Below are 72,089 nucleotides of genomic sequence, written 5' to 3' on the forward strand. Positions count from 1 at the left end.
CAAAAAAAATCAGCCGTTTCCAGCTACAATAGTCATTTACAACATTAACAATTTTTATACTGTATTTCTGATCAATTTTATGTTATTTTAATGGACAAAAAAATGTGCTTTTCTTTCAAAAACAAGGACATTTCTAAGTGACCCCAAACTTTTGAATGGTAGTGTATATATATGAAATATCACAGTTACTTAAGTATTCAGACCTTTTACTCAGTAGTTTATTGAAGAACCTTTGGCAGCGATTGCAGCATCAAGTCTCCCCCTCAGCAGCCTGAAAAGATTTCCCAATTTTTTTTTACAGCTGCAACATTGAGAGCATCTTGACTAGCTGCATCACCAATTGAGGGGCTTTTAGGGCTGGTTGAATGGAGGAGGGTTTGGTGCAGGCCCAATGGAAGGGCTTTCAGAGCTGGCCTAATGAAGGAGCTTTCAGGGCTGGCCCAACGAAGGGGGTTTCACCAGCGTGGCATGGCGGGGGATAGGGAGTTTGAAACTCCAATCATGGGCCTGTCACCTGTGAAAATGCCTCCTAAAGTATTTCTACTGAGTGACATTAAGCGTCCCTTGGTGTTAATGAATGATGTGGCTCCGGGCTGTGTGTCAGAGTTGACAAGACGTAATGGATGGAATTGGAAAATACACTACTGGTCAAAAGTTTTAGAACACCTGCTCATTCAAAGGTTTTTCTTTATTTATACTATTTTCTACATTGTAGAATAATAGTGAAGACATCAAAACTATGAAATAACATATATGGAATCATATAGTAACCAAAAAGTATGAAACAAATAAAAAAAAAAAAATTATTTGAGATTTTTCAATTAGCCACCCTTTGGACACTCTTGGCATTCTCTCAACCAGCTTCACCTGGAATGCTTTTCCAACAGCCTTGAAGGATTTCCCACATATGCTGAGCATTTGTTGGCTGCTTTTCTTTCACTCTGCGTTCCGACTCATCCCAAACCATCTCATTTGGGTTGAGGTCGGGGGATTGTGGAGGCCAGGTCATCTGATGCAGCACTCCATCACTCTCTGTCTTGGTAAAATAGCCCTTACACAGCCTGGAGGTGTATTGGGTCATTGTCCTGTTGAAAAACAAATGATAGTCCCACTAATCACAAACCAGATGCGATGCGTATTGCTGCAGAATGCTGTGGCAGCCATGCTGGAAAGTGTGGCTTGAATTCTAAATAAATCACAGACAATGTCACCAGGAAAGAAGCCCCACACCATAACACCTCCTCCTCCATGCTTTATGGTGGGAACCACACATGCAGAGATAATCCGTTCACCCACACCGCATCTCACAAAGACACGGCAGTTGGAACCAAAAATATCAAATTTGGACTCCATACCAAAGGACTAATTTCCACCGGTCTAATGTCCATTGCTCGTGTTTCTTGGCCCAAGCAAGTCTCTTCTTCTTATTGGTGTCCTTTAGTAGTGGTTTCTTTGCAGCAATTCGACCATGAAGACCTGATTCACACAGTCTCCTCTGAACAGTGGATGTTGAGATGTGTCTGTTACTTGAACTCTGTGAAGCATTTATTTGGGCTGCAATTTCTGAGGCTGGTAACTCTAATGAACTTATCCCCTGCAGCAGAGGTAACTCTGGGTTTTCCATTCCTGTTGCGGTCTTCATGAGAGCCAGTTTCATCATAGCGCTTGATGGTTTTTGCGACTGCACTCGAAGAAACTTTCAAAGTTCTTGAAATGTTCCGTATTGACTGACCTTCATTTCTTAAAGTAATGATGGACTGTCATTTCTCTTTGCTTATTTGAGCTGTTCTTGCCATAATATGGACTTGGTCTTTTACCAAATAGAGCTATCTTCTGTATACCACCCCTACCTTGTCACAACACAACTGATTGGCTCAAATACATTAAGAAGGAAAGAAACTCCACAAATTAACTTTTAACAAGGCACACCTGTTAATTGACTACCTCATGAAGCAGGTTGAGAAAATGCCCAGCTTGTGCAAAGCTGTCATCAAGGCAAATTGACTTGCCTAATTAAATAAAGGTTAAATATAAATACAGTATAATCACACACATAAAGTATACACATACAGGATAACACACTTACAGTATAATACACACACAGTATAATACACATATAGTATAATACACATACAGTATAATCCATATACAGTAGAATACACATACATTATAATACACATATAGTATAATACACATACAGTATAATACACATATAGTATAATACACATACAGTATAATACAAATACAGTATAATACACATACAGTATAATACACATGTAGTATAATACACATACAGTATAATACACATATAGTATAATACACATACAGTATAATACACATACAGTATAATACACATACAGTATAATACATATGCATACAGTATAAACAGAAACACCCAAATTGAAATAATAAAATCTGCTCAGTAAAACAGTCATATAAACCCTCATATACAGCTCATACCTGCAGACATTTGACACCACTTATGCTGTAACCTAGCTAAATGCACGTCCAACTGCAGGCCTATCTCAGAAGACAACTACCGCCTTCTATACCCAAAGGGTAACTGAGCTAAAAGCTTTGAATTGAAATCGATATGTTGACATCTCCTTCAGGCCTACACATTGAGATGTTTCAGAGGGTTGTTGGCAGGCGATGGAGTAGCAACTAGCCTTGGGACAGCATTCTCATCCCTCCCCTGCTTCTGCTGCCTACTGCATTAACACTGGACATGTAGTTCAACACCATCATAAACAATCTGCTGTACGCAACTCACCCCTGGTACAATATCACTGTTACCTAATCTGATACGTAATCCGGTTTGTGATTGTGACCTGAATAAGATGTTGATCAGTCCCTCCAGGATTCCGAGATTCTGCGATCGCAACATGTTTAGTAAAATCAATAATCCCCTTGCATATTTTGCGAGTGCTTGCACATTTGACCAATTACTGCACTATTTCTGCATAAAACAGTCAAATCAACTCAGTATTATCGCATAAAATTGACCAATCACCGCAGTACAAAAAAAAGGTTTGCAATTTCAACCAATCACCACACATTTATAAGATAATATGGTTAAATCAAGCCACATGTCAACAAACTCTTTCCCTCGTCAGTGTATTTTCACGACACATTAGACAAAATCATTGCAAAATGTCAGAATTGCTGCAGCATTTTTTTCCCCCACAAATATTATAAAAAATCCCTGTGAAATCCTGGAGGGATTTGTTGTTGTGGGAGGGACTTGTTGTTATGGGCGCCATTGTTCGATCTAAAATGGGTTTGCACATCTAATCTCTGAAGATTAACTGTCAGATTCTGTGTAGAGTTTATTTACCTGTAGCCCAGAAATAAAACTCCTGACTGCATCATATATCCTGGCTGCATCACATATCCTGGCTGCATCACATATCCTGACTGCATCATATATCCTGGCTGCATCACATATCCTGACTGCATCACATATCCTGACTGCATCATATATCCTGGCTGCATCATATATCCTGGCTGCATCATATATCCTGGCTGCATCACATCTCCTGGCTGCATCACATCTCCTGGCTGCATCATATATCCTGGCTGCATCATATATCCTGGCTGCATCACATCTCCTGGCTGCATCACATCTCCTGGCTGCATCATATATCCTGGCTGCATCATATATCCTGGCTGCATCATATATCCTGGCTGCATCACATCTCCTGGCTGCATCATATATCCTGGCTGCATCATATATCCTGGCTGCATCATATATCCTGGCTGCATCACATCTCCTGGCTGCATCACATCTCCTGGCTGCATCATATATCCTGGCTGCATCATATATCCTGGCTGCATCATATATCCTGGAGGCATCACATCTCCTGGCTGCATCACATCTACTGGCTGCATCCCAAGACCGTTCTTTTACCATATGGATGATGATAGCCCATTGTGGCAACGATGCTTATCTCAGAGGATTGAGGTCGGTGTTCAGACATCCAGAATTCAGGATCTCTAACGGGTGTGGGGTACTTGGGTCTAGCTAGCAGACTGGGACATTAGAGCAAGCCTTCTGTTATGAAGTGGTGGTGCTACTCAGTCTAACTCACTCTCAAACAAAGGAAAGAATGTACACATGCAGAGCTGATAGCTATCAAATGAAGGATTTGTTTCCCCATTAACTCTCCCTATTTCCTCTCTCTAACCTCTCTCTCTCTCTATCTATCCATCTATCAACTCATCTTTCTCTTTTCTCTCTCTCTTTTCTTTCTCTCCCTATCTCTTTTTTCTTTCTCGCCCTATCTCTCTCTCTGTCTTCCCTCTCTCCTCTCATATTCACTCTCCATCTAACCATCTGTCCCTTTCTTTCCCTCCATCCCTCCCTGTCTCCTTCTCTCTATATCTGGCAGACACTTTGATATGAACTCCACATCAATCAAAAGGTGGGTCATTATGTGGGAATAATCCTGATTTCACTTCAGGAGAAGCATTTGAAGATAGTAAAGGCTGTATGGTGCTATCAACTAACACCTCCACACAGACAGTGCCTATTCAGACCGCTTGACTTTTTCAACAATTTGTTACGTTAAAACATTATATAGAATAAGAATTACGTTGTTTTGTTTCCTCTCATCAATCTACACAAAATACCCCATAATGACAAAGCAAATGTAAAGAAAAAATAAACAACTTTAATATCACATTTACAAATGTATTCAGACCCTGAATTTTATTGAAGCACCTTTGGCAGCGATTACAGCCTCAAGTCTTCTTGGGTATGACGCTACAAGCTTGGCACACCTGTATTTGGGGAGTTTCTCCCATTCTTCTCTGCAGATCCTCTAAAGCTCTGTCAGGTTGGATGGGGAGTGTTGCTGCACAGCTATTTTCAGGTCTCTCCAGAGATGTTGGATCGGGTTCAAGTCAGGGCTCTGGCTGGGTCACTCAAGGACATTCAGAGACTTGTCCCAAAGCCACTCCTGCGTTGTCTTGGCTGTGTGCTTAGGGTCATTGTCCTGTTGGAAGGTGAACCTTCAACCGAGTCTGAGGTCCTGAGCGTTCTGGAGCAGGTATCATCAAGGATCTCTCTGTATTTTGCTCCGTTCATCTTTGCCTCGATCCTGACTAGTCTCCAAGTCCCTGCCGCTGAAAAACACCCCCACAGCATGATGCTGCCACCACCATGCTTCACCGTAGGGATGGTGCCAGGTTTCCTCCAGACGTGACACTTGGCATTCAGGCCAAAGAGTTGAATCTTGGTTTCATCAGACCAGACAATCTTGTTTCTCATGGTCTGAGAGTCTTTAGGTGCCTTTTGAAAAACTCAAAGCGGGCTGACACGTGCCTTTTACTGTGGAGTGGCTTCCGTATGGCCACTCAACCATAAAGGCCTGATTGGGGGAGTGCTGGAGAGAAGGTTGACCTTCAAGAAGGTTCTCCCATCTCAACAAAGGAAATCTAGAGCTCTGTCAGAGTGACCATCGGGTTCTTGGTCATCTCCCTGACCAAGGACCTTCTTCCCCGATTGCTCAGTTTGGCCGGGCGACCAGCTCTAGGAAGAGTCTTGGTGGTTCCAAACTTCTTCCACTTAGGAATGATCGAGGCCACTGTGTTCTTGGGGACCTTGGGGATCCTGCATACATTTTTTGTACCGTTCGCCAGATCTGTGTGTCAACACAATCCTGTATCGGAGCTCAACGGACAATTCCTTCGACCTCATGGCATGGTTTTTGTCAACTGTGGGACCTTATATAGACAGGTGTGTGCCTTTCCAAATCATGTCCAATCAATTGAATTTACAACAGTTGGACACCAATCAAGTTGTAGAAACATAGTCTCATAGCAAAGGGTTTTTGGGGGGGGCAAAAATCTCTAAAAACCTGTTTTCGCTTTGTCATTATGGGGTATTGTGAGTAGACTGCTGAGGAATTATACAAATGTAATCCATTTTAGAATAAGGCTGTAACGTAACAAAATGTGAAAAAAATCAAGAGGTCTGAATACTTTCCGAATGCACTGTAAATATGATGACACCTGTTCGTCGAACATTTCATTGCAAAATCATGGGCATTAATATGGAGTTGGTCCCCCCTTTGCTGCTATAACAGCCTCCTCCACTCTTCTGGGAAGGCTTTCCATCAGATGTTGGAACATTGCTGTGTGGACTTGCTTTCATTCAGCCACATAAGCATTAGTATATGACCAGAACGAGCCTATATGTAACAAGCTTCGTTGTAGGTAGACCAAAATGCAGCGGGTATATTTATCATATTCTTTTATTGAAGGAAAAACAAAACACTTAAACAAAACAAACGACGAAAACAGTCCCGTAAGGTGCACAGACTAAACAGGAAACAACCACCCACAAACACAAGAGAAAACTAACCCACTTAATAAATATGGCCTCCAATTAGAGGCAACGACAACCAGCTGACTCTAATTGGAGGTCGTTCCAAAACCCCAACATAGAAATAGAAAAACTAGATAAACACATAGAAATAGAATAACATAGAACAAACCCAAAAACCCAAAACACACAAAACAAACACCCCCTGCCACGCCCTGACCAAACTACAATAACAAATAACCCCTTTTACTGGTCAGGACGTGACATTATATTATCAGGAGACGGATAACACATTTCTTCTCGTTCACAGGTGATCAACCAACAAAAGGACATCACAACCCCACATCATTATCAATAAATAAATGCGCTTCTCATAAACCCGTCTGGTCAATTATCAAAGAGTTTAGATTATGTGATGGAGGACAATGATTTGAGGCGTGTTTAGCCTTTTTGTTGCACTATTTACAAACAATGGAGTAAATCCAGCATGTATTTTGGATTCTGATCAGGAATGACAGTTGAACTAAGTTCATGATGTATGGCAAGTTATATTCTTCAAGAGTCAATAGTTAATATACAATTCTTAGTGGAGTAAGACTCCAGTAGGATTCCACAAAAACTCCACTAAGACTCCAGTAGGACTCCACTAAGACTCCACCAAGACTCTAGTAGGACTCCACTGAGACTCCACTAAGACTCCAGTAGGACTCCACTAAGACTCCAGTAGGACTCCACTAAGGCTCCACTAAGACTCCAGTAGGACTCCACCAAGACTCCACCAAGACTCCAGTAGGACTCCACTAAGACTCCAGTAGGACTCCACTAAGGCTCCACTAAGACTCCAGTAGGACTCCACTAAGAATCCAGTAGGACTCCACTAAGACTCCACTAAGACTCCAATAGTACTCCACTAAGACTCCACTAAGACTACAGTAGGACTCCACTAAGACTCCAGTAGGACTCCACTAAGACTCCAGTAGGACTCCACTAAGACTCCAGTAGGACTCCACTAGGACTCCAGTAGGATTCCACTAAGACTCCACTAGGACTCCACTAAGACTCCACTAAGATTCCAGTAGGACTCCACTAAGACTCCACTAAGACTCCAGTAGGACTCCACTAAGACTCCAGTAGGACTCCACTAAGACTCCAGTAGGACTCCACTAAGAATCCAGTAGGACTCCACTAAGACTCCACTAAGACTCCACTAGTACTCCACTAAGACTCCAGTAGGACTCCACTAAGACTCCAGTAGGACTCCACTAGGACTCCAGTAGGATTCCACTAAGACTCCACTAGGACTCCACTAAGACTCCACTAAGATTCCAGTAGGACTCCACTAAGACTCCACTAAGACTCCAGTAGGACTCCACTAAGACTCCAGTAGGACTCCACTAAGACTCCAGTAGGACTCCACTAAGAATCCAGTAGGACTCCACTAAGACTCCACTAAGACTCCACTAGTACTCCACTAAGACTACAGTAGGACTCCACTAAGACTCCAGTAGGACTCCACTAAGACTCCACTAAGACTACAGTAGGACTCCACTAAGACTCCAGTAGGACTCCACTAAGACTCCACTAAGACTCCAGTAGGACTCCACTAAGACTCCAGTAGGACTCCACTAGGACTCCAGTAGGATTCCACTAAGACTCCACTAGGACTCCACTAAGACTCCACTAAGATTCCAGTAGGACTCCACTAAGACTCCACTAAGACTCCAGTAGGACTCCACTAAGACTCCAGTAGGACTCCACTAAGAATCCAGTAGGACTCCACTAAGACTCCACTAAGACTCCACTAGTACTCCACTAAGACTACAGTAGGACTCCACTAAGACTCCAGTAGGACTCCACTAAGACTCCACTAAAGACATCTTGTTGTTGTTGATAGTAAGCCTAGCTGAGGTGAATTTCAACATAAAATCATAGTACAACATTTCTGTCTGATAATAATGGGGGGCGACCTCTGAGCGCAAGAAGATCAAAAAGACCAACCTAAGTGATAGTGGAAGAGAACAGGCTTCTCTCTGCCTGTGAAGAAGGCCTTTGATGTGGAGGATCAGGGTTGGATATATCGCTAGAGTGGTTCTTGAGTGGATGTACAGAAGAGAGAGAGAGAGAGAGAGAGAAAGCGAGAGACAGAGTGTGTGAGAGAGAGAGAGAGAGAGAGACAGAGTGTGTGAGAGAGAGAGAGAGAGACAGAGTGTGTGTGAGAGAGAGAGAGAGACAGAGTGTGTGTGAGAGAGAGAGAGAGAGAGAGAGAGAGAGAGAGAGAGAGAGAGAGAGAGAGAGAGAGAGAGAGAGAGAGAGAGAGAGAGAGAGAGAGAGAGAGAGAGAGACAGACAGACAGACAGACAGACAGACAGACAGACAGACAGACAGACAGACAGACAGACAGACAGACAGACAGACAGACAGACAGACAGACAGACAGACCAGACAGACCAGACAGACAGACAGACCAGACAGACCAGACAGACAGACAGACAGACAGACAGACAGACAGACAGACAGACAGACAGACAGAGCATTAGGTTCAAAGATTGTAAACAATGTCTCAACCCTGTCCATTAGTTCATATTCCCCCACTTAACCCTTTACTCTCCACAATGAGACTCAACGAGCAGAATCGAAAGTTTCACGGTGTGAAAAATCACACTGTAAACGTCATTAGTGTAGTGTAGGGCAGCTCATGTGTTACATTTCTAGCTAATTACCCACTGTAGCCACTAATAATGTTCATTATGATGGACAGACGCGCACACACACACACACACACACACACACACACACACACACACACACACACACACACACACACACACACACACACACACACACACACACACACACACACACACACACACACACACACACACACACACACACACGTTTGTCATTAGGCTATGCAACTGGAGTTGTTTGTGCGGTTGAAAGGAGGTCACAGTGGTATTTCCATATTACCAAATGTGTTACTGCCTGATGGGATGCACAGTAAATGCAATTTAACATTAAAGAGAAGCACGTTTAATTAGAGTTATTTTTCATGTTACATTACGAGATATAGCGACAATATATTGCTGGGTAGTGTTATGGCTGGGTAGTGTTATGGCTGGGTAGTGTTTTGACTGGGTAGTGTTATGGCTGGGTAGTGTTATGGCTGGGTAGTGTTATGGCTGGGTAGTGTTATGGCTGGGTAGTGTTATGACTGGGTAGTGTTATGACTGGGTAGTGTTATGGCTGGGTAGTGTTATGGCTGGGTAGTGTTATGACTGGGTAGTGTTATGACTGGGTAGTGTTATGACTGGGTAGTGTTATGGCTGGGTAGTGTTATGACTGGGTAGTGTTATGACTGGGTAGTGTTATGGCTGGGTAGTGTTATGACTGGGTAGTGTTATGGCTGGGTAGTGTTATGGCTGGGTAGTGTTATGGCTGGGTAGTGTTTTGACTGGGTAGTGTTTTGACTGGGTAGTGTTAGTGTTATGAATAACACATCCGGACGGTTTCAAATCTATCATGACCCCTCTAATGAAAGATGAGACTCTCACACATATGTAGATGTCAGTTGTGTTGCTTTAGGACACCCACAGGCATCACAAGACTTGACTGAAAGTCCCCCGGTACCAGTTGAAAAAAATTATGGAAGTACATATGGAGACTGTTTTGTAGCAATAATGTGGGCAAAATAACAAATGTTTCCTGATCTTTCTCATACCTCTATGATATTGGACAGTGTGGTGGATGATTCAGAATTAGTTGGGTAACATAGATGATTAAGATGCTTTATTAGTATAATATGCTTATGTGAGATACTTGTCATTAGAAAGTGTCCTTTGGACTCTGGTATGTTTCAGTTGCACGTTTCCCTTAGCTGGGGCTCAGTCACTTGGGGCCCAGAGAGGGGAGAGGTCAGACTTGGTTTTTTATATGTGAATGTGTCTTTACTTATTCTTAAACCATTTTAAGGGATGGCGTGATTAATGGGGAACCAATGACTTGTCTCCACAATGTCTGTGAGCAAGTCACTCCCTCCTTTTCTTTATTGTGGGGAGGTTTATGGCAGTGTCTGGGACCATTGTATGTCCTATCTTAGATCTCACACTTATCCTGTGATAGTATATGGCCTAGAGGCTCACTCCCCCCAGTGAGCTTGTCCAGGAGTGGGAACAAGAGGTTTTTTACTGAGGATGGGCCTCTATGAGATAGCACTGACAGAGGAGATTTATGATGTATTTTGATAAGAACGCCTAAAAAGCATTCCAGAGGACATGAGCTAATGGTTCTGTTCAATACCGTACCAGGGAGGGACGGTTCTAAGGGGACCAGATACTGGACTATACAATGAACCGTGTTGATATAGCAGTTACTGCCTGCTGTGTTTTATGGATATCTGTCATACAAAACTTAACCTTGTGACCCATTCTATGTATCTGTGGTTTGTCATGTACGTAGAGAGGGGTGGACCGTGGGTATAAAAGCTCTTTGTATTGAAGGTGTTGTCACCTTCCTGGTTCATTCGAGATAGAGATAGCATTATTGAAGGTCAAGTGCTTTTGCAAAAGTATCTTAAGTATTAAAGATGTAGTGAACTCGGACTGGTGTGTTTGTAACTCTCCTCATTTGGTAATGCGGAAATTAGCCACCACAACAGACACTTCAGAACAAACTTCCTGTAGATTTGTTTTGGAGCTTCCACTGTAAGGAAGGACATATATCTGCAGACCTTGTGACGTTCCATTTAGTGAATCTGTTATTAATAACAAAGCTTCCACTGTAAGGAAGGACATACAGCTACAGACCTTTTGAACACATACCTAGACGGGGAACAGGCAGTTACATACATATTCAATCTGTTACAAACACTGTCTACAACTGATTTATTTCCAAGGAATCTGCCTCATTCTGTGACAGTGATGTACATGATACATATTTTTCTCCCACAGCTGACCTTGGATCTTTGTGTGTCTGGAGAGAATATGTTGAATAAAAGCAACATTGATTAAAACCACAAGGTCTTTTCACAGTGTAAATAGGAGTTCCATACAGCAACGTGGCTATTAGCTAAGCCATCAGGTCAAAATTAGTCGTAGAAATGTAGAATGTGTACTGTGGAGAAAAAAGAAAATAACAAATGTTGAACAGCTCTCTGTCTCTCTCTCTATCTCTCTCTCTGTCTCTCTCTTTCTCTGCCTCTCTCTCTCTCTCTCTCTCTCTCTGTCTCTCTCTCTGTCTCTGCCTCTGCCTCTCTCTCTCTCTCTCTCTCTCTCTGTCTCTGCCTCTCTCTCTCTGTCTCTCTCTCTGTCTCTCTGTCTCTCTCTGTCTCTCTGTCTCTGTCTGTCTCTCTCTCTCTGTCTCTGTCTCTGTCTCTCTCTCTTTTAAGTATAGAATTGGCTATACTTAAAAAATCATCCTCAGCTCTGGCATCTTCCCCAATATTTGGAACCAAAGAGTGTTCACCCCAATAAGCAAAAGTGGAGACAAACGTGACCCCAATAACTACCGTGGGCAAATCCTCTGCATTATCATTAACAGCAGACTCCTACATTTCCTCAGTGAAAACAACGTACTGAGCAGATAGCAAGTTGGCTTTTTACCAAATTACCATGACAAACCACGTGTTCACCCTGCACACCCTAATTCACAAACAAAACAAAACAAAAGCAATGTCTTCTCATGCTTTCTTGATTTCAAAAAAGCTTTTGAATCAACTTGACATGAGGGTCTGCTATACAAACTGATTGAAAGCAGTTTTGGGAGAAATAAAATATGCCATTATTAAATCAACGCACACAAACAAACAACAAGTGTCCGGTTAAAATTAGCAAAAAACACACACATTTCCAAGGCTGTGAACGATCTGAGAGACAAGGCAAGAAGGACCTTCTATGACATTAAAAGGAACGTCAGCTGTTCGTATGTATACGTTTGTATATGGAGTAATAAATATATAAAGTTGGAAGAAAAAGTATGTGAACCCTTTAAAATTTTGGCAGCAATAACCTCAACCAAACGTTTTCTGTAGTTGCAGATCAGATCTGCACAATTTTGGACCATTCCTCTTTACAAAACTGTTTCAGTTCCACAATATTCTTGGGAAGTCTGGTGTGAACTGCTCTATTGAGGTCATGCCACAGCATCTCAATCGGGTTGAGGTGAGGACTCTGACTGGGCCACTCCAGATGGTGTATTTTCTTCTGTTGAAGATTTACTTCTGTGTTTTGGGTTGATTTCCTGTTGCATCACCCAACTTCTGTTGAGCTTCAATTAATAGCCTTATATTCTCCTGCAAAATGTCTTGATAACCTTGGGAATTAATTTTCTGTCGATGTTAGTAAGCTGTCCAGGCCCTGCGGCAGCAAAGCAGCCCCAAACCATGATGCTCCCTCCACCATACTTTACAGTTGGGATGAGGTTTTGATGTTGCTGTGCCTTTTTTTCTCCACACAGAGTGTTGTGTGTTCCTTCCAAACAACTCAACTGTAGTTTCATCTGTCAACAGAATATTTTGCCAGTAGCGCTGTGGAACATCCAGGTGCACTTTTGCAAACTTCAGACGTGCAGCAATGTTTTTGTTTTGGACAGCAGTGGCTTCTTCTGTGGTGTCCTCCCATGAACACCATTCTTGTTTAGTGTTTTACGTATTGTAGACTCGTCAACAGAGATGTTAGCATCTTCCAGAGATTTATGTAAGTCTTTAGCTGACACTCTAGGATTCTTCTTAACCTCATTGAGCATTCTGCTCTGTGCTTTTGCAGTCATCTTTGCAGGATGGCCACTTCTAGGGAGAGTAGCAACAGTGATGAACTTTCTCCATCAATAGACAATTTGTCTTACCGTGGTATGATCAAGGATTTTAGAGATACTTTTGTTACCCTTGCCAGCTTTATGCAAGTCAACAACTCTTAATCTTAGGTCTTCTGAGATCTCTTTTGTTCAAGGCATGGTTCACATCAGGCAATGCTTCTTGTGAATAGCAAACTCAAATTTTGTGACTGTTTTCTATAGGGCAGGGCAGCTCTAACCAACATCTCCAATCTCATCTCATTGATTGGACTCCAGGTAAGCTGACTTTTGACTCCAATTAGCTTTTGGAGAAGTCATTAGCCTAGTGGTTCACATACTTTTTCCAACCTACACTGTGAATGTTTAAATTATGTATTCAATATAGACAAGAACAATACAATAATGTGTGTGTTATTAGTTTAAGCACACTATGTTTGTCTATTGTTGTGACTTAGATGAAGATCAGATAAAATGTTATGTCAAATTTATGTAGAAATCCAGGTAACTCAAAAGGGTTCACTTACTTTTTCTTGCCACAGTATATATATATATAAAAAATATATAAAACATTTAATAAAAAGGAATATATAATTAGACATCCAATTAGGATCTGGCTAAAAATACTAAAATCAATTATAGAACCCATTGCCCTCTAGGGTTGTGAGGTCTGGGGTCTGCTCACCAACCAAGAATTCACATAATGTAACAATGAGACTCTGCTTGCAGAATTCCAGCGGAAAAATCCTAATTTTACAACGTAAAACACCAAGTAATGCATGCAGAGCAGAATTAGGACCCGTTAATTATCTGCCGTAGGCAGACCTGGCTCTCAAAAGAAGGTGGAACTTGAGGTGCATTTCCTAACCTCCTGCCAAATGTATGACCATATTAGAGACACATATTTCCCTCATATTACACAGACCAATAAAGAATTTGTAAACAAATCCAATTTTGATAAACTCCCATATCTACTGTGTCACGGTTGTCGTCGGGAAAGGAGGACCAAAACGCAGCAGGAATGTGGATGCTCATATTGATATTTATTGAAACCAAGAAAACACCAAAATAATAAACGACGAAGAACTCATGAACAACCAAACAGTCTTGTAACGCTCACACACGCAAACAAACAAGAGACAATCTCCCACAAACACTAAACCAAACACATACCCATATATAGGACTCTCAATCAGAGGCAACGAGAAAGCACCTGCCTCCAATTGAGAGTCCAACCCCCTATTAACCTAAACATAGAAATACACTTACTAGACTAGACATAGAAATACATTAACAAAGAACAGTGCCCAAAAACCCCGGAATACATAAATCAAATACCCTCTACAAAAACACCACCCCGAACCACATAAAACAAATACCCTCTGCCACGTCCTGACCAAACTACAATAACAAATAACCCTTATACTGGTCAGGACGTGACATACTGGGTGAAATACCACAGTGTGCCATCACAGCAGCAAGATTTGTGACCTGTTGCCACAAGAAAAGGGCAACCAGTGAAGAACAAACACCGTTGTAAATACAACCCATATTTATGTTTATTTATTTTCCCTTTTGTACTTTAACTATTTGCACAAAGTTACAGCACTGTACACAGAAATAATAATATGATATTTGAAATGTCTCTATTCCTTTGGAAATTTTGTGAGTGTAATATTTACTGTTTACTTTTTATAAAAAATGACGTAAATGTTTACTTCACTTTTGTTAATTATCTATTTCACTTGCTTTGGCAATGTTAACATACTTTATGTTTCCCATGCCAATAAAGCCCTTTTAATTGAATTTAATACAATTGAATTGAGGGAGAGAGAGAGAGAGAGGAAGAGAGAGAGGAAGGCAGCCAGAGAACCAGCAGCCAGTGCTATCTCATCCAGCAGCACAGGCCAGATTGATGGAAGACAAAGAGAAGGAGAGCAAAATGGAGAGATAGCAGAGAGGAGAGCAGAGCGAGAACACAGAGAGGGAGAGAGAGAGAGAGAGAGAGAGAGGAGAGAGAGAGAGAGAGAGAGAGAGAGAGAGAGAGAGAGAGAGAGAGAGAGAGAGAGAGAGAGAGAGAGAGAGAGAGAGAACCTTGGCATGGAGAGCAGGTTAATGTTGGGCTGGATGGACAGTGTACTAGCAGAACAGGTAGATTGGTATCGAAGCACATTTCTATCACGCCGGTAAGGAATGAGCTTGCTCTCAAACGAAAAGGGCAGGGTGGATTGATCCCTAAGGATCGATAAAGATGAATGAAAACAGGACGGAGGAATGGGAGAGATGGACCACACAGACGGGAGCTACCTAGCAGCGTAGCTAGCACTGCAGGGTGGGGCTACATTGAAACAGTGGCATTCTGTTGGTTATACACACAGTAGAAAGTCATAGTTTACCTAATTTAAGTTACAGTTTCTGTAGTCCGTTGTTTCTATGGCATTACCTATACACAGTAAGATGGTAAGTTTTTCTATTATATTTCAGCAGTGGTTCCATTCCAGTCCCAGTGTCTGCTTCACTAACCTTTGGCACTGACCATTGTTAACATGCCCACCAATAACCTGTTATTATTCAGCATACCATTGTTTACATGCCCACCAATATCCTCTTATTATTCAGCGTACCATTGTTTACATGCCCACCAATAACCTGTTATGATTCAGCGTACCATTGTTTACATGCCCACCAATAACCTGTTATTATTCAGCGTACCATTGTTTACATGCCCACCAATAACCTGTTATGATTCAGCGTACCATTGTTTACATGCCCACCAATAACCTGTTATGATTCAGCGTACCATTGTTTACATGCCCACCAATAACCTGTTATTTTTTTGGGATACACAAGTATTCTGTTTCTGAGTTGACTCATATAAACATAATATCCCGTTTATAAAACACCCCAAAGAAGCTTATGATAAACCTGGATAAGATGCCTGGGATATGCTGATCTTAGATGGGATACTGTGGCATGTAAACACCTATTCCCGTTTAGTGTTGTTTCTCGCAGTCTGCGCAGGCTCAGTTTCACATGTCATTGGTGTCGTGTGATGATGTTTTCATCTGATTGTAAAACAAATGACAAAAAGTAGGCTACCTGTGCATGTTCAATCCACCGTAACAATGAATTCTGCTTCTGCTCCTTACTGGACAGTATAAACAACTGGCTACTTTCTCCCCTAATTTAGACAACTTTTTGATGATAATTTCCCGACATTTGGTAGGCCATATTATAATTTCCAAAATGTTGTAAGCCATTTGTTTGTCAACTACAGTTATGTACATGCAGCTTCTCTTCTGTCATAACTTGTTACGCCAGAAAACAGTCAAGTAGTGCTCACCAGAATAATGTCTTACATCGACAGAATGAATGCATTAGTAATCTAGTGAACACAAGTAAATATGTCTGTTTCCTTTAGGGACCGGGGGGAAAAAGCTCAAAAACTCCAAAACAACGGAAAAAATGTTAATATGCAAATTTTCCAAATGTCATCAGTATTACCAGTTTTAAGGAAATAAAAATCGGAGAAAAACAAGGAAGCACGTTCCTGATAAGACTTCGTCTAGGGTGCATATGTCATGTGGTTGAAAAACTGTCCGCTTGCATAGCAGTGTCAAAGACGACACATTACACAAACACTCACATTTTCTCAAGAGATGCTGAAAGAAATAAATCATATTTCTCCACTCCTGTTCCCGAGACAAAATTAACATTTGTTATATTATTTTACTGCAAGAAATGCAGAAATTCTGCAGGAGTTAATATTGTATTAAACTATATTATGTGAGAGGTTACAGGGATACAGTCCGTGTCTATATTTCAGTTACTGCTCCGTTTAAATGAGGAATATGATGTGTGGTCATGGACACGGGGACAGTCATGAGTTGGACATCAACGGGGCATGTCAACAGCTTATCCCAATAAGACGGTAATAGTGGTCATTGATAAAACTGTCATTACACTAATAGAGGGCTGTAAAATCATGTAATTTAATCAGGCTGCTAATGGGTTGGTGGGCATGAACATGTACGTGTGTGTAAGGGTGTCTGTGTGCTTGTGTGTGTGTGTGTGTGTGTGTGTGTGTGTGTGTGTGTGTGTGTGTGTGTGTGTGTGTGTGTGTGTGTGTGTGTGTGTGTGTGTGTGTGTGTGTGTGTGTGTCCATTAGCGGTCCAATCATCAGACTGAATACAGGCCAGCAGTGGTCCTATCATCAGACTGAATACAGCCAGCAGTGGTCCTATCATCAGACTGAATACAGGCCAGCAGAGGTCCTATCATCAGACTGAATACATCCAGCAGTGGTCCTATCATCAGACTGAATACAGCCAGCAGTGGTCCTATCATCAGACTGAATACAGCCAGCAGTGGTCCTATCATCAGACTGAATACAGGCCAGCAGTGGTCCTATCATCAGACTGAATACAGCCAGCAGTGGTCCTATCATCAGACTGAATACAGCCAGCAGTGGTCCTATCATCAGACTGAATACAGGCCAGCAGAGGTCCTATCATCAGACTGAATACAGCCAGCAGTGGTCCTATCATCAGACTGAATACAGACCAGCAGTGGTCCTATCATCAGACTGAATACAGACCAGCAGTGGTCCTATCATCAGACTGAATACAGCCAGCAGTGGTCCTATCATCAGACTGAATACAGGCCAGCAGAGGTCCTATCATCAGACTGAATACAGCCAGCAGTGGTCCTATCATCAGACTGAATACAGACCAGCAGTGGTCCTATCATCAGACTGAATACAGACCAGCAGTGGTCCTATCATCAGACTGAATACAGCCAGCAGTGGTCCTATCATCAGACTGAATACAGACCAGCAGTGGTCCTATCATCAGACTGAATACAGCCAGCAGTGGTCCTATCATCAGACTGAATACAGCCAGCAGTGGTCCTATCATCAGACTGAATACAACCAGCACTGGTCCTATCATCGGACTAAATACAGGCCAGCAGTGGTCCTATCATCAGACTGAATACAGCCAGCAGTGGTCCTATCATCAGACTGAATACAGCCAGCAGTGGTCCTATCATCAGACTGAATACAGCCAGCAGTGGACCTATCATCAGACTGAATACAGACCAGCAGTGGTCCTATCATCTATCATCAGACTAGACTCAAATTGCCTTTCGTTCTTCACCCCATAACATTCTTTTCTTTCCTCCTCTTTCTCCTCCTATTCCCTCCATGTCAGCCACCCTCTCCTGTTGTCTTAAACCCTTACCTCCCTCGTCTTCCCGCTCCTCTTATCCTCTTTTTTCCCTGTCTCTCTCCTCCCTTTCATGTATCCTCCACTCTCTCCTTCCTCTACCCTCCTCCCCCCCCCTCCTCTCCTCATCTCCCTCTCTCTCTCTCTCTATCTCCAGTAGGTTGTGTGAGAGCGCACGGTCGTCGTGGGCAGGTTGGTGTGTTTTTTGATAGGCTTGGATGAGAAGGGACTGTCCTCCAGACAGAACAGGATTATATTACCTGACCTTTATTGAAAAGCCATTCTGTTTCACATCCAGTACGGCATGGCAGGATAATAGCAATGTTAAACACAAACACAGAGACGAACTGATACAAACGCACACGCACACACACACAACCACAAACACACAGACACAGAGAGAGACAGACTGATACACACAGAGAGAGAGAGAGAGAGAGAAACAGACTGACACACACACAGAGAGAGAGAGAGAGAGAGAGAGAGAGAGAGAGAGAGAGAGGAGAGAGAGAGAGAGAGAGAGAGAGAGAGAGAGAGAGAGAGAGAAAGAAAAACAGACTGACACACACACAGACAGAAACAGAGAGAGATTGTCAGTGTGCTGCTACAGTTAGCAGGCAGGGGAAAACACTGGGCCTTGAGAGATTAACCTGTTAGGGCTAGGGGGCAGCATTGACACGGCTGGATAAAAAACATACCCGATTTAATCTGGTTACCACTCCTACTCAGTAACTAGAATATGCATATACTTATTACATATGGATAGAAAACACCCTAAATTTTCTAAAACTGTTTGAATGGTGTCTGTGAGTATAACAGAACTCAAATGGCAGGTCAAAACCTGAGAGATTCCTTTACAGGAAGTGGCCTGTCTGACCATTTCTGGAACTTCTTTGCCATCTCTATCATTTACTAAGGATCTCTGCTCTAACGTGACACTTCCCACGTCGTCCATAGGCTCTCAGAGCCCGGGAAAAAAGAGAATGTCGTCATTCCAGCCCCAGGCTGAAACACATTATCGCCTTTCTCAAGTGGCCCATCAAGAGACACTAGCTTATGCGCGTGACCCCGACCGCCCCCGCCTTTGGGATTTTTTCCTCTGTTTGCCGAAAAGGAGATTCCCTGTCGGAATATTATCGCTTTTCTACGAGAAAAATGACGTAAAAATTGATTTTAAACAGCGGTTGACATGCTTCGACGTACGGCAATGGAATACTTTGAATTTTATTGTCAGGAATTGCGCCAAGCGCGCGACACTTCTTTACTATTTCGGATAGTGTCTGGAACGCACGAACAAAACGCCGCTATTCGGATATAACGATGGATTATTTTGGACCAAACCAACATTTGTTATTGAAGTAGACGTCCTGGGTGTGCATTCTGATGAAGACAACAAAAGGTAATGACATTTTTATAATAGTAAATATGATTATGGTGAGTGCTAAACTTGCCGGGTGTCTAAATAGCGAGCCCGTGATGCCTGGGCTATGTACTTAGAATATTGCAAAATGTGCTTTCACCAAAAAGCTATTTTAAAATCGGACATATCGAGTGCATAGAGGAGGTCTGTATCTATAATTCTTAAAATAATTGTTATGCTTTTTGTGAACGTTTATCGTGAGTAATTTAGTAAAATGTTAGCGAATTCCCCGTAAGTTTGCGGGGGGTATGCTAGTTCTGAACGTCACATGCTAATGTAAAAAGCTGGTTTTTGATATAAATATGAACTTGATTGAACAAAACATGCATGTATTGTATAACATAATGTCCTAGGGTTGTCATCTGATGAAGATCATCAAAGGTGAGTGCTGCATTTAGCTGTCTTCTGGGTTTTGGTGACATTATATGCTGGCTTGAAAAATGGGTGTCTGATTATTTCTGGCTTGGTACTCTGCTGACATAATCTAATGTTTTGCTTTCGTTGTAAAGCCTTTTTGAAATCGGACAGTGTGGTTAGATTAACGAGAGTCTTATCTTTAAATGGCTGTAAAATAGTCATATGTTTGAGAAATTGAAGTAATAGGATTTTGAAGATTTTGAAAATCGCGCCACAGGCTGGATGTGGCTGTTACGTAGGTGGGACGAATTCGTCCCGCCGGTCCCATAGAGGTTAAGTAAATAGAGATACAAAAAGGTTGATTGAAAGGTATGCACTGACCAGATACAATGTTATTTCACAGTAAACTAATCATCAACTGGCTTATAAGGAGGGGCACTCAACACATACATTTACATTTACATTTAAGTCATTTAGCAGACGCTCTTATCCAGAGCGACTTACAAATTGGTACAGCACTTACACAAATGACTGATGATTTGCTGAATTAAACTGGTAAGAAGAATCTTATGGCAGTTGTTTTGTTAGACTTCAGTGCAGCTTATGACATTATGGATCTTAGTCTGCTGCTGGAAAAACATATGTGGTTTAGGTTAACATACCCTGCTATACTGTGGATCAAGAGTCTAACGGAACACAGAAGTTATTATTTAATGGAAGCTTCTCCAATATAATCCAGGTAGAGTCAGGCATTCCCCAGGGCAGCTGTCTAGGCCCCTTACCTTTTCAAATATTTACTAATGACCACTGCAACTGAGTAAAGCCTATCTATCTACAGTGACTTCGGAAAGTATTCAGACCCCTTGACTTTTCCACATTTTGTTGTGTTACAGCCCTATTTTTTCATGGATGAAATATTTTTTTCCCCTCATCAATCTACACACAATATCCCATAATGACAAAGCAAAAACAGTTTAGAAATTTTTGCAAATGTATAAAAAAATAAATAATGAAATATCACATTTACATAAGTATTTCAACACTACTTTGTTGAAGCACCTTTGGTAGCTATTACAGCCTTGAGACCTCACAGGTATGACGCTACAAGTTTGGCAAACCTGTATTTGGGGAGTTTCTCCCATTCTTCTCTGCAGATCCTCTCAAGCTCTGTCAGATTGGATGGGGAGCGTCATTACACAGCTATTTTCAGGTCTCTCGAGAGATGTTTGATCGGGTTCAAGTCCGGGCTCTGGCAAGGCCACTCAAGGACATTCAGAGACTTGTCCCGAAGCCACTCTTGTGTGGTTTTGGCTGCGTGCTTAGGGTCGTTGTTCTGTTGGTGAAACTTCGCCCCAGTCTGAGGTCCTGAGTGCTCTGGAGTGCGAATATATCAAGGATCTCTCTGTACTTTGCTCTGTTCATCTATCCCTTGATTCTAACTAGTCTCCAAGTCTCTTCCGCTGAAAAACATCCCCACAGCATGATGCTGCCACCACCATGCTTCACCGTAGGGATGGTGACTGGTTTCCTCCCTCCAGATGTAACACTTGGCATTCATGCCAAAGAGTTCAATCTTGGTTTCATCAGACCAGAGAATCTTGTTAGTCATGGTCTGAGAGTCTTTAGGTGCCTTTTGGCAAACTCCAAGCAGACTGTCATGTGCCTTTAACTGAGGAGTGGCTTCTGTCTGGCCACTCTATCATAAATGCCTGATTGGTGGAGTGCTGCAGATATGGTTGTTCTTCTGGAAGGTTCTCTCATCTCCACAGAGAAACTATGGAGGTTCTTGGTCACTTCCCTGACCATGACCCTTCTTCCCCGATTGTGCAGTTTGGCCAGAAGCCAGCTCTAGGAAGAGTCTTGGTGGTTTCAAACTTCTTCCATTTAAGAATGATGGAAGCCACTGTGTTCTTGAGGAACTGCAGAAATGTTTGGTACCCTTCCCCAGATCTGTGCCTCGACACAATCCTGTCTCGGAGCTCTACGGACAATTCCTTCAACCTCATGGCTTGGTTTTTACTCTGACATGCACTGTAGGACCTTATATAGACAGGTTTGTCCAATCAAGTTGTAGAAACATCTCAAGGAGTATCAATGGAAACAGGATGCACCTGAACTCAATTTCGAATCTCATAGTAAAGGGTCTGAATACTTATGTAAATAAGGAATTTCATATTTTTTTATCTAAATTTGCAAACATTACTAAAAAACTATTTTCACTTTGTCATTATGGGGTATTGTGTGTAGATTGATTAGGAAAAATATAAATGTAATCAATTTTAGAACAAGGCTGTAACAAAACAAAATGTGTAAAAAAGGGAGAAGGAATCTGAATACTACGAATGAACTGTAACTATGACGATGACTCAACATTATACACGTCAGCTACCACAGCAAGTGAAATCATTGCAACACTTAACAAAGAGCTGCAATCAGTTTTAGAACTGTTGCCAAGTAATAAGCTGGTCCTACATATTTCAAAAACTAAAAGCATTGTACTGGAACAAATCATTCACTAAACCCTAATCCTCAACGAAATCCTGTAATGAATAATGTGGAAATTGAGCAAAGTGAGATGACTAAGCTGCTTGGTGGATTGTAAACTGTCATGGTCAAAACACAGTGATGCAATAGTAGGTAAGTATTAGGAGAGGTCTTTTCGAAATAAAACGCTGCCCTACGTCCTTTACAAGGTTATCAACAAATCAAGAACTACAGGCCCTAGTTTGGACTTGGACTACTGCCCAGTCATATCTTCGAGTGCCTCAAACATTTGACCCAGAACAGAGCAACACGGCTGGCCCTTAAATGTACACAGAGAGCTAATCATCAACGACGTTCATGTCAATCTCTCCTGGCTCAAAGTAGAGGAGAGATCGACTGCATCACTACTTGTTTTTGTGAGAAGCATTGACATTTTGAAAAATACCAGGATGTTTATTCAAATGATTAGCACACAGCTCAGACACCCATACATACCCCACAAGACATACCACCAGGGGTCTCTTCACAGTCCCCAAGTTCAGAACAGACTTCGGGAAACACAGAGTATTACACAGAGCCATGACTACAAGGAAATCCATTCCATATCAGGTAACTGATGCAAGCAGTGAAACGAGGCCACTCAGGTGAGAAAAAAGCCTCACCTTAATGTATAGTATTTTATTTTATTAAAGAAAAATGTGAATCGCATTTTTATTTGGCGTACCCCCGATGGCATTGCGCGTACCCCAGTTTGGGAATACATGCCCTAGTCTATACCTGGACACTTTCAAATGACAAGTAGAGAAAGAAGGGAGAGGGAGAAGGAGAGACAGAGGGGTAGAGAGAAAAAAAAGTAAAATGTAAGAAAGAGAAGATAGAAAACAAGATAGGGAGGGAGAGAGACATAAAGAGAGAGAAAAAAGAAAGAGGGAAAAAAGAATGGAATAGAGAGATGGACTGAATGACGGGCCACATGAGAGCTGTGATATTTGTGTTTAACCTATCAATGCTAATGATCATTCATTCATGGCTCCTCTCCATCAAACAGAAATCTGAGCTCTCCCTCCAGTCAGCATTTCATCAAAGCATCTGCTGAAGGTCCAGAGAGAAAGAGGGAGACAGAGGAAGAGACCGACAGATAGGGACAGGGTGAGGGAAAATAAAGAGAGAGGAAGAGAGGTATTCTCAGTACCAACACAGACACACACACTCTCTCTCTCGCTCTCTCTCTCTCTCTCTCTCTCTCTCTCTCTCCAGGATGAGGCTGGATATATGAAAGTATAACCTCCTACCTGGGGGCGCGAGAAGGCTCAGGTGCCTCCTGGGAGCACGAGCTGGAAAACAGACAGGTTTGACTCCGCGATATGACAGCCATAACAACAGCGGAGGAGAGGAGGGATGAAGAGAGGGATAAAAAGAGTAGAGTGGGGGGCAAAGTAAAGGATACATCCGTATGCCTCCTGTTCTGGAGCCAATGGCCAGGATCTTCTGGACTGGGTCGAATGCCAGGCAGGTGGGCTTGTAGGGGAAGCCATGGCGTACCGTCTGGAAGAGAAAACAAACAATAACATTACATTTTTACATTTACATTTACATTCACATTCAATAGACAGTTTCAAAGTATATAAAGGTGTTATTGAGTAGGAATCTGTATGCAGGAAACCTTTCTTTTCAAGTCAAATTACTTAAATATATTAGACTATTCATCATGGACAAAAATGCACAGGCACACACACAGACAAATAGACACAGGCACACACACACAGACAAATAGACACCTAAACATAGTCTGAAATAGGAGCGATGATTCAGGAGCACGAGATCCGCGTCATTGTAAATGATAATTTGTTCTTTATTGACACGCCTGGTCAAATAAAGGTCAAATAAAATATGAAGACCCATGACTTGATCAGAAAACGGAGAAAAAAAAGAAGGGGCTTCTAGAATGGATTAACAGCAAGAGAATCCACACTAAGGTTCTCTCCATGGTGCTGAAATATTCAGTGGTTCTTTCCACAGGAAACTTAGACAAACGTTCAAATCTGCATGGGTGCTGTCCACTAGCAGTGGTGCTGAAATCCACACTAGCACTGCCCAGGGTTTACAGTCGCTGCACAGAATCTATACTGATAATCATACCGGCGCTGTACAGACAGAGTGGTGCTGAAAAATGCATCAACGGCTTGGCTCTGTCCACTGTCTGTTTGCTGGTGAATTAAATACAGGCGACAACAACTGGGAATGGACAATAAAGCTGTGTCATCCACTGATCACCAAGGAGACCCAGACAGCTACATGTTACTTTCTGACCACCTAACAGACCCAGACAGCTACATGTTACTTACTGATCACCTAACAGACCCAGACAGCTACATGTTACTTTCTGATCACCAAGGAGACCCAGACAGCTACATGTTACTCACTGATCACCAAGGAGACCCAGACAGCTACATGTTACTTTCTGACCACCTAACAGACCCAGACATATTGTTTATTTCACTTTTGTTTATTATCTATTTCACTTGCTTTGGCAATGTAAACATATGTTTCCCATGCCAATAAAGCCTTTACCTTGAATTGAGAGATACAGAGACAGACACACAGAGAGGGGGGGGGGGGGGGGGGGGGGGGCTTAGACAGATGAGATAATTTTGTAACTTGTATGAGTGTAATTTTTTTACTGTTCACTTTGTGTATTTCACTTTTGTTTATCCATTTCACTTGCTTTGGCAATGTAAACATGTTTTCCATGACAATAAAGCCCCTTGAATTGAATTGAGGAAATCCTGCTCTGCCACACACACAGAGAGAGAGAGAGAGAGAGAGAGAGAGAGAGAGAGAGAGAGAGAGAGAGAGAATGGGCTGTTGGATAAATGTAGATAAACTTGAATTGTTATACAATATACTAGCCTCAACTTCAATCCAAGTAAAAATTCCATACCTAAAACCTTGATTTTGGGGAAAATGACCTGAATGGACTATTACTACCAAGGACTATCAAGAAAAAACGTCTAACAAGCCAAATACCTGCAGAAGGAACACAGCAGAACCTGGAAATACCATCCAACATGAAACTGAGTGAATCATGTTCAGTCTGAAACTACTTCTGAAGTCAAAAGGTAAAAGATAATAATCTCTAGGTCATGTTGTTATATAAAGCTTAATAAATAAGGCTACTAAGCTACCAAGCTGCTAGTACAGAACTGACCTGGCTGCAACTTCAAATAGCACCGAAGTGTGAAGTCAGAGGTGTTAAAATTCTTGAGTTTCACAGCCCCATTCCAACCCAAATGCAGAGGCCTTTGAAGCCCCCATGGCTTATCACTGTGGAGAGGTCATTACAATTTATTTAACCAGGTAGGCTAGTTGAGAACAAGTTCTCATTTGCAATTGCGACCTGGCCAAGATAAAGCATAGAAATTCAACACATACAACAACACAGATGTCACGTCTGTCGTAGGAAGAAGAGGACCAAGGTGCAGCATGTGTGTCGTTCAACATTTTTATTTACACTGTGAAACTATGCAATACATAAATAAATTGAAAGACAAAAAACACACCGTGACACAGAGGTGAAAACACACACACACACACACACACACACACACACACACACACACACACACACACACACACACACACACACACACACACACACACACACCTCAAAATTAATCTCCCACAAAACCCAGGAGGAAAAACCCCTACTTAAGTATGATCTCCAATTAGAGACAACGAGGACCAGCTGCCTCCAATTGGAGATCATCCCAAACAAAACAAACATTGAAATACAAAACTAGAACATGAACATAGAAATACAAAACATAGAAAAAACACCCCCTGTCACACCCTGACCTACTCTACCATAGAAAATAACATCTTACTATGGTCAGGACGTGACAACAGAGTTACACATGGAAGAAACAAAAAACACAGTCAATAATACAGTAGAACAAAAGAAAACAAAAAGTCTATATACAGTGAGTGCAAATGTGGTAAGTTAAGGCAATAAATAGGCCATGGTGGCAAAGTAATTACAATATAGCAATTAAACACTGGAATGGCAGATGTGCAGAAGATGAATGTGCAAGTAGAGATACTGGGGTGCAAAGGAGCAAGATAAATAAATAAATACAGTATGGGGATGAGGTAGGTAGATAGATGGGCTGTTTACAGATGGGATATGTACAGGTGCAGTGATCTGTGAGCTGCTCTGACAGCTGGTGCTTAAAGCTAGTGAGGGAGATATGAGTCTCCAGCTTCAGAGATTTTTGCAGTTCGTTCCAGTCATTGGCAGCAGAGAACTGGAAGGAAAGATGACCAAATGGAGGAATTGGCTTTGGGGGTGACCATTGAGATATACCTGCTGGAGTGCGTGCTACGAGTGGGTGCTGCTATGGTGACCAGTGAGCTGAGATAAGGCAGGGCTTCTCCTAGCAGAGACTTGTTGATAACCTGTAGCCAGTGGGTTTGGCGACGAGTATGAAGAGAGCACCAACCAACGAGAGCGTACAGGTCGCAATGGTGGGTAGTGTATGGGACTTTGGTGACAAAACGGATGGCACTGTGATAGACAATACAGTACCGCATTGATATTAAAAATAGCACGGCATGGAATAAGTACAAAAACAAACTCGTCAAGGACAATCTAGAGACACTATTTTCTGACTGCCACAAAGAGGAGAATGTTAGCAACTTAACTTTCCACAAAGACAATCACCTGGCATGACACAGTGCTATATTAACCAGACCATCCCCTGGCACAGTGCTAAATTAACCAGACCATCCCGTGGCATGACACAGTGCTATATTAACCAGACCATCCTTTGGCATGACACAGTGCTATATTAACCAGACCATCCCCTGGCACAGTGCTAAATTAACCAGACCATCCCCTGGCATGACACAGTGCTATATTAACCAGACCATCCCCTGGCATGGCACAGTGCTATATTAACCAGACCATCCCCTGGCATGGCACAGTGCTATATTAACCAGACCATCCCCTGGCATGACACAGTGCTATATTAACCAGACCATCCCCTGGCACAGTGCTATATTAACCAGACCATCCCCTGGCATGACAGTGCTATATTAACCAGACCATCCCCTGGCATGGCACAGTGCTATATTAACCAGACCATCCCCTGGCATGGCACAGTGCTATATTAACCAGACCATCCCCTGGCATGACACAGTGCTATATTAACCAGACCATCCCCTGGCACAGTGCTATATTAACCAGACCATCCCCTGGCATGACACAGTGCTATATTAACCAGACCATCCCCTGGCATGGCACAGTGCTATATTAACCAGACCATCCCCTGGCATGACACAGTGCTATATTAACCAGACCAACCCCTGGCACAGTGCTAAATTAACCAGACCATCCCCTGGCATGACACAGTGCTATATTAACACAGACCATCCCCTGGCATGGCACAGTGCTATATTAACACAGACCATCCCCTGGCACAGTGCTATATTAACCAGACCATCCCCTGGCATGACACAGTGCTATATTAACCAGACCATCCCCTGGCATGGCACAGTGCTATATTAACACAGACCATCCCCTGGCACAGTGCTATATTAACCAGACCATCCCCTGGCATGACAGTGCTATATTAACCAGACCATCCCCTGGCATGGCACAGTGCTATATTAACCAGACCATCCCCTGGCACAGTGCTATATTAACACAGACCATCCCCTGGCATGACACAGTGCTATATTAACCAGACCCTCCCCTGGCATGACACAGTGCTATTAGTGTACACTACCCCTATGTCAAGAGAGAGGGTATTGGCCCAGGCTGGAAACTCAGCAATGGTGCAGGGCATCCTCATGCAGATCCAGCAGGACTTTTACGGTATCAAAGAGAGAGCACAGCAGGTAAAAGCTCTCTCTCTGTGATGACTCCTCCATCCTGATTCTGAGTCTGATCATACCTCTTCAAACTGTCCTGTAGACGAGGATAGTCACCCCCACCAGCACTGAACACATCCAGGTCCCACAACTGCACTGCTCCTCCATCACTGAGAGGGATAAATTCACAGAGCTGGAGAGAGACATGGTGGAGCTCAGAGAGCTGGTCCACACAGGCTAGGGTCCATCAGCCACATCATAATTCACACGGGCACAAATGACCTGAGGGCCCAGCAGGAAAGGGTGGCCACAGCACTCAAGGGATTATTGAAAATTCTTCTTCCACTTTCCCCAACTAAAGTGCATATCTCCACTCTGCTACCACAAAAATATTTTCACCCTGCCACCACACCACGGGTGAATGCAAGCATTTTGCGAGACGGTGCCTCAAAACCTAATGTCTACCTGACCCACCTTGGACAGCCTTTACGACCAGGTCCACCTCTACAAGGCAGCAATCCCAACTTTTGCCAGGACTCTGAAGGACGTCACTCTCAACCGTAGCCCCAGCACCTCACACAGGAGCAACAGAGCAATGGACACCCCGCCCAGACCAGCGAGACACCCTCCCAGACCTTCAAGATTCCCAAAACGTCCATTGCAAATCCATCACCTACAGCGAAATGAACCTGGAGAAGAGTCCCCTGAGCAAGCTGGTCCTGGGGCTCTGTTCACAAACACAAGGAAAAGGAAAGGGAAAGGGGATTACCTAGTCAGTTGCACAACTGAATGCATTCAACCAAAACATGTCTTCCACATTTAACCCCTCTGAATAAGGCTGCCTTAATTAACATTCACGTCTTCTACACCCGTAGAACAGTTGGTTAACTGCCAGGCAGAAGGTAGCCTAGTGGTTAGAGTGTTGGGCCAGTAACCAAAAGGTTGCTGGATCAAATCCCTGAGCTGACAAGGCCCAGGACAGCAACACAATTAGATGTAACCAACCAAATCATGAAGAAACCAAAATAAAACATTTACAAAAAACAGAGCAAACTAGAATGCTATTTTGCCCTAAACAGAGAGTACACAGTGGCAGAATACCTGACCACTGTGACAGATGCTAAATTAAGGAAATCTTTGACTATGTACAGACTCAGTGAGCGTAGCCTTGCTATTGAGAAAGGCCGCCATAGGCAAACCTGCCTCTCAAAAGACAGGCTATGTGCACACTGCCTACAAAATGAGGTGGAAACTGAGCTACACTTCCTAACCTTGACAAATGTATGACCATATTAGCGACACATTTTTCCCTTAGATTTCACAGACCCACAAAGAATTCAAAAAACTAATCCAATTTTGATAAACTCCCATATCTATTGGGTGAAATACCACGGTGTGTCATCACAGCAGCAACATTTGTGACCTGTTGCCACAAGAAAAGGTCAACCAGTGAAGAACAAACACCATTGTAAATACAACCCATATTTATGCTTATTTATTTTCCCTTTTGTACCTGAACAATTTGCACATCATTACAACACTGTATATAGACATAATATGACATTTGAAATGTCTTTATTCTTTTTGAACTTTTGTGAGTGTAATGTTTACTGTTCATTTTTTATTGTTTATTTCACTTTTTTTATCTACTTCACTTTCTTTGGCAATGTTAACATATATTTCCCATTGCCAATAAAGTCCCTTCTATAGAAATTGAAATGAAATTCAGAGAGAGAGATCATTCATCAGTGATAACTTTGACCTGAGGAATACATAAACACTAGCAGCCGCAAAGAAATACACGGTGAGTGTTAAATCAAATCAAATGTTTATTTGTCACATGTGTCGAATTCAACAGGTGTAGATCTTTACAGTGAAATGTTTACTTACAAGCCCCTTAACCAAAAATGCAGTTTTAAGAAAAATAAGTGTTAAGTAAAATATAAATAAGTTTAAAACCTGTTGGGGCTAGGGGGCAGTATTGAGAAATTTTGAAAAGAATATGTGCCCATTTTTAACTGCCTCCTACACCAACTCAGAAGCTAGGATATGCATATTATTAACACATTCGGATAGAAAACACTCTGAATTTTCTAAAACAGTTTGAATGGTGTCTGTAAGTATAACAAAACTCATATTGCAGGCAAAAACCTGTGAAAAATAGATTAAAAAAAAATGTGAATTTTGTGACTGTACTATTTAGTGTCATTGTTTTATAGATACCATAGTGAGAAAGGATTCATTTCGCAACTCCTACGGCATCCACTAGATGTCAACAATCTTTATAAAGTTGTTTGAAGCGTCTATGATAAACAGAGAGCAAATTAGAATGCATGGAAGTTGACATGTCGTCACTTCATTTTTTTGCGCCTGCGCATAAATCTGAGAAGCGTGAGTTTGTCATAATTGTTTATCTAGACATAGGATAGGTTGTGTGAAAATATTACTGATGTTTAACGTTAAAAATGGACCAAAAGATTAATGCTAAACAACATTTGACATGTTTGAACGAACGTAAATAGATTATTTACTAGGTTTTTTTAGCTTTTCGGCGTGATTTTACACCCCCCCACCACGTTTTGTGGGAGCATAATGAACGCAAACTACTTGGTGTTATTTGGACATAAATTATGAACTTTGTCAAAAGAAACCACATTTGTTCCGGACCTGGGATGCCTTCCGGACCTGGGATGCCTGTCTTCTGATGGAGATAATCAAAGGTAAGGGGATATTTACAATGTTATTATCGATATTAGATGATGCTAACTGTATAGCATAGCTTATTGTTCTTAGCATAGCACCCCGTTTATTGCAAAATGTGATTTCCCAGTAAAGTTATTTTGAGATCTGGCCATTCGGTAGCAATTACGAGATGATAATATATTATTCTTTGAATGACAATATTATAATTTACCAATGTTTTCGAATAGTAATTTTGTTATGTTCACCGGAAGCATTTCAGAGAAGAAAAAAATCTGAATTTCACGCTACTGTAAAATGCTGTTTTTGGATATAAATATGAACTTGATGGAACAAAAAATGCATGTATTGTATAACATAATGTCCTAGGAGTGTCATCTGATGGAGATTGTCAAAGGTTGGTGCATAATTTTAGCTGGTTTCTGCTTTTGGTGATGCCTGACCTTGAATTGAAATTGGATGTTTGTACTTTTGTGGCTATGTACTGTCCTAACATAATGTAACTTTATGCTTTTGCCGTAAAGCCTCTTTGAAAATCGAACAATGTGGTTAGATTAAGGAGATGTTTATCTTTTAAATTGTGTAAAATAGTTGATTGTTTGAGAAATTGAAATTATTAGATTTTTGATGTTTTGAATTTCCAGCCTTGTTAGCAATCCCGACTCGGGGTTCATTGCTAACCTGTAGCCCCAACAGGCTAAAAAAAAGTTAAAAAAAACATGTGTGTGTGGTATGTTTATGTGCGGCCCATGCTCCATTAATCACATACGTCCTAATGAATGACTCAGCCAATAGACTTTCATTTAGCGCTTGGTTTTATTGCCCACTATTAAAACCCATCCAGATTATCCAGCCCAAACCAAGTGGACTCGCCCTCTCAATTTACTTATCAACCACATCTCAATTCGCTTACAGTCAGTTTTCTGAAGGGAGGCAGCACTACGTGGATACACTGTAGAATATCAAACAATAGGTTCAGGAGTTCACTAATGATAGAAAAACTACAACAGCCAAGGCAGTCTATTGCTTGGCTTTTATTCAGTGGAACAGCTGAAAACATCTAACAAAAACGAGCATAAACGTGTCCTGAGTCTCCGTTCTGACTGTGTGTGTCCCTGATACCACAGTCTAAAAGGAAAGATGAAAACCTTTTGCAAGGATTTGATCGCACAGATAATTCACAGCACGTAGCTATCAAAAGAAGAGCAACATCACACGTTGAAGTGTTGGAGGAAGCAGCAGAGGTGATATTGTATTTGTTGAGATGAGCACATACACAATATATACAGCAGACAACCCTTCAAATTAGTGAATTCAGCTATTTCAGTCACACCCTTTGCTGACAGGGGTATAAAATCGAGCACACAGCCATGCAATCTCCAAAGACAAACATTGACAGTAGAATGGCCTTAATGAAGAGCTCAGTGACTTTCAACGTGGCACCGTCATAAGATGCCACCTTTCCAGCGTCAGTTTGTCAAATTTCTGCCCTGCTAGAGTTGCCCCGGTCAACTGTAAGTGCTGTCATTGTGAAGTGGAAACGTCTAGGAGCAACAAAGGCTCAGACGCGAAGTGATAGGCCACACAAGCTCACAGAACTGGACCGACGAGTACTGAAGCGCGTAGCATATAAATGTCCTTGGTTACAACACTCAATACCGAGTTCCAAACTGCCTCTGAAAGCAACGTCAGCACAAGAACTGTTTGTCGGGAGCTTCATTAAATGTGTTTCCATAGCCGAGCAGCCGCACAAAATCCTGAAATCACCATGCGCAAGATCAAAAGTCAACTGGAGTGGTGTAAAGCTGGCCGCCATTCAACCCTGGAGCAGTGAAAACACATTCTCTGGAGTGATTAATCACGCTTCACCATCTGGCAGTCCGATGGACGAATCTGAGTTTGGCTTCCTGCCCGAATGCATAGTGCCATCTGTAAAGTTTTAGTTGAGGAGGAATAATGGTCTGGGGCTGTCGTCATCCTGTTACAACATCTACTCTCTCTTTTCACTTTATTCTCCTCAGAGGGATCTTCAGGTGTCAAGTATCAAGCTACACCCATGTCTCTCTCGCCCCTCGTTTTCTATACCAGGCAGTGTCAGACCAAGGTCTGTAATTTCCCAATAATTCCCAAGCCATTCTCTGCTACTGTCCGTCAAGTAGTAACGAAGCATCGGGTCTTGGACTAACAGGCTCCCAGACAGCTTCTATCCCCATGCCATAAGACCGTTGAACAGCTGGCTACCCAGACTACCTACACTGCTTCTATTTTGCAATGACTCTATCCACACACTGACAGAATTATATCCACACACTGACAGAATTATATCCACACTGACAGAATTATATCCACACACTGGCAGAATTATATCCACACACTGACAGAATTATATCCACACACACTGACAGAAATATATTCACAAACTGACAGAATTATATCCACACTGACAGAATTATATCCACACACACTGACAGAATTATATCCACACACACTGACAGAATTATATCCACACACTGACAGAATTATATCCACACTGACAGAATTATATCCACACACACTGACAGAATTATATCCACACACACTGACAGAATTATATCCACACACACTGACAGAATTATATCCACACACTGACAGAATTATATCCACACTGACAGAATTATATCCACACACTGACAGAATTATATCCACACACTGACAGAATTATATCCACACACACTGACAGAATTATGTCCACACACTGACAGAATTTTATCCACACTGACAGAATTATATCCACACACACTGACAGAATTATATCCACACACTGACAGAATTATATCCACACACTGACAGAATTATATCCACACACACTGAGAGAATTATATCCACACACACTGACAGAATTATATCCACACACTGACAGAATTATATCCACACTGACAGAATTATATCCACACACTGAGAGAATTATATCCACACACACTGACAGAATTATATCCACACACTGACAGAATTATATCCACACACTGACAGAATTATTTCCACACACTGACAGAATTATATCCACACTGACAGAATTATATCCACACTCACTGACAGAATTATATCCACACACACTGACAGAATTATATCCACACTGACAGAATTATATCCACACACACTGACATAATTATATCCACACTGACAGAATTATATCCACACACACTGACAGAATTATATCCACACACACTGACAGAATTATATCCACACACTGACAGAATTATATCCACACACTGACAGAATTATATCCACACACACTGACAGAATTATATCCACACACACTGACAGAGTTATATCCACACACTGACAGAATTATATCCACACACTGACAGAATTATATCCACACACACTGACAGAGTTATATCCACACACTGACAGAATTATATCTACACTGACAGAATTATATCCACACACACTGACAGAATTATATCCACACACACTGACAGAATTATATCCACACACTGACAGAATTATATCCACACACACTGACAGAATTATATCCACACACTGACAGAATTATATCCACACACACTGACACTTTCACCCTATTCTGAATGTGTCCAAACAGCATTGTTTTGACTCTATCCTCATGTCGTTCCCAGCTCCAGTGAACTACATGCCCTGATGGATCCAGAGCAGTTCATTGTCATTACCATTCTTCCTCCACTCAGCCTCCAACTGAGGACTTAATCATCTGCTTCTGGGAAACCATCAAATCAAACACTGTATCCAGACGTTTCTGGTGAAACCATCTAATCAAACACTGTATCCAGACATTTCTGGTGAAACCATCAAATCAAACACTGTATCCAGACGTTTCTGGTGAAACCATCTAATCAAACACTGTATCCAGACGTTTCTGGTGAAACCATCTAATCAAACACTGTATCCAGACGTTTCTGGTGAAACCATACAATAATATAATATGCCGTGCCTTCAGAAAGTATTCACACCCCTTATTCAACATTTTGTTGTGTTACAGCCTGAATAACAAATCTATTATATGTAAATGTTGTGTCATTGGCCAACACACAATACCCCATAAAGTGGTATTATGTTTTTAGACATTTTTACCAATTAATTAAAAATGAATTGCTGAAATATCTTGAGTCAATAAGTATTCAACCCCTTTGTTATGACAAGCCTAAATAAGTTCAGGAGTAACAATGTGCATAACAAGTCACATAATAAGTTGCATGGATTCACTCTGTGTGCAATAATAGTTTATAGCATGATGTTTGAATGACTACCTCATCTCTGTACCCGACACATACAATTAATTGTGAGGTCCCTCAGTCGAACAGTGAATTTCAAACACAGATTCCATTCCAAAGACTAGGGAGGTCTTTCTATGATTCGCAAAGAAGGGTTCCTATTGGTAGATGGGTACATTTAAAAAAAAAGTGGACATTGAATATCCCTGTGAGCATGGTGAAGTTATTAATTACACTTTGGTTGGTGTATCAATACACCCAGTCACTACAAATATACAGGCGCCTTTCAGTTGCAGGCGAGCGGAAAAAAAACGCTCAGGGATATCACAATGAGGCCAATGCATAGCATTTTTGCATAGTGTTGATAAAAGTGGAGTCAGGGGTTGGGCCGTCCTACATAATCCTCCGTTGAACACATTTGATTCTGGATCAGAAAGGGTTGGGCCTTCACTTTCTAGTCTCTCTCTCTCTCTCTCTCTCCCTCTCTCTCCCTCACTCTCTCCCTCTCTCTCTCTCTCTTTCTCTCTCTCTCTTTCCCTCTCACAAAGTTCACTTTTACAGTAATGGTATTGGATACTCTCGCTCTCCTTTCTCATGGACTATTGCTGTGGAGAGATACTCTCTCTCTCTCTCTCCTTTCTCATGGACTATTGCTGTGGAGAGATGCTCTCTCTCTCTCCTTTCCCATGGACTATTGCTGTGGAGAGGTCTTGCCATAGATTTTCAAGTACATTTAAGTCAAAACTGTAACTCGTCCACTCAGGGACATTCACTGTCTTCTTGGTAAACAACTCGTGTAGATTTGGCCTTGTGTTTTAGCTTATTGTCCTGCTGAAAGGTGAATTCATTCTCCCAGTTTCTGCTGGCAACAAGATTGAACCAGATTTTCCTCTAGGATTTTGCCTTTGCTTGGCTCCATTCCATTTTTTTAATCTTGAAAAACACCCCAAGTCCTGATGACAAGCATACCCATAACATGATGCAGCCGCCACTATGCTTCAAAATATGGAGAGTGGTACTCAGTAATGTGTTGTATTGGATTTACCCCAAACAACACTTTGTATTCAGGACAAAAAGTTAAATGCTTTGACACATTTATTTTTGCAGTATTACGTTAGTTTCTTGTTGCAAACAGGATGAATGTTTTAAAATGTTTTTATTCTATACAGGCTTCCTTCTTTTCACTCTGTCATTTAGGTTAGTATTGCGGAGTAACTACAATGTTGTTGATCCATCCTCAGTTTTCTCCCATCACAGCCAATAAACTGTTTTAAAGTCTGCAGTAGTCTCATGGTGAAATCTCTGAGTGGTTTCCTTCCTCTCCGGAAACCTGAGTTAGGAAGGGCACCTGAATTATTGTAGTGACTGGGTGTATTGATGGACCACCCGAAGTGTAATTAATAACTTCACCATACTCAAAGAGATATTCAATGCCAATAAGTGCCTGTCTTTGCAAGGCGTTGAAAAACCTCCCTGGTCTTTGTGTTTGAATCTATGTTTGAAATGCACTGCTCCACTGTGGGACCTTACTGATAATTGGATCCCACTTTAAATGACAATCTGCTTATAAAGCCTTCATAAAGCCTTCACAAGCACTACATACATGTGTTACAAAGCATCTATAACCATATGTCATGCTTTATAAATGGTTCATAAAAGTAGCATAACTGTGTGACATAATCACCAATGTCAAATGTGACAACCCTCTATGTCGAATATGAATATAAACATGTGCTTTATAAAGGGTGACATATTGTGTCGATCTAAAGAGATGTTATGTTAGTCACATTATATCTGATTTCGCTCCCAGACACTTCCGCCCAAATGTGTGGAAGGTCTGTTGGACCAACGCATCAAACTTGGCCTTTATTAGTTAGGGTTAGGTTTAAAATCACATTTTAACAAGATCAATTGTGGAAATGGGTAGGGTTTAGCAATAATTCAGACTTTTTGACTGTGTTAAGTGGTGACGATGACAAATACTTTACTAAGTAAGGTCACACCTACAGTTGAAGTCGGAATTTTACATACACTTAGGTTGGAGTCATTAAAACTCGTTTTCAACCACTCCACACGTTTCTTGGTGCAAAAAGTGCAAATCAATCCCAGAACAACAGCAAAGGACCTTGTGAAGATGCTGGAGGAAACAGGTACAAAAGTATCTATATCCACAGTAAAACGAGTGCTATATCGACATAACCTGAAAGGCCGCTCAGCAAGGAAGAAGGCACTGCTGCAAAACCACCATAAAAAAGCCAGACTACAGTTTGCAACTGCACATGGGGACAAAGATCGTACTTTTTGGAGAAATGTCCTCTGGTCTGATGAATCAAAAATAGAACTGTTTGGCCATAATGACCATCGTTATGTTTGGAGGAAAAAGGGAGAGCCTTGCAAGCCGAAGAACACCATCCCAACCGTGAAGCAGCATCATGTTCTGGGGGTGCTTTGCTGCAGGAGTGACAGGTGCACTTCACAAAATAGATGGCATCATGAGGCAGGAAAATGATGTGGATATATTGAAGCAACATCTCAAGACATCAATCAGGAAGTTATAACTCGGTCACAAATGGGTCGTCCAAATGGACAATGACCCCAAGCATACTTCCAAAGTTGTGGCAAAATGGCTTAAGGACAACAAAGTCAAGGTATTGGAGTGGCCATCACAAAGCCCTGACCTCAATCCCATAGAAAATGTGTGGGCAGAACTGAAAAAGCGTGTGTGAGCAAGGAGGCCTACACATCTGACTCAGTTACAACAGCTCTGTTAGGAGGAATGGGCAAACTTCACCAAATGTATTGTGGGAAGCTTGTGGAAGGCTACCTGAAACGTTTGACCCAAGTTAAACAATTTAAAGGCAATTGTACCAAATTCTAATTGAGTGTATGTAAACTTCTAACCCACTGGGAATGTGATGAAATAAATAAAAGCTGAAATAAATCATTCTCTCTACTATTATTCTGACATTTCACATTCTTAAAATAAAGTGGTGATCCTAACTGACCTAAAACAGGGAATTATTACTAGGATTACATGTCAGGAATTGTGAAAAAATGAGTTTAAATGTATTTGGCTAAGTTGTATGTAAACTTCCAACTTCAACTGTATATAATTCTAAGGTCACTCCCACTAAGGCCATTTTTGAATGGTTGATATCCCAGGTTTATATGTGCAGGGTGTTCAATAGCCTGGGGCCGACGTTACACAAAGAAACACTTACCTTGATGGAAGCCCCCCAACCTAACGAAATTGAAAGTGTATTTCTTCTGGAACCAAGTTACAAGTTCCTTAGTACACAAACATGCACATGACAAAAAAACAGGTCATACCACGTGGTGCAGGGACCAGTCACCCACTCCTCCACTTAAAGATCAGCCACAACATGTTGGCACCATTGTAACAGGTTGTAATCAAGCCCTGGTCTCCTCCACCCACGCCTCCGCTTAAAGATCAGCCACAACATGTTGGCACCATTGTAACAGGTTGTTATCAAGCCCTGGTCTCCTCCACCCACTCCTCCGCTTAAAGATCAGCCACAGCATGTTGGCACCATTGTAACAGGTTGTAATCAAGCCCTGGTCTTCTCCACCCACTCCTCCGCTTAAAGATCAGCCACAGCTGTAACAGGTTGTAATCAAGCCCTGGTCTCCATGGGAACAGAAGAGGAACACCTGGAGTGGTAGTCTCAGGTTGGACTACTTCAAATCATCAAGGTTCTGACACACACACACACACACACACACACACACACACACACACACACACACACACACACACACAAACTTAGTTTATATAGTATCCCTGTAAAACTTAGTTTATATAGTATCCCTGTAAAACTTAGTTTATATAGTATCCTTGTAAAACTTAGTTTATATAGTATCCCTGTAAAACTTAGTTTATATAGTATCCTTGTAAAACTTAGTTTATATAGTATCCTTGTAAAACTTAGTTTATATAGTATCCCTGTAAAACTTAGTTTATATAGTATCCTTGTAAAACTTAGTTTATATAGTATCCCTGTAAAACTTAGTTTATATAGTATCCCTGTAAAACTTAGTTTATATAGTATCCTTGTAAAGTGAGACCTTCGGTTTAGTTTGAAGTGACACCTTCGGTTTAGTTTGAAGTGACACCTTCGGTTTAGTTTGAAGTGAGACCTTCGGTTTAGTTTGTAGTGAGACACACTTCGGTCATTCATTACATATACATAAAGGCTTGATAATGTAAACCCAAAAGGGGAGGTGTTTCCTCCTGTAGAGGGAAGGAAGGAGAGGTGTTTCCTCCTATATAGGGGAGGAGTTTCCTCCTATAGAGGGAAGGAAGGGGAGATGTTTCCTCCTATAGAGGGAAGGAAGGGGAGGTGTTTCCTCCTATTGAGGGGAGGAGTTTCCTCCTATAGAGGGGAGGAGTTTCCTCCTATTGAGGGGAGGAGTTTCCTCCTATAGAGGGGAGGAGTTTCCTCCTATAGAGGGGAGGTGTTTCCTCCTATAGAAGGAAGGGAGGGAGGTGTTTCCTCCCATAGAGGGAAGGAAGGGGAGGTGTTTCCTCCTATAGAAGGAAGGAAGGGGAGGTGTTTCCTCCTATAGAAGGAAGGGAGGGAGGTGTTTCCTCCTATAGAAGGAAGGGAGGGAGGTGTTTCCTCCTATAGAAGGAAGGGAGGGAGGTGTTTCCTCCTATAGAAGGAAGGGAGGGAGGTGTTTCCTCCTATAGAAGGAAGGGAGGGAGGTGTTTCCTCCTATAGAAGGAAGGGAGGGAGGTGTTTCCTCCATAGAGGGAAGGAAGTGGAGGTGTTTCCTCCTATAGAAGGAAGGGAGGGAGGTGTTTCCTCCTATAGAAGGAAGGGAGGGAGGTGTTTCCTCCTATAGAAGGAAGGAAGGGGAGGTGTTTCCTCCTATAGAAGGAAGGGAGGGAGGTGTTTCCTCCTATAGAAGGAAGGGAGGGAGGTGTTTCCTCCTATAGAAGGAAGGGAGGGAGGTGTTTCCTCCTATAGAAGGAAGGAAGGGGAGGTGTTTCCTCCTATAGAAGGAATTGAGGGGAGGTGTTTCCTCCTATAGAAGGAAGGGAGGGAGGTGTTTCCTCCTATAGAAGGAAGGGAGGGAGGTGTTTCCTCCTATAGAAGGAAGGGAGGGAGGTGTTTCCTCCTATAGAAAGAAGGAAGGGAGGGGAGGTGTTTCCGCCTATAGAAGGAAGGAAGGGGAGGTGTTTCCTCCTATAGAAGGAAGGGAGGGAGGTGTTTCCTCCTTTAGAAGGAATTGAGGGGAGGTGTTTCCTCCTATAGAAGGAAGGGAGGGAGGTGTTTCCTCCTATAGAAGGAAGGAAGGGGAGGTGTTTCCTCCTATAGAAAGAAGGAAGGGAGGGAGGTGTTTCCTCCTATAGAAGGAAGGAAGGGGAGGTGTTTCCTCCTCCCGAAGGAAGGGAGGGAGGTGTTTCCTCCTATAGAAGGAAGGGAGGGAGGTGTTTCCTCCTATAGAAGGAAGGGAGGGAGGTGTTTCCTCCTATAGAAGGAAGGGAGGGAGGTGTTTCCTCCTATAGAAGGAAGGAAGGGGAGGTGTTTCCTCCTATAGAAGGAAGGGAGGGAGGTGTTTCCTCCTATAGAAGGAAGGAAGGGGAGGTGTTTCCTCCTCCCGAAGGAAGGGAGGGAGGTGTTTCCTCCTATAGAAGGAAGGGAGAGGAGGTGTTTCCTCCTATAGAAGGAAGGGAGGGAGTTGTTTCCTCCTATAGAAGGAAGGGAGGGGAGGTGTTTCCTCCTATAGAAGGAAGGGAGGGGAGGTGTTTCCTCCTATAGAAGGAAGGGAGGGAGGTGTTTCCTCCTATTCCTCCTATAACTCCCACAGTTGCCCTTTTCCTTCTGTGTCAGTCAGGGTCAAAGGTCAGTGGGAGGAAACAATCTCTAGCTGTCTCCTCTCCCAGAGACAGACAGGGCTGATCATTAAGACTGGATATATGGTTGTCTCACTTAGCTACCTTAAGATGAATGCACTGTAAGTCGCTCTGGATAAGAGCATCTGTTAAATTACTAAAACGGAAATGTAATCACTCTCATCTATAAACATAATCATACAGGTGGGTGGCTGCTGTACACGTGCCCTCTCTGTGATCGCTCACTTCTCCCATCCATGCCTATTCTCACTAAGCTACATCCACTTAGCACGCTCCCTCGCCCTTCCTCACACAAACAACGATTCCCCATCCAACCCCGCTCTCAAATTTGGGATGAGGCACGCAAAAAGCTGTGTCACCTGAATCTGTTCCTCGTGAATCTGTTCCTCGTGAATATGTTTATACTGAGGCTGTTTATAGTGAACCTGTTTATACTGAACCTGTTTATAGTGAACCTGTTTATACTGAACCTGTTTATTCTGAACCTGTTTATACTGAACCTGTTTATACTGAACCTGTTTATAGTGAACCTGTTTATACTGAACATGTTTATACTGAACCTGTTTATACTGAACCTGTTTATTGTGAACCTGTTTATACTGAACCTGTTTATTGTGAACCTGTTTATTGTGAACCTGTTTATACTGAACCTGTTTATTGTGAACCTGTTTATACTGAACCTGTTTATACTGAACCTGTTTATAGTGAACCTGTTTATACTGAACCTGTTTATAGTGAACCTGTTTATAGTGAACCTGTTTATACTGAACCTGTTTACAGTGAACCTGTTTATACTGAACCTGTTTATTGTGAACCTGTTTATACTGAACCTGTTTATACTGAACCTGTTTATTGTGAACCTGTTTATACTGAACCTGTTTACAGTGAACCTGTTTATTCTGAACCTGTTTATACTGAACCTGTTTATACTGAACCTGTTTATTGTGAACCTGTTTATACTGAACCTGTTTATTGTGAACCTGTTTATACTGAACCTGTTTATTGTGAACCTGTTTATACTGAACCTGTTTATTGTGAACCTGTTTATACTGAACCTGTTTATACTGAACCTGTTTATTGTGAACCTGTTTATACTGAACCTGTTTATACTGAACCTGTTTATAGTGAACCTGTTTATACTGAACCTCTTTATACTGAACCTGTTTATAGTGAAACTGTTTATACTGAACCTGTTTACAGTGAACCTGTTTATACTGAACCTGTTTATTGTGAACCTGTTTATACTGAACCTGTTTATACTGAACCTGTTTATTGTGAACCTGTTTATACTGAACCTGTTTACAGTGAACCTGTTTATACTGAACCTGTTTATACTGAACCTGTTTATACTGAACCTGTTTATACTGAACCTGTTTATTGTGAACCTGTTTATACTGAACCTGTTTATACTGAACCTGTTTATTGTGAACATGTTTAGTCTGACAGCTTTCATAACAGACTGTTTACACCTGTTCACACCTCATCACTGACATTTAGTGACACATAACTCTGAAGAGCACATGTGTGCTTTCTTCCCAAACAATGTTTATCTTTCTACCATATAGAGGAGAAGAAAATAACTCCTGAGTAAGGAAGTTAGTAAATATGTGGAATCTCTGAGAAGAAATACCAACAGCCATGCAGTCTGGAACCTCTGAGATGTAACACCATAAACCACAGAGTCTGGAACCTATGAGATATAACACCATAAACCACACAGTCTGGAACCTATGAGATATAACACCATGGAACCTCTGAGATATAACACCATAAACCACAGAGTCTGGAACCTATGAGATATAACACCATAAACCACACAGTCTGGAACCTCTGAGATATAACACCATAAACCACGCAGTCTGGAACCTCTGAGATATAACACCATAAACCACGCAGTCTGGAACCTCTGAGATGTAACACCATAAACCACAGAGTCTGGAACCTCTGAGATATAACACCATAAACCACAGAGTCTGGAACCTATGAGATATAACACCATAAACCACAGAGTCTGGAACCTATGAGATATAACACCATAAACCACGCAGTCTGGAACCTCTGAGATGTAACACCATAAACCACGCAGTCTGGAACCTCTGAGATGTAACACCATAAACCACGCAGTCTGGAACCTCTGAGATGTAACACCATAAACCACAGAGTCTGGAACCTCTGAGATATAACACCATAAACCACACAGTCTGGAACCTATGAGATATAACACCATAAACCACGCAGTCTGGATCCTCTGAGATATAACACCATGGAACCTCTGAGATATAACACCATAAACCACACAGTCTGGAACCTCTGAGATATAACACCATAAACCACACAGTCTGGAACCTCTGAGATATAACACCATAAACCACGCACGCCTCTGGCCCACCACCCTACCCTGAGATGTAACACCATAAACCACACAGTCTGGAACCTATGAGATATAACACCATAAACCACGCAGTCTGGATCCTCTGAGATGTAACACCATGGAACCTCTGAGATATAACACCATAAAACACACAGTCTGGAACCTATGAGATATAACACCATGGAACCTCTGAGATATAACACCATAAACCACACAGTCTGGAACCTCTGAGATATAACACCATAAACCACGCAGTCTGGAACCTCTGAGATGTAACACCATAAACCACACAGTCTGGAACCTATGAGATATAACACCATAAACCACGCAGTCTGAAACCTCTAAAATGAAACAACCATTAAACACATAGTTTTCTATTATCTAGTGAACATTCATCAGGGCTTAATGAAAGACTAAACGGCTGGGAGACAGCCTTTCATTCATCAAATGGGCAAAAAATATTATAGCTGTGTGTGTGTTCTTCTAGATTCTTCTGAACTGACCTCCAGGACCCTTCCACCGTCATTACCCCAGAAAAGGTGTGCTGCCTCCGAGGGAGGATTTTCCCTGCACACCGCCTCATTCATTCATTCCTCTCTTACCCACCATTCATAGATGTATTTCCCCAGGCTACTGTTGACTATATAACTGCCGTAGGCAAATAGCCACTGACATTTGATTTTGTAAATAAAACAAAGCAGATTAATTGAATTTTAAACCCCAAATCTATTTTGCATGAAGAAACAACCTGTCATTCATCACAATCTTTGTGAATATCTGGGTTTTCCCTCTTCACAATGCAGAAAGACTGTATTTAATCAGTGGACACCACTCATTTTTATTACAACACACCTGTCATAATTGTTTTCTTTACTAAAGTAGTGGTTTATTATTATTATTGCTAAAGGTACTGCATAGGTGTAAAGATTACTTTTTTAGCAAGAGATAGCACTTGTATTGCCTAAGGAAGTAGCAGAAATGTGCAGAAAGTAGTTTTGAATGCATTTTATTGAAGGGAAAGGGATATATTCTTATCTACTCTACAATGAGGAATTCAACTACAAAATACTAGTCTTCTCCCATTTTTTTAAACATTGCCCCCACCCACAAGGTGTAAAATAAGATAATAGATACAAAACAAAAACGTGAAGAACATAAATCAATCAACTCTAATTAGCACATGTAGGACAGTATGCAAGTGTGTGTGCATGGACTTTGCAGATGTACTTTGTCACAGTGCATTACATAGTATTTGTTTTACAGTCCTTCTTTGGGGTTGGCATCTCCTCTTCTCTGCCCCAGCTGCAGCATCAGGTGGATCCGGACAAGATTCAGCCCCCTGAACAGCTTTCACAAGCGCTGCAGAGGCTGCTGTGCTGGGGAGGCACTCCCTTCTTTGAATGTGTGGAGTTAGAAGTGCCTTTCCCAGCTGCTCCAGGAACACCCTCCTCTTGTTCCGCTTATCAGGCATCCAGGTATGGTTGATCTTGTTCCATATCACGAAGGCATTGTATGAGGACACATCAATGATGTTATGGAAGATGACCATGGGCCAGCGGGCAGTCATCCTCCTGCAGCTGTAATTTCCAGTCAACTTGTCCAGGTTGTCCACGCCTCCTTTGTTGTGTTTGTAGTCCAGGATGATGGCTGGCTTCCTGTCCTCACGATCACTGATCTCAGCAGTTTTGTGCAGTGTGATCAGGAGGACCACATTCTTGTTCCTCTTTGGGAGGTAAGAAACTAGAGTGGTGGTGGGGGTGAAAGCAAACTTTGATGAGATGGCCTCTCTCCGCCTTGTTGCAAGGAGTGCAGGGGGGAGCTCAGGCTTGTTCTTTCTAACTGTGCCAACCATGGTGATCTTCCTCTTCAGGAGCTGCTGGCTGAGTCCATAAGAGGTGAAGAAATTGTCACACGTGGCATTGTGCCCCCTCAGTCCATCGGTCACATCAAGCACAACCCACATCCCCTGGTTCTTCTCCAGGCCTCCACTGGTCAGCTTCCCTGTGTAGACTTGCATCTTCCAAGCGTAGCTGGATTGTGCATCACAAGCCACCCATATCTTGATGCCATACTTTGCTGGCTTGTTTGGGCATATACTGCCCTAAAGGCCAGCGACCTTTTAACAAAAGAGATTACTATCAGTAATTAGTATCAGTGTCACAGAAAACAAATCACATAAATCAATGATATTACAGCCATACATAATACAATGAACAGTGAAAATCACTTGCATTACAGATATGAAAATAAAAATGTACCTCTGAATGGAACCAGTTGCTCATCCACTGTTACTTCAGGCCCAGGGTTGTAGAGGTACGGCAGACGCTCCACCCACTTCTCCCAGACCTCTCTTATGGCCGCCAGTTTGTCTCTCACACATCTTGCAGGTCTTGACTCATGGTTATCAAATTGTAGCATTCTTAAGAAAGTGTGAAAGACTTTCTGTGGCATCGCGGCACGGAAAATCACCCTTCCACTCTCTGTATCCCAGAGACTACATGTGGCCTCGCCTCAGGACCTATACACAACTGCTAAGATTAGCAGCCCTATGTAGGCACGCAGGTCAATCTCATCCTTTTCTCATCCATCCTTCTCCATATTTACAGAAACCCTCCAAATGTATCATCTCCAGGATGATTTCTGGCCACCCCTCATAGCCTGGTTCCCCTGTAGGTTTCTTCCTAGGTTCCGGCCTTTCTAGGGAGTTTTTCCAAGCCACCGTGGATCTAAACCTGCTGTTACGGATAAAGGTATCCTGTGTGTGTATTTGTTTTCTCTCCTTCTGCCCTAGTCACAGGTGTCACTCATCAGTCACCAATCAGTCGCCACTGAAGACACACCTGCTCCTTTTCCCTTACCCAATCACATCTCCTTTCCCTTGGTTTAAAAGTACCCCAATCAGTTCTCTCTGGAGATCTCTCTTTTGTTTTTGCACCTACATGTCACTTTGTCCGTTATCCTGTGAGTATTGTATTGCTATGGCGTATGACTGTTTGTTGGTGGGAAAAGGGGATAACCAGCCAAGTCGCCCATGGGCCTACATTACCCGTAGGAAAACAGTGTCTAAATCCCCTAGTTAGAACTGGGCGGACCACCCACTGCATTTTTGGTTTGTTAGCTAGCTGTTCTTAAAGCAGGCTAGACTAGCTTAGGGGTTTGTTTGGATATTTATTATTTCTTTCCTTGGGTCCAGCTCAGCCCCTTTTTCCCACACCCCATTACCGTGTGTTTAAAATAAACCTGAAGTGTTTGACGGAAGATTTAGGTTGTCTGTGGTTTTTTAATTCTCACTGTTACTTTTTCACTGGGGTGATTTGCATGAGGTATGTTACGGGTCTCGTTTCCATCCCCCCGAGACTGCAGGGCCAAAGGGGTTCGTAACACCTGCATTGCTTGCTAATTGGGGTTTTAGGCTGGGTTTCTGTACAGCACTTTGTGACATCAGCTGATGTAAGAAGGGATTTATAAATAAATTAGATGGATTTTTTTTCGATGGCTGGTGTGATGAACATGTAGAATGTTGAGGCGTTGTCCTGGGCATGGGCAACTGCATGTCTTGTGGGCCCTGGGGTCATCCTTATGACATTTTGTGCTGACATCCTGCCCTGATTGTCATATGGTGACAAGGACTGTGTTATATTGCTGTTCTTTGACAAAAATGTCTTGTTTTCAGCTTGGGGGATTTCTTCTTCATCTGAAGATGATGCATTGTGCTCTGGGTTGAACTCTTCCCCATCTTCTTCAGATACCTCTTCCTTTTCTAAATCATTGTTCTCTTGTTCCTCCTGGACATCTGAAACATCTTATCTACGGCCTGTTAGTGTCACGTCCTGACCAATATTTAGGTATTATTTCTATTATATTTGGTCAGGACGTGGCAGAGGTATATTTGTTTTGTATTATGGGGTTTTGTGTGTGGTGTAGTGGGGTGTATTAGTTTGGTATAGGTTCTAGGTTTGTTTTTCTATGTGTAGTTTTGGGTGCTGGACTCTCAATTGGAGGCAGGTGTTTCTAGTTGCCTCTGATTGGGAGTCCCATAAGTAGGTGTGTGTTTGTTTGGTTTTCGTGGGTAGTTGTTTTTGCACTGCGTGTTGTGTGCCTGCAAAACTGTTCCTGTCGTGTATATTGTTTTCCAGTGGATGCGTTACTCCTTTTTTGAATTAAAACATGAGCATCCCGCTGCAGTTTGGTCTATTCAACACGGCTCTTTTTGTGACAGTTAGGCACTGAAACGTGCACTTATGGCTTCAGCAAAGAGAGAGCTGGGGGGGACTGTCATCTGCAGCACCTTTATAGCCTCTGACTGCATTCCCCATTAGTAAACAATGCTTTAAAGAAATGTTTTTTCGTCTGAAATTTTGTTTATTTTTTCTGTGAACTTGAGTCATGTGTGGGGTCGTGGAGGGGAGATGCTGTACATGCACACAAAAGTGCATGTTTTGTCTGAGTTCAATCAGTAGCACACAATCTCAATTTCTCATTGTGTGTGTGCGCTTGTGTGGTTTTTGTGGTGTATAAATTATTTTGTAACTGCCGGGTCAAAAATGACCCTAAGACAATATTTGTACTCTGGTGGTGTACAGCTTTCATGGAAATATGAACAAAGGTGATGTTTCACTTTATCTAATGTTGGGGTCAGTCTAGGAAAAGTCATCACATTTCAAGTTGAAAAAATATAATTTAGGGTTAAGTAGTACTTTAAAGTATTTTTAGTTAAGTACTTTACACCACTGGGAATTCTAATAAGTACAGGCCACCATCAGAATGTATCATATCTACAGGGCCTTGCCTTGCACAACACATGATTCTTTCCAGAACTTTCTCCAGTGTCAGTCCTCAGATGCTCCCTTCAGCATCCTTCACCTCGGCTTGGCAGTCAACTGCCTGCCCCTCCTTATCTTCCATCATTAAAAACGATTTTTTTCCCCCCCATACTTTTCCCTCTGCTTGAGCTACTATGTTATTGCAATAACGGTCTTTCTCGCTCCTCAATTAATTATTTACGGTGGGATCCAAAATTCCCCTCTCTTCAGGGCAAGGAATAATCGCTGCAGTCAGCTCCAAATACATCAGCTGGGCTGCAATGGGCGGGGCATATTTCTATAAATAGTGCCACGACAATCACATCAGCCCAATAACACCGCAGGGTCTCTCTGTTCGCCCGCTGACTTTTTATGGGTATATATATATATATATATATATATATATGTCATAGATATGTCATAGATTCTCCGACACTAGAGCACTGTCTGTGGAAGAAGGAGAGGGAAAATTCCTCTTCACACCATGGTCCGATGCTATCTGCCACCCCTCACCTCCATACCATGGCATGACAGTAATAATAGCGCTAGGCTAACTCCCCTCCACACCATGGCATGACAGTAATAATAGCGCTAGGCTAACTCCCCTCCACACCATGACAGTAATAATAGCGCTAGGCTAACTCCCCTCCACACCATGGCATGACAGTAATAATAGCGCTAGGCTAACTCCCCTCCACACCATGGCATGACAGTAATAATAGTGCTAGGCTAACTCCCCTCCACACCATGGCATGACAGTAATAATAGCGCTAGGCTAACTCCCCTCAATACCTTGGCATGACGGTAATAATAGCGCTAGGCTAACTCCCCTCCACACCATGGCATGACAGTAATAATAGCACTAGGCTAACTCTCCTCCATACCATGGCATGACGGTAATAATAGTGCTAGGCTAATTCCCCTCCACACCATGGCCTGATGGTGATAATACCTCTAGGCTACCTAACCCCCTCCCCTCCACACCATGGCCTGATGGTGATAATACCTCTAGGCTACCTAACCCCCTCCCCTCCACACCATGGCCTGATGGTGATAATACCTCTAGGCTACCTAACCCCCTCCACACCATGGCCTGATGGTGATAATACCTCTAGGCTACCTAACCCCCTCCCCTCCACACCATGGCCTGATGGTGATAATACCTCTAGGCTACCTAACCCCCTCCACACCATGACCTGATGGTGATAATACCTCTAGGCTACCTAACCCCCTCCACACCATGGCCTGATGGTGATAATACCTCTAGGCTACCTAACCCCCTCCACACCATGGCCTGATGGTGATAATACCTCTAGGCTACCTAACCCCCTCCCCTCCACACCATGGCCTGATGGTGATAATACCTCTAGGCTACCTAACCCCCTCCACACCATGGCCTGATGGTGATAATACCTCTAGGCTACCTAACCCCCTCCCCTCCACACCATGGCCTAACGGTGATAATACCTCTAGGCTACCTAAGCCCCTCCCCTCCACACCATGGCCTGATGGTGATAATACCTCTAGGCTACCTAACCCCCTCCACACCATGGCCTGATGGTGATAATACCTCTAGGCTACCTAACCCCCTCCACACCATGGCCTGATGGTGATAATACCTCTTGGCTACCTAACCCCCTCCACACCATGGCCTGATGGTGATAATACCTCTAGGCTACCTAACCCCCTCCACACCATGGCCTGATGGTGATAATACCTCTTGGCTACCTAACCCCCTCCACACCATGGCCTGATGGTGATAATACCTCTAGGCTACCTAACCCCCTCCCCTCCACACCATGGCCTGATGGTGATAATACCTCTAGGCTACCTAACCCCCTCCCCTCCACACCATGGCATGACAGTAATAATAGCGCTAGGCTAACTCCCCTCAATACCATGGCATGACGGCGATATTAGCACTAGGCTACCTGCCCTCCACACCATGGCCTGATGGTGATAATACCTCTAGGCTACCTAACCCCCTCCCCTCCACACCATGGCCTGATGGTGATAATACCTCTAGGCTACCTAACCCCCTCCCCTCCACACCATGGCCTGATGGTGATAATACCTCTAGGCTACCTAACCCCCTCCCCTCCACACCATGACCTGATGGTGATAATACCTCTAGGCTACCTAACCCCCTCCCCTCCACACCATGACCTGATGGTGATAATACCTCTAGGCTACCTAACCCCCTCCCCTCCACACCATGACCTGATGGTGATAATACCTCTAGGCTACCTAACCCCCTCCCCTCCACACCATGGCCTGATGGTGATAATACCTCTAGGCTACCTAACCCCCTCCCCTCCACACCATGGCCTGATGGTGATAATACCTCTAGGCTACCTAACCCCCTCCCCTCCACACCATGACCTGATGGTGATAATACCTCTAGGCTACCTAACCCCCTCCCCTCCACACCATGACCTGATGGTGATAATACCTCTAGGCTACCTAACCCCCTCCCCTCCACACCATGACCTGATGGTGATAATACCTCTAGGCTACCTAACCCCCTCCCCTCCACACCATGGCCTGATGGTGATAATACCTCTAGGCTACCTAACCCCCTCCCCTCCACACCATGGCCTGATGGTGATAATACCTCTAGGCTACCTAACCCCCTCCCCTCCACACCATGACCTGATGGTGATAATACCTCTAGGCTACCTAACCCCCTCCCCTCCACACCATGGCCTGATGGTGATAATACCTCTAGGCTACCTAACCCCCTCCCCTCCACACCATGGCCTGATGGTGATAATACCTCTAGGCTACCTAACCCCCTCCCCTCCACACCATGGCCTGATGGTGATAATACCTCTAGGCTACCTAACCCCCTCCCCTCCACACCATGGCCTGATGGCGATAATACCTCTAGGCTACCTCAACCCCTCCCCTCCACACCATGGCCTGATGGTGATAATACCTCTAGGCTACCTAACCCCCTCCCCTCCACACCATGACCTGATGGTGATAATACCTCTAGGCTACCTAACCCCCTCCCCTCCACACCATGGCCTGATGGCGATAATACCTCTAGGCTACCTAACCCCCTCCCCTCCACACCATGACCTGATGGTGATAATACCTCTAGGCTACCTAACCCCCTCCCCTCCACACCATGGCCTGATGGTGATAATACCTCTAGGCTACCTAACCCCCTCCCCTCCACACCATGGCCTGATGGTGATAATACCTCTAGGCTACCTAACCCCCTCCCCTCCACACCATGGCCTGATGGCGATAATACCTCTAGGCTACCTAACCCCCTCCCCTCCACACCATGGCCTGATGGTGATAATACCTCTAGGCTACGTAACCCCCTCCCCTCCACACCATGACCTGATGGTGATAATACCTCTAGGCTACCTAACCCCCTCCCCTCCACACCATGGCCTGATGGTGATAATACCTCTAGGCTACCTAACCCCCTCCCCTCCACACCATGGCCTGATGGTGATAAAACCTCTAGGCTACCTAACCCCCTCCCCTCCACACCATGGCCTGATGGTGATAATACCTCTAGGCCACCTAACCCCCTCCCCTCCACACCATGGCCTGATGGCGATAATACCTCTAGGCTACCTAACCCCCTCCCCTCCACACCATGGCCTGATGGTGATAATACCTCTAGGCTACCTAACCCCCTCCACACCATGGCCTGACGGCGATAATACCTCTAGGCTACCTAACCCCCTCCCCTCCACACCATGACCTGATGGTGATAATACCTCTAGGCTACCTAACCCCCTCCCCTCCACACCATGGCCTGATGGTGATAATACCTCTAGGCTACCTAACCCCCTCCCCTCCACACCATGGCCTGATGGCGATAATACCTCTAGGCTACCTAACCCCCTCCCCTCCACACCATGGCCTGATGGTGATAATACCTCTAGGCTACCTAACCCCCTCCACACCATGGCCTGATGGTGATAATACCTCTAGGCTACCTAACCCCCTCCACACCATGACCTGATGGTGATAATACCTCTAGGCTACCTAACCCCCTCCACACCATGGCCTGATGGTGATAATACCTCTAGGCTACCTAACCCCCTCCACACCATGGCCTGATGGTGATAATACCTCTAGGCTACCTAACCCCCTCCACACCATGGCCTGACGGTGATAATACCTCTAGGCTACCTAACCCCCTCCCCTCCACACCATGGCCTGATGGTGATAATACCTCTAGGCTACCTAACCCCCTCCCCTCCACACCATGGCCTGATGGTGATAATACCTCTAGGCTACCTAACCCCCTCCCCTCCACACAATGGCCTGATGGTGATAATACCTCTAGGCTACCTAACCCCCTCCCCTCCACACCATGGCCTGATGGTGATAATACCTCTAGGCTACCTAACCCCCTCCCCTCCACACCATGGCCTGATGGTGATAATACCTCTAGGCTACCTAACCCCCTCCACACCATGGCCTGACGGCGATAATACCTCTAGGCTACCTAACCCCCTCCCCTCCACACCATGACCTGATGGTGATAATACCTCTAGGCTACCTAACCCCCTCCCCTCCACACCATGGCCTGATGGTGATAATACCTCTAGGCTACCTAACCCCCTCCCCTCCACACCATGGCCTGATGGTGATAATACCTCTAGGCTACCTAACCCCCTCCCCTCCACACCATGACCTGATGGTGATAATACCTCTAGGCTACCTAACCCCCTCCCCTCCACACCATGACCTGATGGTGATAATACCTCTAGGCTACCTAACCCCCTCCCCTCCACACCATGACCTGATGGCGATAATACCTCTAGGCTACCTAACCCCCTCCCCTCCACACCATGACCTGATGGTGATAATACCTCTAGGCTACCTAACCCCCTCCCCTCCACACCATGGCCTGATGGTGATAATACCTCTAGGCTACCTAACCCCCTCCACACCATGGCCTGATGGTGATAATACCTCTAGGCTACCTAACCCCCTCCACACCATGACCTGATGGTGATAATACCTCTAGGCTACCTAACCCCCTCCCCTCCACACCATGGCCTGATGGCGATAATACCTCTAGGCTACCTAACCCCCTCCCCTCCACACCATGGCCTGATGGTGATAATACCTCTAGGCTACCTAACCCCCTCCCCTCCACACCATGGCCTGATGGTGATAATACCTCTAGGCTACCTAACCCCCTCCCCTCCACACCATGGCCTGATGGTGATAATACCTCTAGGCTACCTAACCCCCTCCCCTCCACACCATGGCCTGATGGCGATAATACCTCTAGGCTACCTAACCCCCTCCCCTCCACACCATGGCCTGATGGTGATAATACCTCTAGGCTACCTAACCCCCTCCCCTCCACACCATGACCTGATGGTGATAATACCTCTAGGCTACCTAACCCCCTCCCCTCCACACCATGGCCTGATGGCGATAATACCTCTAGGCTACCTAACCCCCTCCCCTCCACACCATGGCCTGATGGCGATAATACCTCTAGGCTACCTAACCCCCTCCCCTCCACACCATGGCCTGATGGTGATAATACCTCTAGGCTACCTAACCCCCTCCCCTCCACACCATGGCATGATGGTGATAATACCTCTAGGCTACCTAACCCCCTCCCCTCCACACCATGGCCTGATGGTGATAATACCTCTAGGCTACCTAACCCCCTCCCCTCCACACCATGGCCTGATGGCGATAATACCTCTAGGCTACCTAACCCCCTCCCCTCCACACCATGGCCTGATGGTGATAATACCTCTAGGCTACCTAACCCCCTCCCCTCCACACCATGGCCTGATGGTGATAATACCTCTAGGCTACCTAACCCCCTCCCCTCCACACCATGACCTGATGGCGATAATACCTCTAGGCTACCTAACCCCCTCCCCTCCACACCATGGCCTGATGGTGATAATACCTCTAGGCTACCTAACCCCCTCCCCTCCACACCATGGCCTGATGGCGATAATACCTCTAGGCTACCTAACCCCCTCCCCTCCACACCATGGCCTGATGGTGATAATACCTCTAGGCTACCTAACCCCCTCCCCTCCACACCATGGCCTGATGGTGATAATACCTCTAGGCTACCTAACCCCCTCCCCTCCACACCATGGCCTGATGGCGATAATACCTCTAGGCTACCTAACCCCCTCCCCTCCACACCATGGCCTGATGGTGATAATACCTCTAGGCTACCTAACCCCCTCCACACCATGGCCTGATGGTGATAATACCTCTAGGCTACCTAACCCCCTCCACACCATGGCCTGATGGTGATAATACCTCTAGGCTACCTAACCCCCTCCACACCATGGCCTGACGGCGATAATACCTCTAGGCTACCTAACCCCCTCCACACCATTGCCTGACGGCGATAAGTCAATGAGCAGCCAGCTGTGCACAGATACAACCACCTGTGGTGCCATTATTTATAAGGCACATATTTTTTTTCCCATTAGGCCCCTCATTATTAGCCAGATAATTATAATTTTGCGCAACACATTTTTTTTTTTAAAGTTAGACAGGCCCAGCAGCCCATCTGGCAGTCCACCCCTGTGATAAGACACAGCATAGGACATACAGGCCTACACCACTGAAAATCTAGTGTCAAGTGAGAGAGCCTGTGTCTTGGCCACATTCCTATCGAAGTGCTGAAAAGTTGTATCCATCTATTATTAGATTAAGCACACAACAAAATACCAACCAGACTGAGTTATATGGACCAGTCAGACACTGAGTCCAGGAAGTGGAGGGCTAGATATACTGTAGACAGCGTGTCTAGGAGTGGAGGGTTAGATATACTGTAGACAGCGTGTCTAGGAGTGGAGGGTTAGATATACTGTAGACAGCGTGTGTAGGAGTGGAGGGTTAGAAATACCGTAGACAGTGTGTCTAGGAGTGGAGGGTTGGGTATACTGTAGACAGCGTGTCTAGGAGTGGAGGGTTAGATATACTGTAGACAGCGTGTCTAGGAGTGGAGGGTTAGAAATACTGTAGACAGCGTGTCTATGAGTGGAGGGTTAGAAATACTGTAGACAGCGTGTCTAGGAGTGGAGGGTTAGGTATACTGTAGACAGCGTGTCTAGGAGTGGAGGGTTAGATATACTGTAGACAGCGTGTCTGGGAGTGGAGGGTTAGATATACTGTAGACAGCATGTCTAGGAGTGGAGGTTTAGATATACTGTAGACAGCGTGTCTAGGAGTAGAGGGTTAGGTATACTGTAGACAGCATGTCTAGGAGTGGAGGGTTAGAAATACTGTAGACAGCGTGTCTATGAGTGGAGGGTTAGAAATACTGTAGACAGCGTGTCTAGGAGTGGAGGGTTAGATATACTGTAGACAGCGTGTCTAGGAGTGGAGGGTTAGATATACTGTAGACAGCGTGTCTAGGAGTGGAGGGTTAGAAATACTGTAGACAGCGTGTCTAGGAGTGGAGGGTTAGAAATACTGTAGACAGCGTGTCTAGGAGTGGAGTGTTAGATATACTGTAGACAGTTTGTCTAGGAGTGGAGGGATAGAAATACTGTAGACAGCGTGTCTGGGAGTGGAGGGTTAGATATACTGTAGACAGCATGTCTAGGAGTGGAGGGTTATAAATACTGTAGACAGTGTGTCTAGGAGTGGAGGGTTAGAAATACTGTAGACAGCGTGTCTAGGAGTGGAGGGTTAGAAATACTGTAGACAGCGTGTCTAGGAGTGGAGGGTTAGAAATACTGTAGACAGCGTGTCTAGGAGTGGAGGGTTAGAAATACTGTAGACAGCGTGTCTAGGAGTGGAGGGTTAGAAATACTGTAGACAGCGTGTCTGGGAGTGGAGGGTTAGATATACTGTAGACAGCATGTCTAGGAGTGGAGGGTTAGAAATACTGTAGACAGCGTGTCTAGGAGTGGAGGGTTAGAAATACTGTAGACAGCGTGTCTAGGAGTGGAGGGTTAGATATACTGTAGGCAGCGTGTCTAGGACTTGAGGGCTAGACACAGGCAGAGTGTCTAAGATGAGAAGCTCAGAAGCAGGTAGAGTGTCTAACATGAGAAGCTCAGAAGCAGGCAGAGTGTTTAAGATGAGAAGCTCCGAAGCAGGCAGAGTGTCTAACATGAGAAGCTCAGAAGCAGGCAGAGTCTTTAAGATGAGAAGCTCAGACGCAGGCAGAATGTCTAAGATGAGATGCTCAGATGCAGGCAGAATGTCTAAGATGAGAAGCTCAGATGCAGGCAGAATGTCTAAGATGAGATGCTCAGATGCAGGCAGAATGTCTAAGATGAGAAGCTCAGACGCAGGCAGAATGTCTAAGATGAGATGCTCAGATGCAGGCAGAGTCTTTAAGATGAGAAGCTCAGACGCAGGCAGAATGTCTAAGATGAGATGCTCAGATGCAGGCAGAATGTCTAAAATGAGAAGCTCAGACGCAGGCAGAATGTCTAAGATGAGATGCTCAGATGCAGGCAGAATGTCTAAAATGAGAAGCTCAGACGCAGGCAGAATGTCTAAGATGAGATGTTCCGATGCAGGCAGAATGTCTAAGATGAGATGCTCCGATGCAGGCAGCTGGTTTAAGATGAGAACCTTGGACTGAGTAGCATCCAGAAGACCTGACAACATGGCAGTCAATCTGCGCAATCTGCTAGGTTCTGTTGGCTACTCGATTCCACACAACAAACATATAACCTACTCCATCCCCCCAAAAATCAATGCAGGAGTAGGCCTGCGTTAACATTTCACTACCACTGTTGGTCTTACCGATATGGTAACCACTAGTCAGCATGCATTCATCTGGCCCTTGTTACAATGCTGATGGGAAGGATAGCCTTTAGTTGTGATGGTTTTATACACCATCATCGGTCCATTTAAGAAATATGACAGGGGGAAAACTAGGCACACACACACACACACACACACACACACACACACACACACACACACACACACACACACACTACTCACCTTGCATATGTGAAAGTTCTCCGAGACTAGCGTCTCATGGACATGGATATCCTGGGGAGTGGGCGGTGTACCAGCTGCACTGCTGCATGACGGGGACGCGACAGCCCCCTGAGAGGAGGACAGGCCATCCAGTACCTTCCGAAACTTCTTCATCTTCCTTTAGTTTACTGAGAAATCAGAACGTCTATATCAAAAATATTCTAGCAACCTAATCAAGAGTTTTCTTCTTTTCAAAGGCTAAGATGAGGCGAGTATGTTTGGTGTTTTTAAGGGTTGGCAGGCGTCGCTTCCTGAAGCCCCTCTCTCTGTCTCGCCTTCGCTCTCCTTTTTAAGTGCAATTCAAAAAGTCCTGGAGGGACCTCATCGTGCACTTAGACTTCCGTCCACAAAATTGTTTATCTTGGTTTGATGGGGATACGTATTGGTAAAAGAGACTAGCCAATTGCTAATGGAGGTCTATTGCGCATCAGAGCATGCCACAGCAAGGATTTCACCTAAGAAACTTCATGTTTCTTTAGCCTGCTATAACCGCGTTACAATAAAGCATGACGGCAAAAGATAAACTACAAAATTAAAATCTAATAACTGCAGCTATTATGAGCGACTAACTATATAGATAACCAGCTAAATGATCAAACCGTTACCGATACACTACCTAAACAATGCTTCAAACAAAAATCGCACTGTTTTGGCAGAATGGAGAGTGAGGCAGATCTACGCAGAGAGACAATGCAGGTCGCTTCCACTCTCTTGCCATCAAAACTAGAAAATAAAGTCAACCATCGCACGAACCAAGAAGAGGAACAGGTTAAGGAAAGTGGAATCAGGTCAAATGAAGTAGTCTTGACGATTTGTCGCGGTTGTTGACAGCCCTCTCCTCCCAGCCTTGATTCCCTGCAGTCTAGCCCTGTCCGTGGTACTGGAAAACTTTACTCCGACCCCGCCTCTTGCTTTCCTTCATCTCCCCGCCCTTGCTCGGAAGCGATTGGATTACGGTTCTCAGCCAATACGTACTGAATGGTATGTTGAATAAAAACAACGGGGAAATAATAAACTTTGCCTGCTGGTTTGTGGAACCGCCCTATCTTAAAAACGTGCGTTTGTGTGAATAGCCTATTCATATTCATGTGGTTTCCACACATGGGAAACCAAACTTGACTCTCAGTAAATGTGGATGGGGAAAACACTAAGGTGGTAGTCTAAGGTTGTTGCTTGTTTAGCAATACGAGAAGTGCTTTAACTGAGCCTTATGCTCAATTAAACAGGATCCTCTCAGTTTTGGACGCATGCTTTCCGGAACCTATGCCCGTTTTCCTCGGATCCGTTAGCATACATCTAATGAACAATACTTTTCGACTGTTTGCAACGTAAAAATTCCATCAACAGGGATCAGAAAATCAGAGAGAGATCTCCCATAACGTGAAAATGCATTTCTTCAGCCTGAGATTGATATTCTGAGAATTGATTCGTGCGCTGGGAGCGGAGATTATGTTTGCGTAACTTTGTAGGTTTTGAGACCAAGGTGTGCTCGTTTCTATGGTGAGAGAGAGAGAGACAAACGTGTGTGTGTGTGCCTGTATCTCTCTTCATCTCTCTGTTCTGATAGACATAAGGCTGCAACTCTCTTCCCATGTCTCCGGTGTTGCACTGCATAATTTATTTTAAAGTATCTAATATGCACATTAGTCTTATTTCCCACCCCCCTTAGGCCTCTAGAATTGTACTGTTATGGTAAGATATGCGACATTATTTGTGGGTGCATTTATGACACGTTTTGGCAGTGGCCTGCCTACCTGAATTCTGGCCTAGTGGGCAAGCAGGACCGCATCTACAGTTTGATAAGAACAGACAGGCAGTAGGCCACCCACTTAAGACACAAAATCCCAAAACAACTGAAATATGTTTGTGAACATCGAAATTGACATGTTTTCACAACGAAACTAATTTCATTAAACTGTTGAGAGCCCCTCTATCTGCCGGTAGGAAAATTGATAAAGGAGAGAGGAAGGAGGGTATGATGAGATATTCTGTAAGGTAACATGTCAGCCTATTAATTATTTAAAATATATATATATATATATATATATATATATATATATATATATATATATATAATAGGCTATATTATTAATATTAAAAATCAAATACACTATAATTGTAGCCTATTTCTGTAAGCACAATCAATGAACCATCAGCATTGCAGGCTTCTTTGGCTATTCTCTCTCTCCATGATGGACAGAACGTTTGGAGCACTATACAGCCTATGCTTAGTCTCCCAGCTAGCACATTTGGTTCCTTGGAAGTTGTGGGAACGTATTTTTTTTGTTTCACATTGGTTGTTGGAAAGAAGCCATATTCCAGACCTTTTTAACATTCTGAGAAGTGAAAATGTTGCCTGTTCTGGGATCGTTTATTTATAGGTTGCAGGGAGGTTCTGCGAATGTTTTACTCTGGTTTCTTGAAAGTTTTCCTGGGAAGTTTTATTTATGCACTTAGAACGGAAGATATAGGTTGTTTGGAGGTTTACGTCCTTAAAACTTTCACTGCATGTTTCAAAAAATGTTTTTACTCTAAGCACAGAGAGGACAAATGGAAATTAATTTCCTTAGTCATTAATCATACAAACACATACATTTTCTATTGTGATACAGCATCAGTGAGATTTGAACCTATAATCTTACGTACTCTAGCCATGGAATTGGTACACTGAATTTTTACGCACATAAAAGCTGTTCATTTTAGTCTATTCAAACAAATTCAAATCTAAACAAATAAAATAACATTTTAATTGGTCACATACACATATTTAGCAGATGTTATTGCGGGTGTAGCAGAATGCTTGTGTTCCTAGCCCCAACAGTGCAGTAATATCTAACAATTCACAACAATACACACTAATCTAAAAGTAAAATAATTGAATTAAGAAATATATAAATATTAGATCGAGCAATGTAGACTAGAATACTGTAGAAGAGAATACAATATGTACAGTTTGGGGCGGCAGGTAGCCTAGTGGTTAGATCCAGGTAGCCTAGTGGTTAGAGCAGCTAGCCAAGTGGTTAGATCCAGGTAGCCTAGTGGTTAGAGCGTTGGGCCAGTAGCCAAAAGGTTGCTGGATCAAATCCCAGAGCTGACAAGGTAAAAATATGTAATTCTGCCCCTAAACAAGGCAGTTAACCCACTCTTCCCTGGAATGCCATCATTGTAAATAAGAATTTGTTCTTAGCTGACTTAAATAAGTGTTAATAAATCAAGTATATACATACATGTGAGATAAGTAAAGCACTATGTGAACATTATTAAAGTGACCAGTGTTCCATTATTAAAGTGACCAGGGATTCTATGTCTATGTACATAGGGCAGCAGCCTTTTAAGGTGCAGGGTTGCGTAACTGGGTGGAAGCCGGCTAGTGATGGCTATTTAACAGTCTGATGGCCATGAGATTGAAGCTGTTTTTCAGTCTCTGTCCCAGCTTTGATGCACCTGTACTGACCTCGCCTTCTGGATGATAGCGGGGTAAACAGGCCATTGTTCGGGTGGTTGATATCCCTGATGATCTTTTTGGCCTTCCTGTGACATCAGGTGCTGTAGTTGTCCTGGAGGGAAGGTAGTTTGCTCCCGGGGATGCGTTGGGCAGACCGCACCACCCTCTGGAGAGCCCTGCAGTTGCAGACGTTGCAGTTGCCATACCAGGCGGTGATACAGCCCGACAGGATGTTCTCAATTGTGCATCTGTAAAAGTTTGTGAGGGTTTTAGGGGCCAAGACACATTTCTTTAGCCACCTGAGTTTGAAGAGGCGCTGCGCCTTCTCACCACACTGTCTGTGTGGGTAGACCATTTCAGATCGTCATTGATGTGTACGCTGAGGAACTTGAAGCTTTTCACCTTCTCCACTGCTGTCCCGTCGATGTGAATAGGGGCGTGCTCCCTCTGCTGTTTCCTGAAGTCCACGATCAGCTGATTTGTTTTGCTGACATTGAGTGAGAGGTTATATTCCTGGCACCACTCTCACAGGGCCCTCACCTCCTCCCTGAAGGCTGTCTCGTCATTGTTGGTAATCAGGCCTACTACCGTTGTGCAAACTGTTGGAGGTGTGAGTGGCCACGCAGTCATAGGTGAACAGGGAGTACAGGTGGGGACTGAGCACACACCCTTGTGGGGCCCCTGTGTTGAAGATCAGTGAGGTGGATGTGTTGTTTCCTACCTTCACCACCCGGGGGCGGTACGTCAGGAAGTCCAGGACCCAGTTGCGCAGGGTGGGGTTGAGACCCTGTGCCCCAAGCTTTATGATGAGCTTAGAGGATACTATGGTGTTTAATGCTGAGCTGTAGTCAATGAACAGCATTCTAACATAGGTATTCCTCTTGTACAGATGGGATAGGATAGTGTGCAGTGCAATTCTTAACTAACCTCTAAAAGCACTTATTGATTACAGAAGTGAGTGCTATGGGGCGATAGTCATTTAGTTCAGTTATCTTTGCTTTCTTGGGAACAGGAACAATGGTGAACATCTTGACGCAAGTGGGGACAGCAGACTGGGATAGGGAGAGATTGAATTGGTCTGTAAACACTCCAGGCAGGTGGTCTGCGCATGCTCTGAGGACGCAGCTAGGGTTGCCGGCAGCCTTGCGAGGGTTAACACGCTTAAATGTCTTACTCACGTCAGCCACGGAGAAGGAGAGCCCACTGTCCTTGGTAGTGGGCTGCGTTGGTGGTGCTGTGCTATCCTCAAAGTGGGCGAAGAAGGTGTTTAGCTTGTCGGAAGCACAATGTTGGTGTCAGCGACGTGGCTGGTGACAGAATTCATTTCATAGGAAACAAACACTCATTAAGATTATTGGGCCCGGTCAACACACCTGAGCACACTTAACAAGATAGAGGATAGAGGGAGTTTTGTTGATGCTGAGAACGGAATGCATATGCTTTTAAATAACACTCTTAGAACGTTCTCTGAATGTTACAAACATTTTCTTGTTGTTCTATGGAAAGTTTTCATGTTCTGAGAACAGAATGTATGTTTTAAAATAACATTCTTAGAACATTCTCTGATTATTACTAAACTTTCATTATTATTTTTGAGGAAAGTTTTCTTACCCTTCTCAGATAAATTATTGTTTAAATATAATCAATAAAGGAAAACTGTAGGAAACTTTGAGCTGAAATTCCCACAGTTATTTAACATTCTCTGAACTATTTGAGAACATTCCCAATATCAAACCAGTTGGAGAACATTGCTAAAACATTAACAACATTTAAATTAAATGTAACCACATTTGAACTTTTAAGAAACATTCTGTCAAAGTAAAGTAAAGTAAAGTATTTTTGTCAAGTTCCTTAAATGTGCTGAAAATGTTCCAAAGCTAAGCAACTATCCAGCACCATTATCAACATTATCACCGTTATCAACATTATCACAGTTATCACCCCTATCACCGTTATCACCATTATCACCATTATTACCATTATCACCGTTATCACCAGTATCACCAGTATCACTATTATCCCCGTTACCATCGTTATCACCGTTATCACCATTATCATCGTTATCACCATTATCACTATTATCCTGCACTCTAAGAAACTTTTTGTAACTTTTTTTCTGATTCATTCCAGTACATCAGAGCCCCCCAGGTCAACCACCTCTCTCAAGCTCAATTTTGTTCAGACACCTCCCGATTTACAAATAAATCCCTGGCTAAAACCTTCCCCAGCTGTTTGCATTTGGCAGCTGTGCAATTAGTCATCACACTGGCTTCTGGAACAAAAGTGACCTGCCTGCTCCTCACTAAAAAGCAATAACTGGGAACAATAAATAATTAAATTCAACATGGAGAAACGTTTGTCTAGTGATGGCGCATATGCGACATTCACATCTAGTCATGAAGGTTAACAACGCACAGAAGAGGCGCCACGGTGAATAGGAACGACCCCACAGAGACGGCGGACTGAATTGAATAAGCGCTTACATCACCAGGCAGCCTCTCTTCTCTCTCTCCCCCATGGCAACACTCAACCCTTAAGGGTCTCTTGACGCAAGCAAGAAATATCACTCAAATGTATTGAGTCAATAAGTACTCAACCCCTTTGTTATGGCAAGCCTAAATAAATTCAAGAGTAAAAAATTGCTTAATCCTTAAAGTGTCTATTGACGCACCCGTGTATCAATTGAAGAAACATTCCCATTCCCATTCCCAAACATTCCCATCAAAATCCATCAGTTTAAACTAGAGATATCAGTTTTAACTAGAGATATCAGTTTTGTTTCACGGACTGTGTCTCAATCCACTGCATCCACCTATGGCGGCCTTCCGCATCTGCGGTGGAAGGTGGCCGAGCTACAGCTGTGTTTGTCAGACCATGAGACGACTCAAAAATCGGTAATCTCACGAACGGTTTGGCCTACAAACTAATATGGCCATACTATGGAAAGGAGAGACTCTCATGAACACAATGGTAATCTCCGTTGTGCTGTACCACCTCCACAAGTGTCACGGATCCGTCTGAAAGTAACCCTTACAAACTAATGGAAGTATGGAGGTAGTTTTCTGCCAACAAAAATAAGTAGTTAAATATGTGTCCAAAAAAATACCAAAAATATTTCCTGAGCTTTCTTATATCTCCTAGCTATAGGACAGACACTTCAAAACCGTATTCCTTATGATGCATTTTCTTGCTGTATTTCTGGCCATTTATGAATGTGTTATTCAATGTATTTCTATGTGCTGTAGTAGTACAGGCCAAATGCAATATTTTTTAAAACAACTCCATATGTTAGCTTTGTTTCCTTAACAATCTGCCATTAGCGTTATGGTGGGTATATGATTGAGAACCTATAGAGGATGTTCAGAGCTGTCTGGTGAACGCTAAAACTGTGCTCAAAAGGTCTTACTTCATCATCGCACGCACGCACACTGTTCTGGAAGGTACACCCACATGTTGTCACACACACACACACACACACACACACACACACACACACACACACACACACACACACACACACACACACACACACACAGAGTTCTGGAAGGTATTTGATAATCGGTCCCTGGACAGTGTTGAATATTCAATGGATGATAGAGATGGAGCATCCGTCCATTAATTCATGACCTCCATGATCGCACAATGCCTTGACGAGTTCTAAAGCAGACATATTTAACATTCTCCTCAAGGACACGTGCTACGCCGTGTCATCCACGGGTCATCAAACCAGTCACAGCCCGTTTGGCTGAATAGCATTATTATTAAAATGTAATTGTCACTCCTCAGAAAGTGGCCTTCATCTTCCCATTGTGAGCCTGTCCTTTCAATTTCGCCACGGAGCAACACGGCCATGCTGCCGTCCGCAATCAAGGATTTATAAAGGGCAGCAGTGTGATAATTAAAGGGGAGACATTTGTAGTCGTGGGTTGTTCTGTGGTTAATCTCACCATGCGATGTGCTGATTAGGAGGCTAGGTGGCCATGGGAAACAACAGATTAGATCACATTTAGATTACATTATTGGATTTTAGTAGATCAATAGGATCTGAAGGGGGATTAAGTTTTTGCTTGGACTTAATGTCACACACACACATCGTACACAAAGTCACGCACACAAAAAACGAACAAAACAACAAAAGCAAAAAACAAATATCTACTTTGTTACCACAATATCATAATGACTATTGATTAACAGAGGCATGTTAATGTACCACAATATCATAATGACTATTGATTAACAGAGGCATGATAATGTACCACAATATCATAATGACTATTGATTAACAGAGGCATGTTAATGTACCACAATATCATAATGACTATTGATTAACAGCGGCATGTTAATGTACCACAATGTCACGTCCTGGCCAGAATAAGGGTTAATTGTTATTGTAGTTTGGTCAGGACCTGGCAGAGGGTATTTGGTTTATGTGGTTCCGGGTGGTGTGTTTGTTGTAGGGGATTTGATTTATGTATTCCGGGGTTTTTTGGGCACTGTTCCTTGTTTATGTATTTCTATGTTGATCTAGCTGGTTGTATGTCTATGTTTGGTTAATTGGGGTTGGGATTCTCAATTGAAGGCAGGTGTTGTCTATTTGCCTTTGATTGAGAGTCCCATATAGTAGGGTGTGTTTGTCTTTTGTGGGAGATTGTTTGTGAGCATTGCTTGTTGAGCCTGCCACACTGTTGTTAGTCGTGAGTATCATTTATTGTTTTGTTCTTGTTCTGTGGATGCTTTACATTTTTTCATTAAAAGAATGAGTATCCATACACCCGCTGCATTTTGGTCTTCCCTGCAACACCACGACGAATTTCGTGACACACAATATCAGAATGACAATTGATTAAGAGAGGCATGTTAATGTACCACAATATCAGAATGACTATTGATTAAGAGAAAGTAGTTATTGCCACATCAGTGTCTAAAGGAACCTTCTGTTTCTCCTACGAGTTACATCATTGTTTAATGAATCACATTCAGTGGTGTAAAAAGCGTAGATACTTTGAATAAAAGTTCAGATACCTCAATAAAAAGTTCCTCAAGTAAGAGTGAAATTCACCCAGTAAAGTACTACTTGAGTAAAAGTCTAAAGTATTTAGTTCTAAATATATGTAAGTATAAAAACAAAATCCAATTCTTAAAATATACTTAAGATCAACACTGCTAACAGCTAGCTCCACCATTAACATGAATACTGCTAACAGCTAGCTCCACCATTAACATGAATACCGCTAAAAGCTAGCTCCACCAGCAAGATCAACACTGCTATCAGCTAGCTCCACCATTAACATGAATACTGCTAACAGCTAGCTCCACCATTAACATGAATACTGCTAACAGCTAGCTCCACCATTAACATGAATACCGCTAAAAGCTAGCTCCACCAGCAAGATCAACACTGCTATCAGCTAGCTCCACCATTAACATGAATACTGCTAACAGCTAGCTCCACCATTAACATGAATACCGCTAACAGCTAGCTCCACCAGCAAGATCAACACTGCTAACAGCTAGCTCCACCATTAACATGAATACTGCTAACGGCTAGCTCCACCAGTAAGATCAATACTGCTAACAGCTAGCTCCACCATTAACATGAATACCGCTAACAGCTAGCACCACCATTATTATCAATACTGCTCTCAGCCAGCTCCACCATTCACCTCAGATCAATACTGCTATCAGCCAGCTCCACCAGTCACCTCAGATCAATACTGCTATCAACCAGCTCCACCAGTCACCTCATATCAATACAGCTATCAGCCAGCTCCATCAGTCACCGCAGATCAATACTGCTATCAGCCAGCTCCACCAGTCACCGCAGATCAATACAGCTATCAGCCAGCTCCATCAGTCACCGCAGATCAATACTGCTATCAGCCAGCTCCACCAGTCACCTCAGATCAATACTGCTATCAGCCAGCTCCACCAGTCACCTCAGATCAATACTGCTATCAGCCAGCTCCACCAGTCACCTCAGATCAATACTGCTATCAGCCAGCTCCACCAGTAAGAGCAATACTGCTATCAGACAGCTCCATCAGTCACCTCAGATCAATACTGCTATCAGCCAGCTCCACCAGTCACCTCAGATCAATACTGCTATCAGCCAGCTCCACCAGTCACCTCAGATCAATACTGCTATCAGCCAGCTCCACCAGTCACCTCAGATCAATACTGCTATCAGCCAGCTCCACCAGTAAGATCAATACAGCTATCAGCCAGCTCCATCAGTCACCGCAGATCAATACTGCTATCAGCCAGCTCCACCAGTCACCTCATATCAATACTGCTATCAGCCAGCTCCACCAGTCACCTCATATCAATACAGCTATCAGCCAGCTCCACCAGTCACCTCAGATCAATACTGCTATCAGCCAGCTCCACCAGTCACCTCAGATCAATACTGCTATCAGCCAGCTCCACCAGTCACCTCAGATCAATACTGCTATCAGCCAGCTCCACCAGTAAGATCAATACAGCTATCAGTAAGATCAATACAGCTATCAGCCAGCTCCATCAGTCACCGCAGATCAATACTGCTATCAGCCAGCTCCACCAGTCACCTCATATCAATACTGCTATCAGCCAGCTCCACCAGTCACCTCATATCAATACAGCTATCAGCCAGCTCCACCAGTCACCTCAGATCAATACTGCTATCAGCCAGCTCCACCAGTCACCTCAGATCAATACTGCTATCAGCCAGCTCCACCAGTAAGATCAATACAGCTATCAGCCAGCTCCACAATTATTATCAATAATGCTATCAGCTAGCTCCACTAGAGTGAGTGTATGTTTCTTCGCTATCCTCTCTCATCCATATAGATTCTACCTCCCACAGACAGTTCCTTGTGGAGCTTTTCTTCCCTCTCCCCACTCTCTTTCAGATCTGAATACATTCCAACTATATTTTATCTCCAACTTTCCCAGTGCTTTTCTACCCATGTGGTAGAGGTTGAGTATCTGTGACCGCCCAGAGAGTCTTCAGAAGGGGAATTTAGGAGTAGGACCACGTTGCCTCCAGGCACTGTTAGCTTTTTGAGTTTCACCCCCTTTCTAAGGTTAGCATCTGGGTAGAGTGCACTAATCCTAGCTCTGTCTGGGGGGGGAGGCATCAAATCATCATCTTGAAAAGAGAGAGAAATAAGGAAATTACAAAGCATCAGAAATGACCGCATCGGCCCCTTGACCTTGACCGAGTGGCCCCTCGTTGTGATATTTAGTTGGGGCAGGTTGCCTAGTGGTTAGAGTGTTGGGCCAGTAACCGAAAGGTTGCTAGATTGAATCCCCGAGCTGACAAGGTAAGAATCTGTCGTTCTGCCCATGAACAAGGCAGTTAACCCACTGTTCCTAGACCGTCATTGTAAATAAGTATTTGTTCATAACTGACTTGCCTAGTTGAATAAAAGGTTAATTTAAAAAAATATTGTGAGGTTCTCAAATAACGATCTTGTCACGCCCTGACCTTGGAGATCGTTTATTCACTATTTTGGTTAGGTCGGGGTGTGACTAGGGGGGGCATTCTAGTTTCTTTATTTCTAGGTTGGCCTGATATGGTTCCCAATCAGAGGCAGCGGTCTATCGTTGTCTCTGATTGGGGATCATATTTAGGCAACCTTTTCCCACTTGTTGTTTGTGGGATCTTGTTTTTGGTTAGCTACCCGTGAGCAGCCCAGAACTTTACGTTTTGTTTGTATTCTGTTGTTAGTTTTTTTCGGTGTTAAGTTAATAAACTAAGATGTACGCCTACCACACTGCATCTTGGTCCAATCCTTCCATCAACGAGCGTAACAGATCTAATAGCAGAGAGCACCCTGTTTTATGAATCCATCTCCCTACAACCCATTTCCCCCGTGGTTCCCTCAGATACAATGCCAGATAAAAGCTGATAAACCACCCAGCCTGAGGCTTCTTTCTGCTCAGTCACCAGTCACATTCTAAGACATGTGTCAATACATGTGTCTTAGACTGTGACAGGTGACTGAGCAGAAAGAAGCCTCAGTCTAAGACACATGTCTTAGACTGTGACTGGCGACTGAGCAGTCTAAGACATGTGTCCCCGTGTCACACCTCAGACAGAGACAGGCCTCACAGTCTCACACATTAATTTTCTTGTCATTTAGCAAATGCTCTTATCCAGAGCCACTTACAAGAATTAGTCTTGCCTTCTTAGTCAGGGTAGGGGAGGGCCAGCTGGGACGCCAAGCACAGCAGTGACTCATCGTTTAGGATAATGATCCGTGACACTGCAGCCCAGCTCCACACAGTGACACTCCGGAGGTGGGAAAAGTGCTCACTCCTGACGCTCCACCATGTATGGAAAAACTGCAATTAAATCTGTCAAAGCGGCTGCTGTTTGTTCTTCGGAGAATGGCATGGGTCCGCCCTCCTCTCTCCCTCTCTATAAAAGTCATCATCAAAGAGGAAATCTTTTTTTACTGTACATAGCAGCCACAGGGCTGCATTAGAGACAACAAGGGCTGTATTAGAGACCACAGGGCTGTATTAGAGACCACAAGGCTGTACTAGAGACCACAGGGCTGTACTAGAGACCAGAGGGCTGTATTAGAGACCACAGGGCTGTATTAGAGACAACAGGGCTGTACTAGAGACCACAGGGCTGTATTAGAGACCGCAGGGCTGTACTAGAGACCACAGGGCTGTATTAGAGACCATAGGGCTGTACTAGAGACCACAGGGCTGTATTAGAGACCACAGGGCTGCACCTGAAAGAACTACCCACCAAATGAAGACCAAGCAGCGGGGTTTGGAGCACCAGGGAGAAGGATGGACTTGGAGTGATGAACGACGATTCAGGGAGGACAAACTAAGGGAGCTAGAGGAGACCAGGAGGCATCTCCCCCCCTCCCCCACCCCAAAACAAAATTGGGGGGGCACACGGGGAGTTGGCCAGAGTCAGGATGCAGACCTGAGCAAACTCCCCGTGCTTATTACAGGGAGCGACGGATCAAGAAAGCGCCGAGCTATGCGGAAATGCGCACTATATTGCCCAGAAGCATTCAAAGGCCGGTGCGATTGGTTAAAGCTCCTCAGTGTGGCCAGGCGATGTTGAGCACTCAGCCAGGAAGGGTTGTGCAGGCTGTATGCTCCAGACCTCCAGTGCGTCTCCAGGGTCCAGTTTACCCTGTTCCTGCTCCTTGCACTAGCCCTGAAGTGTGTGTTACTAGGCTGGCGCCTCCAAAGCCAGCCCCACGCATCAGGCCTCTAGTGCGCCTGCCCAGTCCAGTACATCCTGTTCCTGCTCCTCGCACTAGCCTTGAGGTGTATGTCACCAGTCTGGCGCCTCCAAAGCCAGCCCCACGCACCAGGCCTTTAGTGCGCCTGCCCAGTCCAGTACATCCTGTTCCTGCTCCTCGCACTAGCCCTCCAGTGCCCCTCCATAACCCGGTACAGCCAGTGCCTGCTGTGAGCACTCTGCCATTAGTACGTCCTGTTCCTGTTCCCCGCACTCACCCGCCAGTGCGCAGCCAGAGTCGCCCGCCAGTGCGCAGCCAGAGTCGCCCGCCAGTGCGCAGCCAGAGTCGCCCGCCAGTGCGCAGCCAGAGTCGCCCGCCAGTCCGGAGCTCCCTGAGTCACTCCTCAGCCCAGAGCCTTCAGCGAGGGTGGACAGGTTAGGTTGGGGATTAGGGCCGGAACCAGAGCCACCTCCGTAGGGGGGAGTTTGGGGAAGGGGGGGTGTTTGCACAGGAACCGTCGGTGACGGTGGCCACCCTCCCTTCCCTGCCTTTAGTTTTTGTTTTGGTTGTGGGTTATTGTTGGGGTCTGTTGGTTAAGGTGCATTTGGGGTCTGCACCTTTGGGGGGGTACTGTCCTGACCAGTAAGGGGTCATTTTGTTATTGTAGTATGGTCAGGATGTGGCAAGGGTGTGTTTGATATGTGTCTTGGATTTTTGGGTAATGTTCTGTTTGAATGTCTATTTAGTCTATTTCTATGTTCAGGTTTTGGTTTGGCCTTCAATTGGAAGCAGCTGTTCTTCGTTGCTTCTAATTGGAGGCCATATTTAAGTAGGGGGGTTTTTGTCACTGTTTGTGGGTAGTTGTTCCATGTATAGCTGTGTAGCCTTACAGGACTGTTTTTTGTCGTTTTAGTTTTGTTAAGTGTTCACGTTTATCCAAATAAAAAAGGAAGATGAGCATGATACCCGCTGTGCCTTGGTCCACTCTTTACGACGCACCTGACAGCAGTTAAACATTACAATACATTCATTACAGAATTCACTACACACTAAGTATTTAACCTCAGGCCCATACTACCAATCTACATTACAAAATCCATGTTTATGTCTGTGTACAGTGTCTGTTACCGTGTGTGTATACATGTGTCTGGGCCTATGTGTTGCTTAAAAATCCCCACTGTTCCATAAGGTGTTTTTTTTAATTTTTTTTATCTGTTTTTTAAATCTGATTCTACTGCTTGCATCAGTTACCTGATGTGGAATAGAGTTCCGTATAGTCATGGCTCTATGTAGTACTGTGCTCCTCCTGTAGTCTGTTCTGGACTTGGGGACTGTGAAGAGACCTTATGTCTTGTGGGATATGTATGGGTGTCTGAGCTGTGAGCCAGTAGTTCAAACAGACAGCTCAGTGCATTCATGTCAATACCTCCCATAAATACAAGTAGTGATGAAGTCAATTTCTCTACTTTGAGCCAGGAGACATTGACATGACGTACTACTAAAGCTTGCTCTCTGTGTACATCCAAGGGCCAGCGGTGCTGCGCCAATTGCAATTTTCCTAAGCCCCTTTTTATGTCACCTGATCACACGACTGAACAGTAGTCCAGGTGCGGCAAAACTAGACAGCTGCCCTGGGGAATTCCTAATTCTACCTGGATTATGTTGGAGAGGCTTCCATTAAAGAACACCCTCTGTGTTCTGTAAGAACTCTTTATCGACATTATAGCAGGGGGTGTAAATCCATAACACGTTTTTCCAGCAGCAGACTATGATCGATAATGTCAAGACACACTGAAGTCTAACAAAACAGCCCCCACAATCTTTTTATCATCAATTTCTCTCAGCCAATCATCAGTAATTTGTGTAAGTGCTTGTTGAATGTCCTTCCATTTAAGTGTGCTGAAAGTCTGTCAATTTGTTTACTTTAAAATAGCAATGTATCTGGTCAAACACAATTTTTTCCAAAAGATTACTAAGGGTTAGCTATTTGAGCCAGTAAAGGGGGCTTTAC

General features: G+C 43.6%; 2 protein-coding genes across 2 annotated transcripts in view; both read right to left on the bottom strand.

Annotated features, from left to right (window-relative positions):
- LOC106586892 (syntaxin-binding protein 5-like) overlaps positions 1 to 3,891 on the bottom strand; it is a 196,981-nt gene extending 193,090 nt beyond the window's left edge. The window contains exon 1 of the mRNA XM_082969242.1: positions 3,338 to 3,891. Within this exon, the coding sequence (XP_082825368.1) occupies positions 3,338 to 3,891 (554 nt within the window). The remainder of the gene's footprint in view (positions 1 to 3,337) is intronic.
- Positions 3,892 to 23,135: 19,244 nt separating this feature from the next.
- Positions 23,136 to 58,284, bottom strand: LOC145864095 (syntaxin-binding protein 5-like). The gene is made up of 3 exons (XM_082969243.1): positions 57,395 to 58,284; positions 24,045 to 24,142; positions 23,136 to 23,145 (listed from the first exon to the last, which is right to left on the bottom strand). The coding sequence occupies exons 1-3, from the start codon at positions 57,545 to 57,547 to the stop codon at positions 23,136 to 23,138; spliced, it is 261 nt and encodes an 86-aa protein (XP_082825369.1). The 5' UTR covers positions 57,548 to 58,284.
- Between the last annotated feature and the right edge of the window lie 13,805 nt (positions 58,285 to 72,089).

The sequence above is a fragment of the Salmo salar genome, chromosome 25, assembly GCF_965601325.2.
Source record: "Salmo salar chromosome 25, fSalSal1, whole genome shotgun sequence".
Classification (NCBI taxonomy): Eukaryota; Metazoa; Chordata; class Actinopteri; order Salmoniformes; family Salmonidae; genus Salmo; species Salmo salar.

Coding starts and splice junctions, on each gene's coding strand:
- LOC145864095 (XM_082969243.1), bottom strand. CDS start 57,547: ATGAAGAAGTTTCGGAAGGTACTGGATGGCCTGTCCTCCTCTCAGGGG. Junction 24,143..57,394: donor AGAACTTTCACATATGCAAG/GTGAGTAGTGTG, acceptor TTTCTCTTCCAG/ACGGTACGCCATGGCTTCCC.